Raw genomic sequence first — 72089 nt, forward strand, 5'->3', positions numbered from 1 at the left:
GGATTGGGAAGAACGAGGGTTGAGGAACAGTTAAAAGGAAGAAAGACTTAAAGCGAAGGTTGCGACAGGGATAATAAAATGAAACATGGGAAGAAAGAAAAGGGGGGGAGTTTGTGGAGGGATTTGAAGAACATACAGAGACAATTGAATTTCAATCCAGAGTGAAAGGGTAACCATTGAAGAAAGGAGAGAGCAGGAGAGATAAATCCTGAGGGGAGAAAGAGCAGAGCAGACAAGCAGAGAAGTTAAAAACGGACTTAAGGGGACTAAAACGAGATAGAGGGAGCCCACAATTAAGGCAGAATCAATAGAAGAGGTGGGAAAAGATAAGATAGGTCATTAGTAACTTTGAAGCCTGAAAAGTAAGACAGGTTAGAGCCTTAAAGATGTTGAACAGAGCCCGTCTGGAACGAGAACGTGAAAAAAATACAGAGAGAAGGAGAGAGAGGAATCCAGAAGTACGCTGAGATTACGTGCAGACAGAGAAATATGGAGAAGGGAGGGGAGGAAATAGATGCAGGAGGCATAGAAGACGGAATGGAAGTAGCAGGAAAGAAAAGGACTTTGGTCTTAGAGAAATTAAGAAAGAGGAAGTGATTGGACATCCATGATTTGATGGCCAGAAGACACAAAGTTAGAGTAGCATGGATAGTGGAGGAAAAAGAAGAAAAGGATAGGAAGAGTTGGGTGTCGTAGGCATAGAGATTGTTGGACAAAGAAAAGGATGAGCTGATAGAGGCAAGGGGAGAGGTATAGAGAGAGAAGAGGAGAGAACTCAGTACTGAGCCCTGGGGAAAACTGTGGTAAAAAGGAAAGATCAGAGGATTTGACATCCCAGGAATTAGAGTAAGTGTGATTGGACAGATAAGATTGGAACCAGCGTAGGACAGACCCTAAGAATTCATAAGGAGGAGAGCAGAGACAAGAAGAGAGTGATCAAAAGTGTCAAAAGTGGCTGTCAAATCAAGAAGAATCAGAAGAGAAGAGTTTTTCGTAAAGCTAGTAGAGAGACGAGAGTTACAGACAGAAAGTAATGTACTCTCTGTTGAGTGGTTTCAGTGGAAAACAGAAGCATGGGAAAATGCAGTTAGATGTGAATAAAGGAGAGACTTAGGAATAGCAAAGCATTCCAGGAGCTTGGAGAGTTAGGAAAGAAGGGAAATGGGCCAGAAATTATATGGGCGAGAAGGGTCAAGTGAGTGCTTTTTAAAGATAGGAAGAATCGCAGCATGCTTAAAAGAAGTCCGAAAAGGTTGAGGAGCGGAGATAGAGATGTTAAAGAGAGAACTAAGGGAAGATAATAGAGAGGGATAGACTTTAGGAATGAGAGAGGAAGGAATGGGATCTGAGGAAGCAGAAGTGGTATGAGCTCTAGACAGTAGAAGTGCAGCGTCTGAATTGGAGATTGGGAGAAAAGAATACATTTGAGCAGATTGGAAGGAAGAGGAGGTAGCAGATGTGGAAGAAGGGACAATAGCAGAGTGCAGAAGGGTGACCTTGGAGGTAAAGTATGAGGTGAGCTCAGTAGTTGAGAAGGAAGAGGTAAGAGTAGGGTCAGGAGGAGGATCAAGTATGCATGACTGGATTTGGAACAGGTGACGTGGATGAGAATTAAGCAGGTCAGAGTAATATGATTGCTTAGCAGAAAGAAGAGCAACATCAAAAAAGAGTGAAAGGAAGACAGTAAGGAAGAATAGGAGATGGCATCTGACTTACGTCAGCGTCGCTCTAGGTGATGAAGGGTTTTTCGCAACAATCACAGCTGTAACATGCGCTATATTTGAGAGGGTTTATGGGTAGGCGAAAAACGGGAGGCAGGGTAAAGCGTGTAAAGGGAAAAAGAGAGGGAGGAAGAGAGAGAAGAAGCAATGTCATCGGCAGTTAGATACACATGTAGAATGAGAAGGGAGATGAGAGATATAGGAGGAGACAAAAGAGGGAATGTTAAAAGCACGAGAGGGAATGTTAAAAGCAGGAAGATCACAATGATAGTTTGTATGAGAAGGGGAGGGAAAAGAAGGAACAGAAGAAGGACAAGGAGGAGGGATGGCAGAGAAGACGAGAAGATGGTGATCAGAAGAGTACACAGCAAGGGCAGAAACAGAGGAAGTCTGTAAAAGAGAAGACGAATAAAGTCAAGGTGAGAGAATAGGTATGGGGGAGCAGGAATAGGAAAGAGGTAATAGGAGTAATGGATACAGAGTAAGGGGACAGGGGAATGAGTAGAAGAGAGGTGAATGTTGAAATCACCAAGGAGAATTACGGGAGTGGAGTAAGGGAGAAGAGGAGCAAGAAGGGCATCAAGGTCATCACAAAAGAAGCTGATGGGACCGTGTGGAGAGGGGGCTGTAAATCAAAAGGAAGGCCAGAGGGTAGGGCTTCAGAAAAGAGTCATAGAGAGACTCAAATGAGGCAAAATAACAGCAAGAGAAGATAAGATGATAGTAGTCAATAGTAAAAGATGATCAATAGAGAATGCCAACCCCCCCACCGCAGCCGGGGGGGGGGGTGTGATCCAACAGCCATTGACAAATGTGTCACCAGCCTGTTTATAAAGGCCAACTCTTACTTCAGAGTAAAGCTTCACTTCTAGGAAATTACTTCCAGGTCAAAAGGGCCCACTTCCCACACATTGTCCTTACATACATGTGCTTGGTAAGCGTTACAGATTGTTGACAAGCTTAGCAACTACCCACTTATTTTGTCCCGGTGACGAACACTTATGCTTTCTCATGCAGATCCTGGTGAATTTCAGAAATCTGTCTTCTGCTGGCTCTATTGATGCCTATGCCTGTTACATCACCATGTAACTCATGCATTGCTCTCCGGTGACCCACTAATGCCTGCGAGGCCCACTGATGCCTGCGAGGCCCCCTTTGTTTAGGTCATACTTCTTTTCTGCTAAAATCTACCTTCTTAGGAGGCCCCTAATGGTTTATAAGGACAGGTCCCAGGCCACTTCTGATAAGTGAATCCCACCTGCCGTGGCAATGCTGCCTGTCGTCAGTAAGGCTGTGTGTCACAAACCAAAGCCCATGGCGGAAGCCCATGTTGGTGGCAGTGAACTTAACAATTGTGTAGTTAATCTGGTGGCATGACTATCCTGGTGGTACGTGGAACCTGCCATACAACACTTACTATGATCTCTGAACACATTTTCTTCACCTTTTCCAGCCAGGCAGACACATAATTAGGGTGTTTCTCGTCTGACGTGGTGGGAGGTTTTGATCAATGTAATGTTGTTGCCCACGGTTGTAAGATGAATATTGCAGGCACCTTTAGATGAGGGGCTCTGCATGCACAGCATGTGGTGACCAGATGTGGGAATGCAAATAACCAACGCACACGCAATAGTGATCCCTCATTCCTTTTGTAGCTACATTGATGTGCCCCTGCAAAGTCTCAGCAGTTATATGTGGATGTGTGCATGCATGTATGCGCTGTCATGGTAAGCAAGACAGCGTCTCGCATCTCCTGAAAGACGTTGTGGGTTGGCGTATTATAAATAACGTATCAATCAATCCTCTCCCTTCATTCCTTCACACCCCTAGATTACTCCCCATGGAGATGTTTTTGTCCCAATTCTTAAGTCATTGTATAAGTGCGCCCTCATAATAACTGATGAGGTCCAACCAGACCGAAACACGTGTCTGGGGTTGCTGTTGGTACTCTTGTTCAGAGGAGAATTGCCTAGCATTTCAGTGCTGGACTGCCCCTGGGCAGGACAAAGACTGATATGATTGGGTTATTCTCCTCTGTGAAAGATAGTGAGCTAAAGAATCTGGGCAAGGCTCTCCCACCCAGAACTCATGTCTGGCAGAGAGACTGCCAGGACCCCCCTTATTTTTTGTTCATAATTGTGCCCATCTCATGCACAGCTCGGTTTCCACATCCATATTATACTGATCCTCAAAGATGATCTTTCCTTTCTACTATAGAGAGGCGTAGACTGTCAAACAAGTAGGGCCTGAAGCTAATGCAGTTGGCCCCACTGCAGTGACATTAACATCTGTAAATGCTCACACAGTGCTGCTGAGTGGGCATTTACAGATTTTGGGCGGGACTTGCCCGCTTAGGCCCTACCCTGTCTATGCCTCTGCTCCTATCCATGAGTGTTATACTTCCTTGGACACGGGCAGGGGACCACCTGCTGCGCCATTCCCTTCCAAAAAGCAGACACAAATTCATCTTTCAAAATTCTTTAATTAACGTTTCACAATTGTAATGACGTTAGACCCTTTAAAGGCTCGGCACTGCGCAGATCTAGTCTGCATTCATAGTCCGCACATATATGCACCTTGTCGGGTGACTAGGGATGTAGATGCAGTTTGTATTAATCAGGTTTCCAGTGACATACCTGCAGTTGTGGCCACCCCAGTTCCAAAGGGATGTGCGAGCTAAGTTTTCTCTTTGTGATCTTCCTTGACAAGCATGGGAACTAGTATTTTTCAAAGGTGAATAGGTTTTCGGGTGGGCTTCTACGTGGAGATTGCCCTGTCCCTCAGGTTTGAATTCTGGAAATCTATGCAGCTTTGAAAAGGGGGTTCCCCTTGTCATCATGAACAGCAGGGGGCTCCTTCTGTAAGACTTTGATCTGTTTTGCAAATAGGACCACCGTCTCTGCTCCCTAGGCACGTCACTAATCAGTGTCGCTACCCTCCCCCTTGCTATGCCTTATATCTTACCTGAAAGGATGCTTGGCTAGTCACGAGACAGTTAAAGACTGTTCTCTGCAAGTTTCGGCAGGGGCGCAACAAAACCTACATTTCAGGGAGGGGGCTAACTTCTCAAATGTTTGGAGAGGTGCTAACTTCAGAGACAGTGGGGGAGGGGCACATTTACTTGAGTGAGGGCATCTAACTTCTTTACACATTCTAGTGAGACTATTCTAGTGCAGCTTCAAAAGCAGTTAACTCTCTCCTTTAAGTCAGAAAGCACCCACTTAAGGACCGCTGTGAGAATGAGCTGTCTCCTACCCACCTCTACCCTTCAAATCACTCCCCTGGCATGCAATTACTAACCTCACATCACAATTTGAATTGCCTAACAATGTATGCATGTGAATGCAGGTACTAATAGTGAAATGCTTTACGTTAGTCATTGCAGGGCCTTTGTTAACAGTGAAGCCCAGGCGCCGTTTCACATCTGTGTCCTGTTCTGTGCAGACACGGCTCTGTAAGTCAGCCAGATCCAGGCAAAATAGCCCAACATTTCAGGAGCAGGGGGGGCAGAAGCCTGGTCAGCTGAATGATGTTGTATGACTGAGTATCGGCCACATGGGTGGACTGTGAACAATAAGAGACCTTGGAAATAATTTTCAAAGTATACCCATATTGCACATTTTCAGCAAGCCCAAACCTTTTCCAATGAGAAAATGTGGAAATAAAATAGGTTACCACACAAAAGCGGTCCAGGGTGCAGAGGCCTAGCGGGAAATCTCCAGGGTTCCCTATAGGCCAGTTCAGCCCTGCTGGGCAATGCCCACTGTGATCCTACACATTTCATTCTAATACTAGCATCGGAAAACTGGATAGCGTTTGTGGCTCTTCGCCTCTTTCCTGCAAACCTGGATTGAAATGCACCTAGAACCTCCTTGTCCTGTGGATCTGAGAGTGAGGGGGTGAAAAGGACAAAGCATCTTGCGTGACTGAACATTGTATGGCAGGGTGAAATATTTCAAGTTGCAAGCTCGTAGCCAAGCATGAAAGTCGCTGACCCCCGTGAGAAGAATGCCAGATCGCCATAGTCACACAGCATATCTTTTCCTATTCTCAAACAGCGAATTCTATGTCAAGACGGAGGCGAGCATTAAGCTTTCTCTTCTCTTTAATTTACTCTCCAGCAGTTTCAACAAATAAATAAAATTTTGTGAAAATAACACATTTTTTTTTCTTTTAAACTTCAAGTCCCATCATTCCCTGTAGTTTCCGTCTCTAGTCTCTATGCCTTAGTCCTTCCTGTTCCTGTGTTCCCCCTATTATTTTCCTGCTCTCCAGAGATAAGTACACGTTTTATCTGAGCTCTGTGAATTTATGCTAGAGTTTATGATTGTACCATGTCTATGATAACAGCAAGGTTTTATTGATATGGGGCTCATTGGGTAGCCGGCAGCAGTGCAGCGCAGCGTCAACTTAGGACGTAGTTTGTATACTGTGAGGAATCGGCGGCTCTGTGCCGCACTACCCGGCACATCAGGGGCCTGCCGAACTCCCCACACAAGCCCGTGACGCTCCTCATCGCGTCGTAGAGTGGGCGGCCCCCACCCTTGGAGGACAGGAGCAAATGGCGTGAGCATGAAAGCCCTTCTTTCCCGCTCGCGCTCGCTCAAAGAGAGCAGCCCCCACCCTTGTGGAGGTGGAGCGGAGAGCGAGCACGTTGCAGAAGCTCGCACTCACAAGGAGCCGGTGCCCCCTCCTTTGTAAGGGAGGAGCGGGGCTCACGCATAAGAAGCCAATAAGAGTGCGAGCGCTCAGCTGTGAGAGCCCCCACCTTTGGGGGGGCGGAGCCAAATACACAGCGCACGGAGAAGCTTCGTGTTTGAAGTGAATTTAGCTTCACAGAAAGATACGGAGCGTTTGTAAGCTCGTTTAATTGAGGTCACTTGATTTAAAATCATAAAGAAAATATATTTCTCACGCATAGGGCATAGAGTCTAGCCCTGAGAGAACCTGCACATCAGCAAGCAGTGCAGACAGGTGCAGCCTCACAGAGTGGAGCAGTGGACGTGCCCCTACACCTGAAAAGGTAATTAAAAGGCACCTAAACAGCACTATAATGTCTAATTTTGAGTGGAGTGATGAAGACCAAGAGGCTGTCTATCAAGAAGATCTAGCTGACAGCTTTAAAGAAGTGCTGGGAGACTCGCTCGCAGAGGCAGTGGCTCAGGGTGTAAGACCCCTGCGGGACAGGTTACACACTATAGAACTATACCTGAGCAAAAAGGAAAAAAGCACCGAAGACAGCACGTCCACTAGGGTCGCAACAAAAGACCCCAAGGGGTGTAGCAAGGTCCGGAAGAGCAAAGACTCTTCTGACCCCCCGGGTCAATTAGATAGGGGAGGTACTGAGGCCCCGGAGGCTTTAGATGCTTTCAGCAAACTAAGAGAAGCGTTCCTGAGAGAATTGCAGGTGCCGAGCCTCGAGACCCCCTACCCAGGGGATGATAATATGGGCAACATAGAAGGAGGTTTTCCCGAAGAGGAAACACCAGAATCCCCTACCTCCTCACAAGAAGAGGCAGACTATGAAGGGGACGAGAGCAGCCAACCTCTGCCGAGGAAAAGGCTCAGAAAGCTCAACAACTTAGAGGAGGAAGAGACCTCCGATATGTTTAATCCGGAAGATATCAGGAATCCAAGATCGTCCGAATGGGTTCCATCGCCAAGAGTGGCGAAATACATGACACAGAGAATGCGAAAAGCCTTAGAGAAAGAAGTCAGGTAGAGGATGAGGGCAGAATGTCCGAAACCGGAGTTACCAGGCAAGGTAGCAGAGGCCCCGGAGCTTGACCCGAAAATGTTATCATTTGTCTCGAAAACTAACAAAGATCCAAGAAAAGGCATAGATCGCTCTTGGAAAAGCTGTCAGGAGAAACGTCTTGACATCGCAGGACCATTGGCGAAGATTATGGATCTGGCCGAAAGAGCGAAGGACACGGGAGAAGAAGTGGACCCAGGAGTCCTAGCAAACTGGGCTCAAAGGGCTAGTAGGGAATGCGAACTGTGCAATTTCATCTGAACGCAGGAAAGGCCTTCTACTTAAGATTGACCAGAAATTAGGAGACTTATCATCCTACGAGGCAGGCGAAACCGCACAAGGTCTTCTATTCGGTGAAACCTTCGGCAAAGAAATGGGGAGGTTTGTGGGAACATACACCTCCCTAGAAAAGGCTCAAGCGTCCATGAAAAAGATTTTCCCCGGGAGAGTTTTTGGAGGGACCGGTCGGTCTAGAGGCCGAGCGGCCGGTCGCTACCAAGCATTTAGGAGGCCTCAAGGAAACAGGAGTAATTACTGGGAGAACAGGCAGCCAAACGCGTTCTTCCCACCAAGAGGTCGCTTCCCGAGAGGAAGACGTAGCAGAGGACAAGGGAGAGGACACAACTTCCCCGCAGGTGAGAGTTTCGACTTATCCACCAGTTGGGGGGAGAGTAGCAGTATTCTGGGAGAACTGGCAGTTGCTTTCCAGCGACGCCTGGATTTTACAGACAGTAAAAGGCATGCACATAGATTTTATAGAGACTCCCACTCAAGGTGGAGTACCCCATCCTCTAGCCAAAACACGAATAGAGATAGATCTATTACACGCACAGCTACAGACGTTAGCAGAGAAACAGGCGATAGAGCCTTGAGAGACTAATCCCAACTTTGTGAGCAACATGTTCTTAGTCCGCCGAAAGGACAAAGTGAGACCCGTAATAAATTTAAAGGACATGAAAAGATGGGTAGCGTACAACCATTTCAAAATGGAAGGAATCCACCATCTCAGAGACACACTCAGGCAAGACGATTGGTTAGTGAGGATAGACCTCAAAGACGCTTACTTGACAATACCAGTTCAAAGAGATTTCCGCCCATTCCTAGCATTCAGCTGGGGCGAGCAATTATGGCAATTCGCCACAATGCCGTTTTGCCTGGCATCAACGCCATGGGCTTTTACGAAGATCATGAAACCAGTAGCAGCAGCGATCAGGGAGAAGGGGATTTGTATGATTATATACCTAGATGATATCCTTCTGATGGACAGCTGCAGGGAGATGCTCCTCTACCAGTCCGACTGGGTAGTGAATCTCTTGACGTCACTGGGATTCCTAGTGAACCAGGAGAAATCAGAAATGAAACCAACCAAGAGGCTAGAATTCCTAGGCTTCATCATAGATACCAGGTCAGCAACACTAGAACTTCCAAACAGGAAAATAAAAGACATAAAAAGGGAAATAAGGGCATGTCTCAGTAAATCAGTCATATCACTACGCACAATAGCACGAGTAGTGGGTCTCCTTGCAGCCTCAATACAAGCAATCTTCCCAGGGCCACTACATTATCGAGCCCTGCAAAGACTAAAGATAAGACACCTACGACAGGGTCTGCAATATCAGCAGCTAGTCCACATCGACCAAGAGTCCAGAACAGAACTGGAGTGGTGGCTAGCAAACATGGAAGCATGGAACGGGAGAGCCATTTTCGGCCATCGTCCAGACCTGATTATAGAGTTGGACGCCAGCAGAGCAGGCTGGGGAGCCCGTTGCGGAGACCTACAGACAGGAGGGAAGTGGAGTTCGGAAGAACTCAAACTTCACATGAACTGTCTAGAATAACTAGCCGGATCATTTGCGATCAAGGCGTTTACGAAAGGGAAAGTGAACTCCTGTATTCTGTTGAAAATGGACAACATTTCAGCAGTAAAATACATCAACCACCTAGGAGGGACAAGATCCAAACTCCTGGCGGAGATAGCCAAAGATTTCTGGCACTCCTGCCTGGAATCAGGGATCTCGGTAGTAGCAGAATACTTGCCAGGATCACAGAACGGGATAGCAGACTGGAACTCCAGGTACCTCTCGGACTCCAGCGATTGGAAGCTGGATCGAGAGGTTTTCTGACAGCTGGAAGAACGTTGGGGACCGATTCATACAGATCTGCTTGCGTCCAGACTGAACGCACAGAAAGAGAGGTTCTTCAGCTGGAGGTTAGACCCAGCAGCTGCTGGAGTGGATGCTTTTCTGCAGGACTGGAGAGAACAGATACTGTACACCTTCCCGCCTTTCCTAATGCTGAGCAGAGCCCTGGCGAAAGATCGCAGGGACGTAGCGAATCTGATAGTTCCAATATGGAGATCACAAGTATGGTTTCCAACACTCATGGAAATGTTAGTAGACTACCCAAGAACGTTACCCCAAGGAGCAAGCCTGCTCACGGACCCAGCTGGGTCATATCACCCTCTGAGAGTGAAGGGGACGCTGCCATTGATGGCGTGCAGGATATCAGGAGACGCTGGAATCTCCCGGGCATTTCGACGCAAGCTGCAAGTCTCATCGCCGAGTCATGGGCACCTTCAACCAGGAGGAACTACGACGCAGCTTGGAATAAGTGGTCGCCATGGTGCAGAAGGAGAGATATTCATCCCGTTCCTGTCCCTTTAGTCAAAGTACTGAACTTTCTAGCAGAGCTTCTGCAAGATGGCAAAGCCTATAGAACTATAGGAGTTTACAGGTCCATGATTTCAGCAGGCTATCTACCTCTTGATGGAATACCAGTGGGGGAGAACATGGCAGTGATTAGACTCCTAAAAGGAATAAGATTTAGAAAACCACCACAGCCGAAGTACGAGGTACTATGAGACGTATCAGTAGTGCTGAAACTTCTGGCAGACTGGCCTAGTAACAGATACCTGTCGCTAGAACAGCTGTCAGGGAAACTAGCCATGTTACTGTGCATGGTGTCATGCAGGAGAGTGGCAGACGTTAAGGCACTGGAGGTAGATAGAAAGACATATGGGCCAGAAGGAGTAACTTTTAACCTGGCCAAAAGAACCAAAACAGATTCATCTACGATCACATACCCATACATGCAAGATTATCCGGAATGGTGCGTAGCTACATGTATAAAAGAGTACAAAAGTAGAACAGCGGAAATGAGACCAGTAGGGACAACCCAACTCCTTATAGCGTGCAGGAAACCACACAAAGGCGTAGCATCAGCCACTATAGCAAGATGGGTCAGAGACATCATGGGCCTAGCGGGTATTGACTTGTCTAAATTTGGAGTGCATTCAGTCCGAGGAGCGATGGCCTCAAAGGCACTGGGGCAAGGCGCAGCCTTACAAGACATCATGAAAGCAGCAGATTGGGCTAGTGATAAAATGTTTAGGACGTTTTATTTTAGGCCAATCAACACGATAGCAGAAGCAGCAGCAAGAAGCATTGAACAAGCTTAATGCTCGCCTCCGTCTTGACATAGAATGAAGATTCCCCCTGCTAATAGCGCAGGGAGCTCTTAATTCTATTAAAGACAAGGAGGCAAGCATTAAATTCCCGACCCAGATACACAGGAAATGGGAAAAGATAATGGAATGAACAAAGTATGTATTACAAGTGACCATGATGACCTTTTCTTCCCAGAATAGGGTGTGTATTACCAGCCCTAACATATCTCTATTGTTATTCTTCTGTCATTAGGAGATGACCAAAAGAACGGCTGAACTCTATTCGAAAAAGTTTGGATTAATCAGATCGAATTGCAAATTCTGAAGCAAGAGATCGATTCCGCTGAAAGCAGGAAATGCAAAGTTGTTGGGCCCGTTGGCAAGTTAACGTTACAGAAGATTGCGGTTTAAAGCAGTCAAAGAAGAGGAGGAACACAGGAACAGGAAGGACTAAGGCATAGAGACTAGCGACGGAAACTACAGGGAATGATGGGACTTGAAGTTTAAAAGAAAAAGAATAATGTGTTATTTTCTCAAAATGTTATTTATTTGTTGAAACTGCTGGAGAGTAAATTAAAGAGAAGACAAAGCTTAATGCTCGCCTCCTTGTCTTTAATAGAATCAAGAGCTCCCTGCACTATTAGCAGGGGGAATCTTCATGGACAATGAAGATTCCCCCGGCTAATAGTGCAGGGAGCTCTTGATTCTATTAAACATTCTGTTTCCTCTTGAAGGGTTTAAGTTTTATTCGATGTGCTTCTCCATTTCTCCCTTAATCATTGTATCCCCTTCTCATTTGCATTGTGTGTATTCCTTACGCCTAGAAGGTCATTACCAAATCAATTCCCTCCTATTGAGCCTGCATACCGCACAACTCCAGTATCAGTGCAACTCTTTGGCTTGGCAGACCCATGTTAACCTGTGTTTCCGTTTGCTTAGGGCACCTCTGCATGCATTTTATTGCCCGATCACACTGTTATGCTAAACCCAGTGCATCCTACATTTTCATTTTCACCAGGGTGGCTGGCTCTGCTACCACCTCTGGGGTGTGTACTCAACTGGGCATAGATGTGTTCAATCTACTATTAGTAGGGTGACCAGATTTTTGTTTTTTTTAAACCGGGACATGTCATAGAAATAGAAGCGAACTACAGTAAATACAAATAAAACTTTAGTCCTACTTCTATTTCACTGGCCTGTTGTGGGGGGGCATGGAGGAGGTGTTCTCACAGGCACACTCCTCTCTTTGGAGGAGAGTACCTGTGAGGGGAAGGGGAGGAAATGGGGGCGTGAAAAGCATTTTACGCCCCCATTAGTGCATTAAGAGTTGTGAAATTGGGTCTCGGAAAAACCCGGACGTCTGGTCACCCTAACTATTAGTAGAGTTGCCACCTTCGTTTGAAGCAAAAAACTGGGCTATTTACCCGCAAACATTGTAGCAGCCCCGCGCCCTTGACATGTTCTCATCTCGGTAGGATAGCTCAGGGGCAACACACTCACCTCAACCCAGGTTCGATCCACGGGTCGGCGCTTAGAAACCTCTCATTATTAAGCACGTTATAAATAACCAATTACAATATAGATATGAAAACTGTTGTACAATAGCAAGAGACGAGAAAAACACATAATGCTTCAGTTATTTTTTGTGCACCTATACTCCTTTAAGTAAAAGGAAATGTGCATTATTAAAATAAATACTTATACAAGGCTAAAATTATATTTCACTTAATTATATAGCTTACATTTTTGACCTAGAAAAGATAAAAAGCTGAGCTGCTTGTGACAAAATTGGATCTAGCGACTCGTGCATTAAACCCCCTTAACCATTTTAACAATCAATAGATGACACTCCTCATTCATTTCTGAAAATGTTATAAGTTTTAAAAGTAGCCGTCAAAACATTCCTACAATGTATTTAACGCCTTGAAAGCCAGTGAATCCTTGGAATCAGTGCTCAGTGGATTAAGAACCAGCAGCCAATCTCTAGCTGCAGGTTTCACATAAATCACTGCCGTGGGCACATTAACACACCAAGTCAACATTCCAGAAGAAGGTGACCATTTTATAAAGTGCATACCAATAACAGAATGGTCTCTTAATAATTTTAAGAAACTTTGCCATTATTGCCCAAACATTTAGACGCATCTAGCATTAAGCTGGCTCTTTTGTATTTATCTTGTCAGATGGGATAAGAGGCTGACTTGCAACTGATTTCTCCCAGTTCCTCCTAACCTTTCACAGATACTTGCCTGTTATTAAAGCTCCCCATGTTATCATTACACGTGTTAAGCATATCATACTGCAATTGTATAAATATCTTGCTCCCATACACAATAATCAGAGGCCCAACTTATAGCGAGTTCGTGATCACTTAAAATACAGCAAAATTAGATGTTTTTGAAAAAAACTGCTAAATTAGCGTTTTTTGCAAAAACCCACGCACAAACGGCCATTAAAATATATTGAACAGACATTTTGAAAAAAACAATCAGCCTTCTTGTCTCCATATCAGAGGAAAACAGAAAGAGGAGGAGCAGTGGCCTAGAGGGAGAGCAATGAGCCCAATAGGAAGTGGTGGGCCAGAAAGCAGAGAGGAAGCAGTGGGCTAGAAAGCAGAGAGAAAGCAGGCAGTCAGAAAACAGAGAGGGAGCTGTAGGCAGTGGCAGAAGTGGATGAAAAGAATCAGTAGATCTATGTACCTTACTGTACTGCTCCCGCTTCCCCACAAACCCCAACGCATTGTCCCCTCCCACGCACAATACAAACCCTCAAACATGTGTGCCTGCTGTTTAAGGGTACGTTCAGCGCAGTGCACTGAAGCACAACTTTCAACTTCTTCGTACACTTTTATTTTAAAAAGAATCCATTCCGGAACGGTTTCTTTTTCAAATAAAAGTATAAGAACAGTCAAATGTAATTAAAGAAAGTAGAGCAGCATCGCTCCCAAACCGCTTCTGCCCACTTCAACCACTGGTTGTAGTCCAGAAAGCAGAGAGGGAGCAGTGGCCCAGAAAGCAGATAGCCAGCGGTGGGCAAGAAAGAAGAGAGGGAGCAGTGGGCCTGAGAGCAAGCTGTATGCCAGAAAGCAGAGAACGAGCTGTAGGCCAAAAAGCAAAGGTAGAGAGGTAGGCCAGAAAGCAGAGAGGGAGCAGGGGCCCAGAAAGCAGATAGCCAGCGGTGGGCAAGAAAGAAGAGAGGGAGCAGTGGGCCTGAAAGCAAGCTGTAGGCCAGAAAGCAGAGAACGATCTGTAGGTCAGAAAGCAAAGGTAGAGAGGTAGGCCAGAAAGCAGAGGGGGAGCAGGGGCCCAGAAAGCAGATAGCCAGCGGTGGGCAAGAAAGAAGAGAGGGAGCAGTGGGCCTGAGAGCAAGCTGTAGGCCACAAAGCAGAGAACGAGCTGTAGGCCAGAAAGCAAAGGTAGAGAGGTAGGCCAGAAAGCAGAGAGGGAACAGTGGACCAGAAAGCAGAGAGCGAGCAGTAAGCCAGAAATGCAGCGAGCAAGGGTTTGCCATGGGAGAGAGGGGTGGGCAAGAGATAGAGGGGTGGGCTTGATAGCTAGGGGTGGGCCTGAAAGGAGGGGGTGGCTGTGCCAAAAAGCAGAGAGTGAAGTGTGGGCCAGAGAGGGATCAGTGGGCCAGAAAGCAGAGAGCGAGCTGTAGGCCAGAAAGCAGAGAGGGAGCGGTGGGCCATAAAGCAGTGAGTGAGTTGTAGGCCAGAAGGCAGAGAGTGAAGGATTGGCCATACAGCGAGGGATGGGCAAGAGAGAGAGGGGCTGGGTCAGAGAACGAGGGGTGGGCAAGAAATAGAGGGGTGGGTCAGACAGCAAGAGGGGGTGGAAAGCAGAGAGGGGGTGGAAAGCAGAGAGGGGGATCAGCAAAAAAGCAGAGAGTGAAGGATGGGCCAAAGAGCAAAGGGTGGGCCAGTGAGCGAGGGGTGGACTAAAAAGCCAAGAGTGAACTGTAGGCCAGAAAGCAGAGAGTGAGAGGTTGGCCAGAGAGTGAGGGGTGGGCAAGAGAGAGAGAGGGGTGGGTCAGAGAGCAAGGGGTGGGCCAGAAAGAAAAGAGGGGGGGCAAAAAGCAGAGAGTGGAGGGTGGACCACAGAGTGAGGGGTGGGCCAGAGAACAATGGGTGGGTGAAAGAGCGAGGGGTGGACCAGAAAAGGGAGGAGGGGCTTAGCCAAAAAGCAGAGAGGGAAGGGTGGGCCAGAAGGCGAGCAGTGGCACAGAAAAAGGGGGGGTGGACCAGAAAGAGGGGAAGCAGTTGGACGGAGGTAGAGAGCAAGTTTCAAATTGGGAGTAAGGATGGGGGAAGAGAGCGATGGCCTTGGAGAAAAGGTGAAGATGGAGAAGGAGTGAGAAAGAATGAAGGTAGACACCAGGAGGATCTGGAGAGCAAAAGGTGCGAGTTGAGAGCATGGTTGGGAGTGGCAGTGACTGAAGTGCGAGTTTTGGCTTAACAGTGTGAATGTGCAAGTAGGTCTGCACATGACTAGCAGAGAGAGTGGTTTGGGAGTGTAAGCGTATGTCTATGATGGAGAATTTGTGAATGAGAGGTATTGGTGAGTGAGGGGGGAATGCAGTTGTTTGGGGGAATTGGAGACCATAGAATGGCAATATTTGCACAATTTATAACAAATAATAAATCTATTGATATGCAATAGGCTAGCACAATACAAATATAGAGGTAAACAAACACTGTTCTTTCTATCCTGGGATATCTGTGACTCTATTAAGTTGATAGCAGAAACTACACAGAAAGGTGCTGACAACGACAATCAGCCTCACAAATACAACCTCTTTTACAATCTGACTCTCGTACACCCCTGGCTCTCTAGCACTCTCCAGTCAATACAAAATATGAAGCAAGAATACTGCAAAAAACAATTTTGTGCCTCAACATGTGCTTTTCTATATTGCAAAATGTTCAATTGAATGCCGTTTTATGTTCCCAATGAAAATGCAAATCCAGAAATAGCAGGCTTTAAGGTTGATGTGGGCCTGCAGGCCATGAATGGTGTTAACTCTCACTTGAAAAGTCTTAGCTAGATAGATCTGATAAAATGCTTTAAGTATAGGGAGGTGGTGCCATAACATGTCTGACACTCCCCATCCAGCCCTGGCTGGCTGGTCATTCAATGTCAATTTGCATTCTGGGACTTGTAGTTTAGCTTTTCCCAATTGTGTGTAGTGCAAAGCAAATACAGATTGGCATTGTCTAAAAAGCGAACACAGACCACTAGTCAGCTTCTTTCCCACAAACACGTCCTTATTCTATAAGGTGGTTGTAAAGCGGAGAAGGATATCCCCCACGCCATGCCGGTCAGGTGTGAGTGGTTCCTCCTGTGTTAAGTGTTTCTCTGCATTCTGATATTCATGGTTGTGCTTTTCACTCAGTGCAGAGCTATAAGTGACAGAATGCAAAAAAGGAGGCATGCTTGGATGCCCTATTCACACGTGATATTGCAACAAGTTTGGGCGTCTGGACTCTCATATGGGTTAGATGTGTTATTAATAAACATTGCTTGTTTTTTTTCATTGTTGAAAATTGGCATCCATATGCAGTTTTGGGGAAAAGTACTTTTCTTGCTTTCAAACAAGCAGACAACTTTGTACTTTTCTATATCCAGTGTACCTATTCCTTCACAAATAAACCAAATAGCTGTGAGATCTGTTGTCTAGGGGATTGCTTTAAAATGCACACGTGCCATCAAAATGAACATCCCTACCATTAGCGCTTTGTATGAAAAGTTGGAATTTTGCACATGAAAGGGTCACTGAATTGAAACACGCACCATGACCCCTTTGCTTTAATGGCTGCCTACTGGGCAGCCTTTATCTCACAGAAGAGTTGTAAATCACAGCACCAAGGAACACCACAGAATTAAAAGGCATTTGACAACCGGGCAGGCTGACACACACCTTAAAACCACAGAGGCCATCCTGGCTTCTGAGTCTTTAAACTCAGACTGACCCACCGGAGATATAACATCCAGATTTATTGTCTGTAAACCAAACAACCAGACACAGCTCTTAACATACGGGCAGCCCGGACTATATCCGGATGGGTGGCAACTCTATTAGTGTGCACAAAGCCCTTGAAAGCCGTCTAGTACTGACTGATTGAAGCCACAGTATTGCGTAACTGGGGCCCCCGCAGGCCCCGCGGTGCGGGGGGCCCCACCAGCACGTGTGGGGGCCCCTCCCAGGACTTGTAGAAAAAAAACAAACATTTTTTTGCAAAAAAAAAAATCTTTGTTTTTTCTTTTTGATTTCACTCTGCATTTATAAAGAAATTATTTCTGTAACAGAAACAATTTCTTTATGAAGTCAGAGTGACTTCAAAAAGAAACGATTGGCCTCATTGCGGGTTTGGCGGCAACCGTGCCATTGCTACCGGCAGGTTGCCGCCGGACCCGTAATGATTTACCGGCGCCCGACTTCCCGGTAACACCGGGGGATTACAACCCCGGCGGTCTGGGAAGTCAGGCTCCGGCAAATGGTAAGTCCCCATTTCCATAAAGTCCTATCGGACTCTATGGGAATGGGGACCACAGAAGCACCGGCACCGTTAATAACGGTGCCGGTGCTTCTGTGAAAACTATGCGGGTGGGTGCCGGTCTGACCTGCCGGGCAGGACGGCAACCGCCCGCAGAGCTGTAATATGCCAGCCCTGAAACAACGGTGCCAGTAAGCTTACCAGCACCGTTGTTTACAGTCCGGCATAGTTGTGATGAGGCCCAATTTCTTTTTTAAATGTTAGGGCTCCCCTCAACCCCATGATGTGTGCGTGTGTAAGTGTATGTTGAAAGGGTGCACAATTTAATATATGGGTGGCTGCCTGGGTGTGCCTGTATGGTGAAAGGGTGCACACGTAAATGTATGGGTGGCTGCCTGTGCGAGTGTATGGTGAAAGGGTGCACCCTTTAATATATAGGTGGCTGCCTGGGTGTGCCTGTATGGTGAAAGGGTGCACATGTAAATGTATGGGTGGCTGCCTGGGTGTGCCTGTATGGTGAAAGGGTGCACACTTAAATGTATGGATGGCTACCTGGGTGTGCCAGTATGGTGAAAGAATTCACACTTAAATGTATGGATGGCTGGGTGTGCGTGTCTGTATATGGTGAATGGTGTGTGTGCTTGCGTTCTGGGGTGCAACAAAACCTACATTTCGGGGGCTAACCCTTCAAATGTTGGGAGGGGTGCCAACTTCATGGGCGGTGGAGGAGGGGCAGACTTATTTGTTTGGGTCATCTAATTTGTTTATGCATTTTTATGAGACTATTCTAGTGCAGGTGCAATGTTAGTTATCTCTCTCCTTTAAGGTTTAAAGCACCCACTTATGGACTGCCGTGAGAATGAGTGGTCTCCTGTTCCCTCTCTACCCTTCCAATCAATTCCCTGGCATGCAAGTATTAAACCCACATCACGATTTCAATTGCCTAAAAAAAATGGCATTTGAATGCAGGTACTAACAGTGAATTGCTTTATGTTAGTAATTTGTGGGTTCTTGTTAACAGAGAAACCCATGTGCTGTTTAACATATGTGTCCTTTTCTGTCTGGCAACTGCTCTGAAGGTCAGCCAGTTCTAGTCAACATAGCCCAACATTTCAGGGGGAGTGGGGGGAGTGCTGAATCCCAGTCAACTCAATGGTGTTGCACCAATACTTGTGTTTAATGCCTGGATTACTTATTGGTAATCTTCATTACTCCTAGCCCTATTCTTCCTCGTCTCAGTGTGTATGAGACCGTACTTGTGTATAAGGCTCTCTGCCTCATACACAAGTACTGGGATGAGGTAGACGTACATGGAGATAATGCTTGATTTAGCTACCTGTAATCTTTATTACTCCTAGTCCCACTGTTCCTCATCCCAGTTCTTACCTATGAGTCAAGGAGCCTCAACCGTAAACTCTGGGGCAAGGAAGAGGGACGTGGAGGTAATTCTGGGCCAAGGAGCTGATTTTGGAGGTTGGGGTGGGAGGGAGAGGGGATGTGTGGGGGGGCAGGATTGTACGACAAATTATAATGGCTGTCCATGTCCAGGCTAAGCAGGCATGATATGTGGTATTAGTGGCTAGAGAGGCATTTTGGTGCAGCCAGGCAAGTCATTCCTCAGTTTGGTATGACTTTTTTTAATGGGGCATTTATGATAAAGCAGTCCTGCTAAGTGAATTACCTGGCTAGACTTCCATTTGGGTGCTGCCAGTCTAGCCGTTTCTTACTGCAGCATTGTATATTTTTCTGGGCATCTGTGATCAAATGATATGATACAAGTAATTTATAACGCACCTGCACACAAGTGTTTCTAGGCATGACAAGACAAGCGATGGCAGATAGAGGGAGGACAAGACAAACAATCTTACTAGGCCTTGTGTCATTCAGATCGGGGAAGTGTGATAACAAGAAGCGCAAGGGGAAAGGGACGGGGGAAGTGCAAGGGAGAGGGGAGGGGAAAAACAGGGGAGCAAGGCTGAGTAAGTGCTGTCAGGGCAGCACAACTCTGGGTAGTGCAAGGAGAACAATGGACTGTAAGGTTACAGTTACAGTTACACCCCCTAAGTGCATGTTAGGACCAGAGGCAGTGCAAGGGTGACTGATCAAGAAAGAGTCTCGACTCTGAGGGTAGCCAAGCAACCAGTCGGTAAAGCAAACAGGTAGGTCAGGTAGGCCAGGAGGGGAGGGAGAGAGAGAAAGCAGAGGAGAAGAGCAAAGTTTTGAGCTGCTTCCAGAACGTCAGGTGGTCTGCTAAAGCTTGAGAGGGGAAGGGAGGCTATTACAGAGGAAGGCACCTGCAGAGGAGAGAGATCTACCCCCCCACTCTTTTCCTGGAGAAGCGTCTAACCCTTAGAGAGTTGTAGGTAGCTGAGCGAAGGGCTCGAGAAGGAAGATATTTTGGAAGAGAGCGTTGGATGTAGTGCAGGCCCCGGGCCCAGAAAGCCTTGTCGACAATGCAAAGGGTCTTGAACTTGATACTTGCAGCAACTGGGAGCCAGTGGAAAGATTTCAGGGCTGGAGAGATACAATCCATGTGCTTGAGGCCAAGGATAAGCCTCGCAGTCCTGTTCTGGATTAGTTGCAGGGGCTGGATAGTAGAGGAAGGCAGATTGAGAAAGAGGCTGTTGCAGTAGTCCAGCCTAGAGAGAACCAGGGCTCTGCAGACAGTGAGCTTCTGGGGGAAAGTGAGAAAGGTAAGAGTCCCTTTGAGGAGGAGCAGCTGGTAGTGGGACTTCTTGGCGACGTCCGAGATGTGAGGAGAGAAAGAGAGAGTGGAGTCAAAGATGACACCAGTGTTGTTTGCCTCACAGGAAGGCGAAGGAAGAGGGCCCAATGCGGGCAGCCAGAGTTAGAGAGGGAAAGCAGGAGTCCCCAAATGAGAAGGATCTCCATCTTACTGACATTGAGGCAGAGATCGTTGGAGGCACACCAATCCTGAATCGCGGATAGACAGTCGCGAATGAGCAAGAGATGAGAGGAGTATGAGGGGAGCCTGAAGGAAAGCGGAGTGTCATCCGCATAATACTGAAAGTTAGAGGAGAATGTAGAGATCAGGTAGGTCAAAGGGGCCACATAGAGGTTGAAAAACCAGAGTGAGAGGATGGAGCGGGGAGAAAGGGACCAAATTGGACCTGGGAGGGGCAGTCCAAGAGGAAGGAGGCCAGCCACTCAAGGGCCTGATCCGTGATGCCCAGATTCTCATGGAGTCAATTGATCAGGATTGATCAGGATGGCATGGTTGACCGTGTCGAAAGCACAGGAAAGATCAAGGAGGATGAGGACAGAAGGAATGCTGGAATCAAGGTTAGAGATGCTGGAATCAATGCTGGAATCACAGGTTTTCAGGACAGCAGTTTCCGTGTCTCTGGCAGCTCTGAAGACAGACTGATGGTCATGGAGACAACCAACAGATTCCGTGTGGAGAGTAAGCTGGGAGATTGCCAGCTTTTCCAACAGTTTGCCCAGGAAAGGGGTGATGGAGATTGGGCAATAGTTTGCCGGGCAGGCAGGATCAGCAGAAAGCTTCTTGAGGAGTAGGTGCATAAGGGAGTGCTTAACGGGAGAGGGGAAAGAGTGATTACAGAAATCGGTCAAGGCTGAAGCGAGGGTGTCAATATGGTTCTTGATGGTTCTGGGGGAGCAGGAGAACACCTGTTTGGATAACATTTTCATAGATCGGACTTGTCTAGAAACCTTGTCAGGTGTTGTCAGAGATGGCCAAAGGGGGGCCGAGAGAGGAAGAGGGAGAGGAAGAGGAGATTGAGGACAGGATGTCCTGAGTTTTAGCGTAGAAGTGAGATGACAGAGCCATACAGAGGGCCTGGGAGGGAACAGGAGACGTAAAGACTGCAACAGGATTGACCAGTTCTTTTCAGATTTTAAAGAGTTTGGCCGTGTTGTTAGAGGCCACAGAGACACAGGCTTGAATGTGTGTTCTATTCTTGATGAGTGTTATTGCTTTGACTGCCATTTTGGTGCAACCAGTCTAGATATGTCTTAATGTGGCCTGGCAAGCTTTACTATATTGTTATTACATGTCTACACTGGTCTACATTGTGCAGCCAGTTGGACATGTTTTCATTGTGGCATGGAATTTTTAATAGCAAAGAACTAATGTTCCTGTGCACTATTGGTGACTTACATCTATTGGATTGGTGTTACCCTACAAAACAATTGAAAACACTCTGGTTTTTAGCCTATTTTTCTCAGACAGTGTGCTGTATGTTATATTAAAATACATATTTATATCTTTCTCCTAGTGCAGTGTGCAGCATATCCGTTCAGCAGCACGTTTGTACGTATTGTGCAAGTGTGATAATCTAGGCCGGCCCAGAGTGTGGCGCGACCCTTGATTTGTTGCTTAGTTGGGGGGCCCCCTCAGCATGGCTTGCAGGGGGGCCCCCACATCTTGTGTTATGCCACAGGTATTGCCAGTACATTACTATCTCTTGCCAGAACCTCCACCAGGTGACGCTCTTGTGCTCACATTGTGGCCCTCTTGAACAATATATATAACATGTCCAGGGGATGCAATACACCCAGGGAGGGGGATTGGGGCACGAGGGAAGGCGACAGGAGCTTAGTCAGCTCCTGAGGGTCGTTCTTCAATGTGTAGGCCATAGCGATCTCTCGGGAATGCACGCCAGTACATAACATCCTTCATGTTAGGAGCTTTAAGCTAGTACACGGCATCCTGAACGTCTAACTGGCATATGAGTTGGAAATTAACATTTGTTTGAAACTAACTTATGCCCATTATATGTGGGCATTATCCATTTAGTGTGTTCTAGACGTGACTTAGTGGTCCCATATATCACCTTCCTAAACGCAGAGTTAATGTCACGTTTGTTTGTTGGCATGGGCCCAGTTGAACCAGGGAGTCAGCAAGTGGCTTTTGATAGCTTTTGGTCTTAAGACAACACTCCATAACAGGATTATATATTGGGAATTAAGAAGCGACAACCCTCAATACCTTTGCTACGTTAACTGAACAACTAAGCATTGAACAACTAAGCATTTGAGCCATAAAAGAAGAATGTAGTACGTCAGATAAAGCAACTATTGATTTTAAGTCAAGCATTACCCACAACACAATGGGAAAGTTCAATTTGCAATACATGCCTTGAAACAGACCTTGTGTCGAAACACGTGTTGGCTGTAATCAGAAGTAGAATTGGATCACAAAAATCCAACTCTTTGGATACTTAATAATTGTGCAGAGTTATCTGTTGTTCATAATTGCATATGATGCTAATGTCAGGGGCAAGCATGATTAACTAGTAGAATTAGTTAACTGTATGTTACATATGAGGCAAGGGTTGAACCTCAACATACTAGTTACACAGCTAGCCACAGTACATATAATTAGGGCCCAAGGGCACTAAAAAGCGGTTTCACCTTGACTGTTGGGTATTTTGTATAGATCTGGGGCTTAGCGGTATTTTCTTACCGCCAAAATGAAAATAATTCAGTAATAATCACTCTTTGCATTCAGATTAGATTTGGTATATAGTACCATAGTATACATACATTATTTCATCACATTGATACATTTAGTGGTATACTTTATGTTGGTATGTGTTATTGGTGGTATTTATGGGTGAGCATAAATCCTTTGTTTTATATATGTGACCACAATATCCATAACCCCTTATTTTTGTTTAGTTTGTTCGTGTGATCACTAGAGAGACCTCAGGCTTGCATTTCAGAAACACCACATTTCCAATTGGAGTGCCACCATGGGCTGTTCTCACTGACTTATCTACGACAGCAAGCTATATGTGGTATTTATCACCAACTTATTTACGTTTGGTGAGCTATGTCCAGGGCCTCTCTTTCTGCCGACTCATAGACCTTCGGCAGCAGGCTATTTCATTTTGTTATTATTATGTTCCATTCAGAAAACACACACACACTCATATACTGAATGGATTCATGCACACAGCTACCGCCATGTCTTATCTTTTAGCAACTTTTAAAAATGACAATTGCACTGTGCAAAGATCTTCCCATATTACCAGTGTTATAATGATAGATGCACAATGGACAAGATAAAAATGAAACACACTTCCCGCCTGCTTTCAGATAATTTTTTTTGTATTATAAAACTTGCATTTCAACACAAGCTTACTCTTTTTTTACAGAAATAAATGGAAAACTCACAGTAACAACATTATCTGTAACAAAATGAAAAGAGAGTGGCGAGAAACAAGAATTCAATTTGCAACATTAAACATGTGGTTAAAACACAGGAATCTCCTCTCCTACTCTGACTGAATATTTTCACACACATACACACAGCCCCCACACTTCAGCGAGATAATTACCAGGCTTGTTTAGCATGTAACTTCTTTGGCTGGTCGCCTTCTGGAGGGGTTCACCCAGCAAGGACAAGCATTTGCTGTCGCTCAAACTAGGACTTGTTGACTGGAAATCCCAGTCTCTGTAGCAGTATTGAATCTGCTTTCGGAATCAGACATCCCCAGCTATCAACCCAGTCCTTCTCCGAGCTGTGTCAAGATGTCGTCTGCCTAGCTACTACTTCGAGATTATACAGGAAAACTCTGGTTACCTCCTACCAAAAGATCCTAACCAATAAAATTCTATCATGTCCTATCCTCCCTCTGCACACAATAGAAATCTTTTACAGTAAGCAACTGTAACAAAACTGATTTCCTGCGATTCGAATCCTTGCTTCCTGCAAATACTGTGGACAAAGCAGCACAGAAAAAAAAATCTGGATTCGGGTTTAAAATGACTTTCAGAGTCTGCCTCATTTTGCAGTGGAGAACACATTATTTTATTACTGAGTTAGCATGTTAGTTTTTTGTTAATGAGGTTAGTTCATTAATGCTCAAATGTGTCTCCTGCAACAGAGGAATTTCAGGTAAAAAAAAAATATGCTTTTAACTGTGAAAAAAAAATTATTTGCATTTTATATGTAGAAATCGTTTTTGACTGCATAGCCTGTTTTCATTTACATGTCCATAGGTTGCACTGGCAACACATGCCTGGCTGTACCACCTTATATCAATGCACCAAACCCATGCAGTGGCGCTGCACTTCAGAAAACATGCTATACATTGATCCTGTGCAGTGGTGCTGCGCTCTGTGCTCCCAAAACACGCTAAACAATCCACATGACTCTTATTAACTTGTAAACACACTTGCCAGTAACATTAACCATTGTATCATAGGCATATGCCATCCACCACCCCCGTCACTATGACAACTTCCTCTAGTCCTGCCGAGGAATCATCTGCCAGCAGATATTGAGATGCAGGTAATTCACCACCATGATATAGATGAGTGTAGAAATTGAAAAAGGACCAACCACAGCCACTTAGAGACACCCGCTGTTGCATCAGTTGGCTCTTCAGCTCCCTGTGGTAGAAAGGTTGGTTGTGCCATATATAAGAGTGAGCACGATCATCTGTTTCAGCATGCAGACATACACTGTGGCATTGTGGGTTGGTGGTCAGTCAGAGGAGAGCTGTAAGAAACTGCAGTGCAAAAAGATTTGAAAGCTCATCTGCATGACCATCACACCATCATCCCCAAATACGAAGAAACTGGAGCACAATTAACAACTTCCCTATATTTTTACATGGAATAGCACCCCTACCTGATCACTTTTATCTCTTGCCACTCTACTACTTAAACACTACAATCTAACACACATCTTAATTTATCTGTGTTTTAGCTGCTCTACAGATTCTCTTGTTCCTGTTCCTTCTCACGTCTTGTGCTACCTCACTAGAGAAACTCTCTGCATACCCGCTGACATGAAAAACCCCACCAACATATTTGCTTTCACGTTGAGCTGCCAAATCCATCTGCTGTTGTTTGAAGGGGCTCCTAGACGTTCCTAGAACATTGTTGCTCCATTCGCCCTGACTGCCACTGCCTAAATGCTTGTTGACACCTCCCTGTAAGCAGTTGTTTTCCATGTTGGTCTGTTCTCTGTCAACCGTTTATGTGCTACTCTTCACTGACCATGATCAGGGAGATACTGAGAAAAATGTTATGTCTGAGTCTTTCCCTTGTCACATAGCACAGGGACAGCCCTAAATATTCTCCTGCTCGTGGATCTAAGGTAGTGAGTAGAACCTAAATGATGTTGGAAGCTCTCAGGCAGTGTGAGAACCCTAAAATTCCCTGGATCTCCAGTAATCCTAAATATTTTCATCACAAGCAACAAGCAAGTTGACAGGCCATACAAAGATAGCATACTTAGTTATCAATGCTCAATGTAATCCCTCACCTGCGGTTTCCTCCCCACAATTCTGTGGTCCCATTTTTCTCAATCTGATAAGCAATACCATGTGCATGTATGTCATGCAGGGTAAAAAGCGGTCACATAAATTGGCCTATGCTATTTCAATTTTCAGTCTCCCACAAAACTAAATCCTATCAATTATCTACCTACCCCATAACTAAAAAATATCCTGTCAATTGCTGCTGTGGAAAAATATTTTAATGAGCTTCCATTCTGAATATATTAAATATAATTTGTATTATTAAAAATGAACACCGGTAGCATGTATGATTGGCTGTCACTCAGAAGCTTTGAAGCCCAACAGGCTGTGATTAGAAGTGGCATCCCTCCAGACAAGGCTCTGCTTCTGAAAGCAAGAGGAAGCTACATTGTGTGATACTAGCCAAAGGTACCCCTGCTCTGCACGGGTTCTGTAGACAGACATAATAACACTCTCATCAATTGTTGAAAATCAATGGTCCTGTAGGTCTCTGTTCCTAGTTGCTTATCGCTTGATGTACTTTGCACTCTGAAGTAAACTGTACTGAGAATTGGCACGTGTGGCTGGCTGAAATTCCCCAGAGCAGATGTGGAGGGGAGGAGAGAGTTTGAGTGCTGCAGCATACTGGGACCTTCTGTGGGCTCTCCCCACCTGTCCCCTCTCCCTGGCGTGGTGCAGTGCATTGCAGTGCATAAATCTGAGAAACGGTTCCTCCAAAGGCCTTGAAACGTGGTCTTCAAGGTCCCGCGGGGACCAGTGAGTTGTGCTCCTCACGTTCAGATGCTTAACATGAGCTTTGTTTGGTTCTTCTCCGAACACATTGATGGTTTGCAGATTTCAGACAACCGTCTCATGTGTGAAGATGCTGAAATCCAGGGAAAGGGGTGAGGTATCAAAATGCCATGTAGCCAGTAATGTCCAGAGGGTCCTAACATGTAACTATGCAAAATCTGGCACAGATTGGTGGAACAGTGTGGAATTGTATAAGAAACAAACTAACTTATTTATATATATATATATAGATTCAGTGAAAAACCTTGGTTGAAGGGACGTTATTTTTTATTTCTTTTAATTTTTTTTAATGTTAGCTTGCACTAATAAAAACCTATCAAATTCAATGAAAAAACATTGTTAAAGGGACGTTATGGTAAGTAAAATAGAAACACCCCAGAAATTCACCAGTTATGGTAAGCTAAGCAACCATACCTCATGCCACCACTGTCCACTGCTAAGACACCACACTTTTTTACTAGGTTTTGTACCACAATGTCCGCATACTATGGCTGCTGTTCGCACATCCAACATGTTGACCATTTCAGAAAACATAATTAACCTCACGCTTTTCACCAACCAATCAGTGTACTTGTCTGATATCCATGGACATCACGTTGCCCTCTGGACCAATCAGGGGGCTGCGGTCAAGGGGCCCACGAAACACTGCCCTCACCTTAATTGAAGGCCTGCCCAACATCTTTATCTGTCCACCTGCCTCTCTATCTCTGTGGTTGGTGTCCCTTCCCTCCCGCCCTTCCTTCCCCCACCTTTCCTTCCCATTCCAAAAAAAAGTAAAAAAGGCCAAAAATAGAAAATATAAAAAAAGTTCAAAAACTCCTGCTTCGCTTCCCTGATCGACTGACTCACCCCGATATCTGTGGACTACCGCATAGTCCGTGGATCTGTGGCCAATCAAAAGGGTGGGGGCAGTTTAAACTCAATTTCACTTATATAGTCTCTAGTGTTGGCTCTGAAAAGAACCTTTTTTGGGGCGGATTTGTGAATTTGTGTCAAAAGTACACGTAGGAAGAAACATTAATTAAAATGAACATCTATTGGAATGCCATAGATTGGAAGAAAGAAAGTTTTATTGACATGATGATGTGGCAACTAGACGAATGCTTGGTCAACAATGATAATCCTAATATCATAATATGCAGTGATTTCAATGTTAACTGCTTATCAAATGGCCACATCAATAATAGGCAAAACAAAATAAAAACAAACTGTGCTGACAAAACATCTAGAGCTGGAAACCTGATGAAAGAAATAAACATCCGGAACATCCATGTGTTAAATGGCAACATAAAGGGAGACATCCCGGCAGCTGCTACCAGCTCGATAATTGACTATTTCATCATGATAGACAATATAATTAATCACGTAAAAACCCTAGAAATCACTGAAATGTCCAAGAGTGTTCACAAGCTCCTTAGACTCACAATGAGCTGGACACATGTGGGCTGATTCATGGAATTTGTGTGCCGAAAAATGGGGATTTGTGCACCATTCTGCCCGCAAATCCCTGTTTAACAAATGGGGATTTGCGGGCAGAATGGCGCACAAATCCCTGTTTTTCAGTGCACAATTTCCATGAATCAGCCCCCTGGTGATTTAAAACAGATCTACCCATATCAATTTGAGCTGAACGCTAGCAGAAATCATCTGCGCATCATGGTGAGGAAGTGACCAAATTATGTGAAACATATCAGAGTGATGCAATTGATCAGAAACTATGACCTAACTATTTACCCCTCCAACAAACATTTCAAGAAAAGGCTAACAAATACGCAAAACCTAATTTCAAACACAAACATGTGTTTGACATAGAAATACATGACAAAAAGCGTAATCTAAGAAAAGAAATCCAAAGCCGATGTTGGGGAAATAATGGATCAAAAAGCACCTCATTTCAAAATGCAGACAGAAATTTAAGAACTGGCTAATCTCGCATAAATGTATACAGCTTCAAAATGATGCAGAGCGAATGATGGCAGCTATTGCAAATAAAAACATAAGAGATCTGTGGTCACTACTAAACGAAACTGCATCAGCGCAGAAAGCTGTAACTACCAATGCAGAATCAGAAGCGGCATGTACTGCGTTTTACTCGTCCTTATATAATGAAGACCTGAAAGCTACCATCATTGAAAAACCCAGTTAGTACACAAGGTTGGGATATACAACCATCCAAAATCTGAAATTCTAACCTTGATCAAGAGAGCAAGTGCCTCTCGAGCACCCACCCATGGTGGGTTGATAAACTTCATGATAAAAAAAGGCACCCGAAGAATGGACCAACTTTTTCTACAATCTTTTCAATTTAATTGGAGCATCAAAAACCCTGCCACCATCTTGGAAAAGATCTGTGATTATACCAATCTTCAAAAAAGGACCTAGGGAGGATCCAAAGAATTACCGCCCAATTGTGTTACTTGATATGCTAGGTAAAATATATGCCTTGCCACTACCAGAGCATCTTAAACGCAGGAGCAAATGCGCAGGTCACTCAGATGAAAGGCAATGTGGGTTTGTCAGAGGAGTTTGATGCTTCCTAAACCTATTCCTATTGAATATACCAAAGATGAGAGCACTTTTCAAAGGAGAAAAAACATACAATGCTCTAGTTGACTTTGCTCAGGCCTTTGACAGTGTGGACCAGTCACAACTGTGGTCAATTGCCCCCAGAACATCTTAGAACCTGTAAAGGCCCTGTATACAATCCAAATAAAACTGAACTGTGATGGATTGTTTACCAAAGATATAAAACATCTAAAGGTCTTAAACAAGGCTCCCATTGGCTTTGGAGCTTTTCAAGCTGTTCATATCAGATATGAACCTTACAATTCTAGAAGAAACAACGTTCTTGCCGAAAATCCATGGGCAAAGAATAGGATGTCTCCTGTAAACAGATGGTTTAATACTACTGGATCAGACCAAAATTGGCCTAACACGGAAGTTAAAACTCCTATATATCTACACTGAGCAGAATGGCCTCAGAATCAATACGGCCAAGATAACGATACTCGTCTTTGAATCATTGAAAGGAAGATCAGTGAAATCGAAATTCAAATGATACCTAGCAAAACACCCCTTACTTCAAGCCCCAAAAGCTAAGTAAGTCTGATGAAAATCATGTAATGGCTATAAAAACAAAGATCAAGGTAACAACACAAGGCAGGATAATCCATGAGAAATAGGGCAAATACTTGCTAACTCCGATACTATGCTTTTACAAGCATTAAGTGAGTCCAATAGTAACATATGGAGCCGAAACAGCATTATGCCTATCATAGGAAATCTGGGCACCAATCGAGGGGCACTTTTGAAAAATATTCTCAAGCTTCCACAAAGCCTTCCAGTGCAGCTAATTCGGCATGAATTCGGACTGCGTTCCTTAAAGGCAGCAGTCGAGTGGAATTCATTGACATTATAGGATCTTGCTTAATGACTCTGAAATCCAATTCTAGATTCTAAAATGTGAAGCTAACCAACAAAAAGATTGGATAGTAGAGACATGGTCCAAGTGCTGCATGACTATAATGACAAACGCTGGTATTGCAATCGAATTGCTCTGAAACAATCCTAATGCTGCAAAAAAAATATCTGGATCAACAACTGGATCAGAACAGAAGAAGGCAGAGCAAAATTAAAACTGCACTCATTCGTTTCAACAGAAATAAAAGCCCTAAACAGCTTGCCATGTTACCTAAACAAATTTCCCAGTCCAGTACCCCAATACATATTCATGTGTTTCAGATTAAATCTGTATCGGACCAAAGAAACATTGGCCTCTAGGAAACAAATAAGCAAAGATAACTAACTATGCCATGTATGCATCTGAAAAATGCTTCAAGAGATTTTTACTGATGATGCATGGAACTTTCTCGGAGAAAAGTATTTTGAGACAATAAAACTATATAGATGACATGCATGTAGCAGTAAATGCTAGTAAAACAGACTCAGCACTGAACTTTAAGTAAATTTAGCCATGCCTAAGACTCAATTTTAATGCACTACCCTTGTACAAGCTGAATTGTGAAATGTAACTTTTGAATATACATATGATAGCTAAGGTTTGTAATAAACCATATGCTAATCAAACAAACAAACAATCTCCCAAAATCTCTCTCTGATTTCTCAAATCCACAGCCACATTCATCTTCTTTAGTGCTCTCACCAAAAAAACACCTGCCACCCTCTCTTCCTGTACACCACACCCAAGAAACTTGATGGCTGATCCCCCAATGTCAGCAGATACCACAACTGTCCGTGGTTGCCACAGTCCCAGTTCCATGGCAGGCATCCTTAAAAAACCCAGATGTGGCACGTACCTTCCATGGTCAACCACAGTGTTCGTGGACTAACAGTCCAATTTTGGGGTGGGTTGGGGAGGTTTACATTTAAGCAATTTATTGTACAATGGTGGCTCTTAAAAGAGACATTTTTGTTGTAGTTATTGTTCAGTTTTGCATTTTGTTTTTGCTTTTATGATTTGTATTTCCTAGAACTACTTACAAATAATTTCACATGCACAGTACATCTTTTTCACATACACGTTCTCAGTGCATCACACCAAAAATGGTTTGCGCCATCCAACTTGATGTTTTCATTTTCAAAAGATACCATGCCAACACCATTCAAAAAAGCAGATACACCTTTATTAAAACAAATACAAATTCAATAAACACTACCTTCAATTTTCAATTGTACTTCAATCATAAACACTATTTACACTTCAATGATATTATTCCATCGTACTACAACTACTGTATACTCCCCTACAGTACCCATAATTACTATACACATATTACCATTAATTATAAATACTATTTATGCTTCAATTATATTATTCCACCATACTACAAATACTAAATACTCCCCTACAGTACCCATAATTACTATACACATATTATTATAGTGTATTTGGCCAGTGGCTAGATTCTTGGGGGCATGACAGTAGACTTCAATTATATTATTCCACTGTACTACAAATACTCTATACTCCCCCTACAGTACTTATAATTACTATACACATATTACTATTAATCATAAATACTATTTACACGTCAATTATATTTTTCCACCATACTACAAATACTGCTTACTCCCCCTACATTACCCATAATTACTATACACATATTACTATAGTGTATGTGGCCACATTCATGGGGGCAATACACTCCCTTACCCTTTCCAAGCCCTCTTTAACCCACCAAATAATTCCAACTCTGTTTCCCAACCTGTCCGTTCACACCGCTATCCGTGGACTATTGCAGTGTCCGCAGACTACTGTGGCACCAGCATGCCCTTTTCCCACCTATAAATATAGCGGCATATCATCTTTTCTCCATTCCCCCACCCTTCCCAGCCCCTCGTTCCACCACCAAATAACCCCAAATGTGTTTTCCAGACATTTTCTCCACCGCACTGTCCGCGGTCAGCACCACCTGTGCCGACCATTTTGGGAAATATGGCACACCTCACACTCTTTGCCATCCAATCAACAGTTACGTCCGATGGACCAAACCCAGATAGCACACATTTTTCGTATCTACTTTTTGCATGTTTTAAAATAAAACGGCTGAATGGATTTACACAAAATTGACAAAAGCATGCTTTCAGGACCAAGCTGCTGCTCCTGGTGCAAATTTGGTGAAAATCCGTCCAGTGGTTTGTGCTGTAGGTGTGAGCAAATATGTTTTTCCATTGCGTCTATGGGGAAAACCCCACATTTTGCCCCTGCACGAAACCTCCCCAAACGTTGCAGGATGAATCCGAGGGGGTTATATACTTTCTTTGCAAAGTTTGGTGAGGATTCATCCGGGGGGTGAGGGGGTAAAGTTATAAGCCGCCTAAAAAGTGTTCTTCCTATGGGTTTAGCAACTTAACCATAAGTACAGGGCTGCTACTGCAGGCCCTGTCATATAGATAGATAGCAATATGTGTGTAAACAGATGTTTCCAGTATGAACCCTATGACCCACTGTTTAAGGGATACAGGGCAATGGATAGAATGTCATGTGACTAGGTTAGATAGAAAGATATGAGTGAGAGGGAATGCTCCTGAGATAGCAACAACTCCAAGGCAAAACACTGAAAATCGTGATAGAATGTGATACAATGTGTTCTTCTTTTTCCTTTCCTTTATGTATATGTGGTAAATTTGTGAAAAGTTTGTAATGAACTATAACACAATAAACAATAAAATAAATAATGTGCAATATCATCAGAACTAGTTATCTTGCATATGGTGAAACCTATAAGTGTTTTGAGTCTTTGTTGGGTGAGCTTCTTTCATCAGATGGGGTTACTATATTCAATGTTATTGTTGCAATGCAATGAAATAAAGCTAACTCATTTGTTGCTGCTAAATTCAAGTGCTGCATTTTGTTTTTTGACACTGCAATCTCCTGCCTTCGTCCCTGCCTAAACTAGACTAATTATGAATTTTAACAGCACAGCCCGATTTCTGCTACTTTTTTTTAAAAAAAACTTTATTTAGCATCATACAATATTTGACAGAAATGGATCTATCGAATACAATTAAAATACAGTAATAACAAATAGATGAGGCAGCGAAACATGTAGGGCAACAATCGCTGTACGAGTTAATTCGCGACATGAGCCAGGGCCAGATGACACTGAGGATGCATCGTCCATGTTCGATGAGATGGAAGCAGTATAGGAACGGAACAAGTACCAGATATCTCTCGGCATAGACTGAGATGGCTGCAGGTCGGACCAGGCCTCCTCAGCATCCGAGGCCCATGTCACGGCCCATGGCCGGCCATGTAGGCGCTCCTGAACGGAGCCATTGTTGTAAAATGCAGCGTATTGCGAGATGCATGCAAAGCCCCATCAGTTTTTTAGAGTCTCGGCCCAGCCCAGGGGAGTCGTGAAAAAGGCACAGCTGTGGAGACAGGGTAACAGATACATCGAGAATTTCAGATACAGTAGTACAGATTCCTTCCCAGAACTGGGTCAGGCGTGGGCCGGGCCAAATCATATGTATATAAGTTGTATTTTCTGTCCCACATCTCGGGCATCTAGGGGAGTGGTCTTGTGACATGTGGTGCAACCTGATTGTAGTATAGTGGAATCCATGTAACACCTTTTAATTGAATCAGCTTAAAGCGAGAGTTAAACGATACATCGTGAGTACGTGCACACATACGACTCCAACACTGGTCTGATATATCCATCCCCATATCTTCAGCCCAATATTGTTTAAGTTTATCAAACCGAGGGATGGATTTGTCTTGCAATATAGCATATAATCTAGATATCTTCCCTTTGGTGGAGTTGACATTAAACATTTCAGCTAGAATAGGGTCGTCGGGGGGTATAGGAGGGAAATTGGGGTATTTTAGTTTGAGAAATCTTCAGAGCCCCGAGTATTGGAGCCAGACGGATGGTTTCCGAAGTGAGCTCTCTGGCAGGCCTTGCCATTCTATAAAGATGCACTGATCTAAGAAAGACATCCTGAATAGTTTCATAGCCCGCGTTAGCCCAATAGCGCACTATAGACAAGGGAATAGAGGGAGCATCTGGGAGGAAGTTCCAGAGAGGTAGGGTACCATTAAAGGGGTAAGAGACCCCAGTTAATTTCCATATTTTTGTGAATTCCAGGGAGATACTGCCGACAGGGTCCAAGGAGTTGTACCCAAGGTTTAGGGGGAAGAGAACCAAGGACCTGATGTCTCGTCCCACGACCGCCCGACGTTTGAGTCTGACAGTTGGGGAGGGTACCGCGACGTCAAACCAGTACGATGCAAACTGGGCCAGGGCGACCATCCAATATCTGGCAAAATCAGGGGTGCCAAAACCGCTGCACCTTTTGGGGGTGGTCAATGTGCCCATTTTAAGGCGGACTACGCCAGAGTGCCACAGAAATGTGTTGACTGTGCTGGTCAGTGTTCTGAAAAAGTAATTACCGGGCCACATAGATAAGTTGAGAAAATGATACAAACGTTGAGGAAGCACACCCATCTTCATAACACCAATTCTGCCTGCAAGAGAAATCGGGAGCCTCACTCAACCCAGACATTTCCTAGTAAGTGGCGACAGGTATTTCTGGTAATTTTCCTCCAATACTGTTGCTGTCCGGCGTACAACCTCAACCCCAAGGTAGGTAAATTTGGATTGTGACCATGTAAATCCCATAAGGTTGGGTAGGGCAATAGTATTCTCATTGAGCGGGAATAGAATCGATTTAGTACAATTTACCTTGAGACCCGAGATTCATCCAAAATGGACATCTTCTAGAATAGGAGCAAGATTTTCTGCCGGGGAACGAACAAAGAGTAGGGCGTCCTCAACATATAAGAATATAATGTCAGATTGGCCCACCAGTCTCAGCCCCCTAAGTGTATGGACCTGGCTCATTCTGTCTACAAGCGGTTCTATAGCTATGGAAAGGATTAAGGGGGAAAAGGGGCAACCCTGTCTCGTGCCTCTGGCTATGTGGAAGTGGGGGGAACATCTGTCCTCCGTGCGGACCCTGGTCATCAGATCAGTATAAAGCAGTTTGACCCAGGATCTAAAACGGGGTCCAAAATTGCATTTATGCAGAACTCGTCAGAGGTAATCCCATGAGACAGAATCAAAAGCCTTCTGCATGTCCAGAGTGGCTGCTAAAGCCTGGATGCTAGGGTCAATTCAACTAATTATGTTAAATAACCACCTCAAGTTAGGGGAAGTGGAGCTTCCAGGGATAAATCCCGCCTGGTCTGGATGAATGATATGAGACATGTAGGGGGCTATCTAAGGACAGAATTATAGAGTAAATTTCAACATTGCAATTAATAAGAGCGAGTATGAACTGCATTGGATGGGGGATTTGCCAGGTTTAAAGAGCACCAATATAATAGCTTCACAAAGCGAAGGCGGCAGTATGTCCACCTCGCAGGCCTCTTCCCAGACTGCCAGCAGCCAGGGGACCAGACGTGATTATATTGCTTATAGAATTCAATTGAGAGGCCAACAGAACCCGGGGCCTTGCCCGATGCTAGTGAGTCTATGGCCCTAGGTATCTCCTCAGTTGTTATCGGCTCATCTAGGGAGCTACAGGTTTCGTCAGACAGAACGGAGAGGGGGGCCGTCTAAGTATGCATCTACCTCAGCTGTAGAGACGCAGTCTACATTTGAATAAAGGGATTCTTAAAATGATAGGAATTCTGAGTTGATGTCCTGCGGCGATAGGGCTACAGTGCCATCAGGTCTCTCTATGGCAGGGATATTTGGACATCCGGTTTCATGACGGATAAGTCTAGTCGATACGCGGCCCGGACGTTCTCCCTCCCCATATCTCCGAGTGAAATGAGGGTTGTCAATACATTTCCTCTCCCGTTCCGCATGTTCCCGGAACGTATCCAGCTCCGTGCTGATACCCGCCAATACTTCAGGGGACTGCATTAGGGTTTATTGAGCCTCGAGGGCAGAAAGTGCTGTCTCACTCTTTTGGATATCTCTCCAAATCACACCAAGAATTCCACTCTCCTTGGAAATTGCTATGCCTCTAATATAAGCCATCAAAGATTCCCAAAGGGTGGACTGGGTACGGACCGAGCCTTCATGTAAAGTAAAGTAATCATCATTGGCGGTCTCAATTTCAGCCTTAAAGGCTGTGTCAAGTAGAGAGTGTGGTTTTATCTTCCACGTCCGAGTTTTCCGGTAATCCGGACCCCATCCTAGGGATATGGTCACAGGGGAGTGATCTGAGTGAGTTCTCGGGAGAATGGACATATGTGTGATGCACCTTATAAGTATATCTGAGACTAACCATCCATCAATCCTTGAGTGAGAGTCGTGTACTGAGGAGTAGAAGGAATATGTACGGGCATCAGGGTATAGAACTCGCTAAGCATCAGATACCATTAGCTGGGGTTGCGAATCAAGGATGGTCTGAGCCGCTTTAGAAAGTTGATGGGGCTTGGATCTGAAATCTGTCCAAACTTACATCTAGTATTGTATTAAAATCTCCCCCCCAGAGGATCAGCACAAGCGGGAATCCAGTGAGGAGAGAGGTCAGGTGTATGTAGAACTCGGGGTCATCTACATTGGGGCCGTAAATGTTTAGTAACACAACCTCTCTGTTCTGTAAAATTCCATAAAGCAAGACATATCTACCCAGTGGGTCCACGTGAGATGACTTATGTTGAAAATGTATGCTCTTGGCAATGAGGATCATGACTCTGCGATTTTGGGCAGAATAGTCTGTGTAGTATCTCTGGGAACCCCACCTAAGTTTTCACATCCCTCGGCCCTAGAATGTGTCTCCTGTAAAAAAGGATGTTTGTGCCATGACGCTCCGCATATAACTGTAGACACCTTGTTTTCTTGTAGTTACCTAGCTCTCGTACATTTCAGCTGATGCACACCAGATTGTTGTCAGCCATTGGGGCAGGTCAAGGACATGACTGTTATCAGATGCTGGATTGATTGGCAGTAAATAGGAGATCGAGTCCAGCGGCCCCGTCTCTCATTGAGCTGAGACCACCGTAGCATAACTTTGCGCTGTACAATTTCCGTGCATGTCAAGCATTTTTTAACATAACTCCCCAACCTTCCCACCCCGTCCCACATCCCTCCCAACCGAGGGATGAAACCCCACATTGCAACCGACAACACCCAAACCAGTGGCATAAACGCCTGGGGGCCTGTATACTGGCCTGGCAGCAATACCCCGAACAGTGGACAGCGTAAGGATTTTCATTGCACTTAATACAAGTGTTGGATAAGACAAGTAGATTAACTAGCAAGAAATATCATTACTGTTGGACAAACATGAGCAACTAGAGTGGGCCCGAACGTAGGGTCACTCTGAGGAGCACCTTGGACCGTCATAGACCTCTCATTCAAACAATTGTGAGAACACAGTGGCATTGGTAGGTTTGGGCAACCGGGGAAATGTTTGTCAATATATTTGGACGCTTCCTCAGGGATAGCAAAGAAGAAGACCTGATTGGAGTATTCAATTCTGAACTTGGCAGGATATAGCATAGAGTATTTAGCTCCCAGTTCACGTAATTCTTTCTTAACTGCTAGGAAGGACTTGCGCTCTTGTTGGATGGAAACAGAGAAATCTGGGTATAGGTGGATCCTGGAGGAGCCCAAGAACAGATCTCCTTTATCTCTGGCTGCTCTAAGTAGGGTATCCCGATCTCAGTAATTTAGGACCCTTGCAATGATAGGTCGTGGGGGTGCTCCAGGTTTCGGTCTCATCGTCAAGGCGCGGTGGGCCCTCTCTATTGCAAACGGTGATGACAATTTAGGGGAATCCAACAATGTAAGTAGAGTGCATTCAATGTAGTCTTCCATGGACCCCTCAATGTTGTACTCGGGGATATCAATAATGCATAGATTGTTGCGCCTAGAACAGGTTTCAAGGTCCTCATTCTTCTTGGTGATCTTCAGGACTTGTCTAGATAGTGTAGAAGACCTCAGCTCGATGACAACCAGGCCATCCTCTGTGGCGCCCACACTCGTTTCAACCTCCTCAACCTGGCTGCCCATTTTTTCCATGTGAGCTTTAATGGATGAGATGGTTCAGTTAATGTCATCTAATTTGGAATGTAGCGTGGTAAACACCTTGCGCATGAATTCCATAATTATTGTGACTCTGGGGGATCAGGAGGTGGTGATGTAGTTGGTTCCGGCTCAGCAGCACCATCGGCTGGCTTAGTCGGGGCTTTAGTAAACATATTGATGGAACTCAGTTTTTTGCCAGCACCTTTTGTCATGGCCACAGCGGGGCTGACCGTTGGTAATTGCACAAGTAATAGGATCGTGTATTCACTGCTGGCTCTGTTTTCTTTACCAGACCAGGCGGAGTATCTATTCAGACTAGTGGTCAAATATAAGCGTTGGGAGGCCAGCAGACTTTAAGTGATACACTAGATCACTGCCAGACTATGGAGTGGAGTTGTGAGTACAACACTGTAGAATAGTTCGATAGTTCATGCAGCCCATAGTTCAGGTGTGGTAGCTACCCTGCAGGCCAGAGTAAGGACCTTCCAAGCAGGACACTGCCAAGGAGCAGAGAGTAAGTTGTTTCCCGGTATGATCAGGTGCTTATGGGTGGAAGGCTGCGAAAGGATGGGTCAGCAGGTGAGTCAAGGGGTCAGCGGGATTAGCGAGCAGATCAGCACAGTTGAAGCATATAGCCGATGAGTTATTACTCAGCTTGCAGACTGCAATAGTGGGAACATATTCTGCCAGTTCTTAAGCAGATGTGGTGCAACTAGTGTATTACAAGTCGTATATGGGAGGCAAGTAATAGCCAAGCGGGATACAGTCTTGCCCTAGTGAGGATATGCGGAAAGCCACACCCCCACACTGCACACCCGCCCAACCTCCAAACGTGTCACCCAGCCCTCACCTGTGAGCACGATCGGGAGAATACCGTGGAGCAGGAGGCCTGTAGGAGTATGACTGAGGTGGTGTTATAGCTGGTAGTGATATGTTGGAGAGCATGTGTGGGCAGTCCCCGACTGGACTGTGTCCTCCCACGCGGCACGTGGGTTACTGTGTTGTCTCCACCAACCCAGGAGGGATGAAGTGGTGATGGGGAGGCTCCCAGGCACTTATTTACAGGCCTCAGCTGAGGCGCACCGTGGCGACCATAGGTTGTGAGGGGTCTGCCGATGTAAGGTCGAAGTACAAGCCAGTAGGTAGTTATCTGCGCCTGCTGTGTTGTGGAACACCCAGCCGCATGTAGGAAGCAGCACTGTCCCATCCTCCAGGGGAGGGCGGGAGAAGAGCTGTGGTCACCTTCCTCGACTGGGTGCAGGGCGCAGGAGATGTAGACTAGTCCAGTCACAGGATTAAAGAGGTTGCTCACCAGGGCTAGCAGGAGAGTGTCCGGGGCAGTAGATCGGCCCGTGCAGCACTGGGTCCCAGGGTTCAGGCGGGCCCGTCGGCGAATTGACCGCAGGCGCATTCAGGGGAATCAGCTTGTGCGTGTACAGGCGAGGTGAGATGAGCCCGTTAACAGGGCTAGCCGACCCAAGTCACACAGCAAACACGAGGCTCGTGTATAGTGTGTCGCTCTCTCTCCAGCAGGTTGTAGGATCATGTTGTATTGCCTGGCGGGTTAGCAGCAGTCAGGACCAGGGACCGCTGACAGTCCAGCGGGGTGATCAGCGCAGCAGAGTGCCTGGAAGCAGCAGGCCGGGGGGGCGGTGTGGCGATGGCCGATTCGGATCACAAGGTCGGTCCACCCCAGGCATCCACTAGTAGCAGGGAGAAGGGCAGCAATGCCGTAGTGTAGTTAGGTTTAGTGATCAGTCCGAATTCGAATATAGATGCTCAACCAACTTCATTGGCAGCGTCTCGGCAGGCAGGGACATGCGGTCTTCCCCCACCAGGCCAAGCAGCCGCGGCATCACCAGGAACAGGAGGCCAGACCCTCCGGGCGTGAGGACCAGATCAGGAGGATGACTGCTCACGGTCTCCTTCAATCTAGAATTTCTCCGGTCTCAGGCAGAGTTGAGGCCCCAAAGTCGGGCGGTGGTATGGTCGACAATATAGGAGAGTATTGCGAACAAATTTGACGTGCAATCGCAGGGAAGAGCAAGGATATGTCCACCGTTACGGAGCCTCCACACTAGGCGGCCATTCCTCACCAAGCGCAACAGCGCCCCCTGTATTTCTACTACTTAACATGAACCATCTACAAAGCATGATAAATTTTGTTTCGGGGAATAGGGAAACAGTTTTGGTGGTTCAGTTTATCACTGAATAGGTTTGCCCAGTCTTACCTATTACTTGTGGTACTAACCAGTCACAAATTGCAGTCACAATGCATTCTTCTAAAACCAAATAATGCACGGACACTGGTTGGGTTGCCATTATTCCATATTAATAACTTCCTGGCCATGTGATCGAGATCACTATCTAAGTGTGTTGGAATATATCTTTGGAACATGTTTGGGTAATCACGGTCACGCTGTCCTCTAACTTGCGTCTTTTTTTTTGCCTCTCCATGCCGTCTTGCAGCTCTTTAGCTGCTCCTCTTTTACTTAAGCACTGTGATAAGAGGAGATGCCCAATCATTTCTAATGCACTAAATATAGCTGATCCCCCAAATATAACCTTGTAAATAAATTAGGGGAAAATGTTTGCTACATGTTAAATCCCTAATGTCCTTCATGTAGTGCAGGATGATCCGATGCAGCTTGTATTCATGATGTGACAACGCAATGCTGCAAGCTAAATGCTGCAATAGCAGTAATACACTATTCTCCACTTTACCTGTGCTGTTGTCCAATGATACATTAAATGTACCTTTGTAAATTTTGGAACTTCAAAGCTACCTATATTTATGAAGCTTTGAATTGGCGGGTTAGATACTAAGCTATTTCCCATAACTCTCATCGGTCCAGATGATCAGAAATAAACTCAGGTTAATAGAGCAGTGCCAGAAGGGGCCGTTACCACTGGCCAGAGTGGGTCATGGGTTGGTCCTGCTATGTGATCTGATTTTGGTCCGTTTGATCTCATACGTGGTAATCTTTGATCGAGGGCATCATCCGGGTGAGAGGCCTCATTGCCTACCATCTTCAGGCACAAGCAATTTCTCCATGGCGTGTTAACACACATTGTTTATTCTGCATGAACAATTGGTGAACACACTCCTTTCATGCCTCAAATCTGCATGTATAGACTATTTGTGTCCATTTCTATTTGCATACATGTGGAACATATGAACAATACCCATGAAGTGCACACACAGCAGACATGCTTCCAAAGCTCCATACTTGTAACGTGGGCTGACAGAGCACCTGTATTACTCCGTGGGTCCATAAAGTACCCCTGGAGGAAATACCATTTTGTGCACAAGAAATGCACTTTTTGTCCCAAAGAAATCTGTGACCCAGCTTTTTCTCTATTTGAAGCCACTGTTACAGAACTCCCCTTTCTGTATCCCCTCCTGATTTTCCACGGCAAACTCTTATACTGCTGGAAGACAGAACTAGGAAACCTGCACATTTTATGCTAATAAAAAGTTGTGACAGAGTTTTGTGTTTACTTTTGCAGGCACTGCCACAAATAGCCTCTTATCCAAGCACCTGCCCATGTTCCACTCCAGGCCTTGACTTCGGTCCCTGCCACGTTGCTCCTGGCTCCACCCATTGGCAGATGGTGGAAGCAACTTTCCATGCCTCTCATCTAGAGCATTCCTACCACTTCTATGTCCTTCCCAGACATCTTGAACCATTCAGCTCTTTGTTACTGTATCCAGAAGCGGGAGCTTTCTTGCATCCACACTATTTCACCTACTTAAATACCCTCACACCATCGGTTGACCACCAGGATAATTCTGAACTGAGCTGAATGTCCTGGTGCAAGGCTTCATGAAGGAAACACCAAACCTCATGGCAAAGGTTATGAAAAGTCCCCAGAGGCCAGCACACCAAGATCTGGAGAGCAACCCCACAAACGTTCAGTCCTGTAGCAACGACCCCACACAGCATGTCTGAGATCTAGAAGCACTTGCAGGATCTGAAGAGGCATGGTTGAAAGCTGGACTATAACTGGCTGCAGACTCCTCAGAACACTATGACCCCTACAACTTGTATTTTATGGTAGACACTTCAGAGGTCGGGAGACGGGAGATAGGGAAGCAAGCAGACCATGACGGTCTGGAAACGAGGTGCCAGTAAGCTTACCGGCACTGTTGATTCCAGACCGGCATATTGCAGGTCTGCCTGCCACAGACGCCGTGTCTGACAGGTCTGACCCTGCCGGGCACAGCGGCCACAGTAGGCAGACCGGTCACGGAAGCACCGCCACCATTAGCAACGGTGCCGGTGCTTCCGTGTCCCCTCTCCAATATGGGACTCTATGGGAATGGGGACTTACATTTTACTGGCGGCTGACTTTCAGGGCTGCCGGGGTTGTAATCTCCCGGTGGAATCAGGAAGTCAGGTGCCAGTAAATATTTATGGGTCTGGTGGCAACCCGCCGGTTGCACTGGCATGATTACCGCCGGAGCCATAATGAGGTCCATTGTGTCCCTCTGCCATCAGCTACTATACCTAGTGAGACACAGCTGAGTGGTCAACTAAATAAATGATACTGTCACGTTTGGATATAGGAGTATTTTCTACCAACAGTCAAGAACAAATTTCTAATTTACCAGAAATACAGTGAATACAGAGGTCTATACCTACCATTGTGCATGTGCAATTTAAACACATAAAACAGCTGGTACACATATTCTTTTCACTGATGAGGTCATTATGTCATATCATGTCCTGGAAACTCAGCTGCCACACCAAAGACTGACCTAGGCTCATGTAAGATAGTGCGTGTGTCATCTTGCAAAGTGACATAAGAATTTAAATCACACACCCATACAAAATTGTAATTGAACAGAAAATGGTGGACCGGCAATAGTGTCATGCCAACATATGCTGGGAGGAGGGGCATCACCACACGTCTTTAAGAAGTCACACTACCAGCTGCACCTCCTCAGAGGTGTTCTTCCTTTCCTCTCCTTCCCCCAGAAGCTCACTGTCTCTAGAGCTCTGGTTCTCTCTAGGCTGGACGATTGCAACAGCCTCTTTCTAAATCTGCCTGCTTCCACTCTCCGTCCTCTGCAACTCATCCAGAAAAGGACTCCAAGACTTGGATTGTATGTCTCCTGGACTGAAATCTCTGCACTGGCTCCCAGTTGCTGCGAGGATTAAGTTCAAAATCCTCTGCATTGTCAACAAGGCCTTCTGGGGCTTGGGGACTGAATACCTTCAACTCTCTCTTCCTAAATATCTTCCTTCTCATGCTCTTCGCTCATCCGCCTCGAACTCCCTCAGGGTCAATCGCTTCTCCAAGCAACGAGTTGGTGGAAGATCTCTTTCTTCAGCTGGGGCCTCCCTCTGGAACCGCCTCCCTGCCTCCCTGAAACTTGAGGAGAATCATCTCCGGTTCTGGAAGCACCTCAAAATCTTTCTCTTTTCTTCTGTTTTTCTCCTGCTCTCCCCTGTTGACTTCCAGGCTGAAAGTGAATCTGCACTGGTTACCTGGCCACCCTCTGATCTCGAGCCCAGGTGTCATGCACCCGACAGGCGTTAAGGGAGGACCCGCAAAGGGAACTCGTAGTAGGGCGGTAAGGGATTACCAGCACCGGTGCCCTTACTGGTGCCGGTAATCCCTTACCACCCACCTCGTAATGAGGCCCCTAGAGTCAATGGAATGTGTAAACTCCAGACAAGCTCGGTGGGCACATTATTTTGCCCAGTTTGACTTTCACATCACCTACGTTCCAGGAAGTCAGAACATTCTGGCCGACGCCCTGTCTAGAAAGGATGTCGATAAAACTCTTACATCGGACCCAGAGCGAATGTCCCCCAATCACATCCGCATAGCCACTGTTAACACTTTTCTACAGCAAGTCAGACATGCCACAGCCATTGAACAACCTTTGGTTCCCAAGGATTTCCGGATGAAGGAGGGGCTCTGGTTCTGAGGACATCAACTCTACTTACCCAGCGACGATCTCTGCAAAAGAGTTATCTATCTTTGTCATGACACTCGCACTGCTGGACATAGAGTAGTGTCGGGAACTCTGGAACTCGTCCAGCGTTCATATTTCTGGTTCCAGATGCGGAAATACGTGACTGATTACGTTCAGAAATGTTCAGTGTGTGCCCAAGCTAAATACCATCCCGGCAAACCTATAGGACTACTGGAACCATCCATAGTTCCCTCACGTCCTTGGAGTGTTGTCACTACTGACTTCATAGTCGATTTACCTCCTTCAGATGCATGTACGTGTATCATGGTGACAGTCGACACTTTCTCAAAGATGGCGCATTTCTCCCCTTTACCTAAAATACCCTCAGCTGAGGAGATGGCTCAGGTCTTTCTTCGAGACATTTTCCGTCTACATGGATTACCGGACAAGATTATCTCCGATAGAGGTCCACAGTACATCTCTAAATTCTGGAAGGCTATGTGCCACCATTTAGGCATAGAAAGAGCACTCTCCTCAGGGTTTCACCCTCAGACCAACGGTCAAACTGAGAGGACAAACGCTACCCTGGAATAGTACTTAAGATGTTTCTGTAATCAACAACAAGACAACTGGGTAGCACTTATACCCACTGCAGAGTTTGCCTATAATAACGCCAAACACTCTGCCACCAAGATGTCTCTGTTTTATTGCACCTACGGTTTACACCAACGAAGCATCCTTCCGGTGGCACAAGTACAGTCTCAGCTTCCAGCCACAGAGACCATCCTTACTACCATCCAGGAAGCCCATTCTACGGCCTCTTCCAGTCTTAAGGACACCGCCATATTTTACAAGAAACAAGCAGATGCTCACCGTCAGAAGGGACCAGACTGGAAGGTTGGGTCAAAGTTTTGGTTATCCACCAAATACCACCCTCGATGGGCTCATCCCTCCGAGCTTTCTCCCAGGTTTCTGGGGCCATTTCCTATCCTTGCCAAGATCAACCCTGTCGCTTAAAAATTGCATCTTCCACCCCATCTTAAACATATTCACCCAGTGTTTCATGCTTCCCTACTCAAACCCTTCTTTCCATCTCATGGACACTCCATATCGAACCATGCACATCTACGAGCCACTCCGGAAAACGATGAATATGAGGTTTCCCACATTTTCGATTCAAGATACCATAAAGGGAGACTAGAATACTTGATTGGATGGAAAGGATACTCGAGGTCAGAAGACTCATGGGAACCTTTGTCACGCATTCATGCCCCGAGGCTGCTCTGGAGATTTCACACCTGTCATCCGGGCAAGCCGGGGGGAGTCTCCTTCAGACGGGGGCACACTGTCATGCGCCCGACCGCATGGAGATTGTGGCAACGGTTCCGTTGGAGTGGCCATTAGAATGATGCACGCTTTTCTGCTCTCGCATCGGTAGCAGTCTAGTCTTTTGCACGTTCCTTACGTGGTGACGTCGCTGTTGCCGGAAGACATACTCGGCGTGTTCCCGGCAAACGGCGCATTGTAACTTTGAGCTTCACTCACTTTCTTGGTTGCTGTACGCGAGTGTGCTTTCTACTTTGTCTTCCACTTGTCTTTCCTGGTGGCTACCATCTCTCGCTTTCCCCCGTTTCTACTCCTCTGAGTATTTTTCCCGGTCTCCTTTCCCATCTTCCAAGCTCCCTATTTTCCATCAGTTTCCTTCTGCTTATGCTTCTCCCTTACTTCGCCTCATTGGAAACCGTTACCGGCCTTCGTCGGACTGCTCATACACCAGTATTCATCTCCAGCTCTCCAAGATCCTCGAAGGTTTTTGTTTAGCCTTTGGGCTTTTTCCCCTATTTTTCACCCACCTCAGTGACGGGGCCGCAGAGGCCACTGTTTATTAGCGGCCGCCGTGGCTTCCCACCGCGGTTGGGATTCAACCTTTGACGATCGCCAATATAGAGAGGCTCCCAGATACTCCACGGACTCAAGTTCATCAGGGGAGGAGTCGGAGGAGGGAAGTGGGACTGACAAATCGGATTACCAGAGTGACAGTTGTGACACCAGGTCCCCTCCCCGACCAGTCGCTCACCTGCACTGCCTTCCTGGCAACCCCCGTACTTGGGGACTGTTTTCTGTATCCCCACAGCCCCACTACCAGCACTTGACACCTGATGTCTGCACTTACCCTTGCACTTGCCACCTGCTGGCCTTACTTTTACTTATTGTTATTTATTCTATTATCCCATGTACTGCACTGTCCCCTCCCCTAACCTCCCACGCACTTCCCCCTTCCCTCTTCCAATGCACTTGCATGATCTGAATGACACCTGGCCTAGTAGGATCATTGTCTGTCTTCCCTCTGTTTCCTCCTCCCTTGCCTCGCCGCGCCTTGAAACACTTGTGTATAGGCACGTTATAAATGCTGTATCATATCATATCACAAAATCCAAAAGGAGTTACTCATGACATTTAACACAGAGGAAAATTGGTGTATACATCTGAAGGAGCAAAGTGATCACAGGATTGGAAACAGATTGGCTTGGGACATTGGCTCAGCAGGTCGTGACAGGAATAACATTTTACCTGCTTCCACTTATATCCTGCACTACCACCCTTGCTACCAGAGAACATTAGTGACATCACTTCAGTGCCCCTGCTAGGTGCAGTCTAAAAGGTCACACTAGACTGTTATCACCACTTACATTTCACACTTACTCCCATTAAGGATGATAGATTATAACAGTGATCATGTTGAGGAACATGACTCTCACATAATCACATATTATACTTTACCTTCAATTGTTTCAAATGTGGCTTGCCTACTACTATGTTGCCCTCTCTAACAGGGGAGTATGATAACCCAGAGGATAAGGACGACAGGGTGGAGGATGACAATTGTTGGGTGGGACTCCCAGGTATGCCAGAGCGAGGCTGGGGTCTGCGAACTTTGAGGGCCCAACACCCTCCACAGAATAAATGGAGGACTCAGTCAACAGCATGTATAAACTGTGGTTTATTGCAAATAGAACCAACAGAGATCAATACAAAAAACAGAGAGTCTCTGGTACATCTCAACATCACAATACATGCTCCCCAGTTTTGTTGTGATATTACGTCATCACCTGGGCGCTTCCTCCAGAAACCTATCAGCACGAGGGATTCGGTATCAAGAGTTCTATAACCTCTACGGTCTCCTATAGATCTCATTCTACTGGCTCTTGCATGTCAGGTGGCTTGCCTGTCCCGTTCCCAAAAAACGATCTATTACATTGTTGCAGAGTAGTGGGCTTACCATTGGTTCGTGCCCCTTGCCATCCACTCCTGGGATTCTAAGCTGTGACTGGTTGGGGCTGATCTCCCCAGGCCTGGGATTCAATCAGGTTCTCAGCCCTCTGTGCACCTCTTCAAGGTGATGTGAACGATTATGTGTCTGCATTGTAATTTGTGTGTACCAATTTTGCTTATGAGAAACGCTCTTCACGTTTGCAACACTTGTTGCTGTCTGTATCTGTCTTGCTGGGATCAGCTCCCTTTTCTCACTGTGGATGACTGTCCATTGTCTCGTCTGGCTGTACCACGTGTTTAGAGAGCACACATTTGAGCTCTGCAACTCACATTTATGAGGATTTCTTCCGCTTGTCTGCAGCTGGTCCGCTTGTTGTCTGGAGATTGGAATGTGTCCTTGTATCTCTAACTTGGCTGTGAGCCTTCCCTGCACATGTTGCTCTCTGTGCAGCCTGAATAAGCTTTTCTCGTCTCGTGTACATTGGGTTGAGGCCTGCTGTAATTTTCTTTAACCTTATAATGCGGTTTCTACACTGTACACGTTATGCTAGGTTCTCTATATTTATTTATTTGCATTTTTAAAGTGCTCACACAGCCCGGGGGCATCGAGGCGCTGTTACAGAATGTTTGTTGTTGTTGTCTTAGTTGCATATTTGTAACGTGCTTAAATACCCAAAGGTCTCTAAGCGTGGACCCAGGGATCGAACCTGTGTTGCTTCATGTCGTCCTGCTTCCAAGGCGAGCACGTTGCCACTGAGCTATCCTTCAGGGACTATATGTTAGTCACATTTGGTTCTATCAGGTTCCATATATATCTCTGTAGTTCCATAGGGTTAATTGCATTTAAGCATCTGCAAGCTTGCTCAGGATCGATTGTGCCTTGTGGTTCTGCATTACTGCATCTGGCTAATGGAAAAATAATAAAAGAAATGACAGTATGCATATGTATCTGTCCTCTAGCTACAGAACTGTGCACTTATGTTCTTCATGTATACGAGTGTACGTTTGTGTGATGCAGTGCAAGACTTCAAATGTGCTTCATGTCTAACGTTGCTATGTCGTGGTGTCTCTAATGATACCAGCAACGTGGCTTCTTGGTGCTTAGTCGAGGCTGTCCATATAGACGTCTCTGTCCACGATCTATGGCTCTTCTCCCACACATGGAAATATTTGCATTGTATTTGGTCTGTATGGCTGGCTGCGAGGATACCTTTCAGCGTACTTATCAATCATTGGTGCATTCGGGATTCGTCCAAAATAGGATGGGTGGCTGCGAGCATTTCTGGCTTTTCATCTTCATATGAATTTGGGAGGGCAGAGGCGTGGCCTCGTGAACCCCGGAAGCCTGTCTTCACAATGAATAACCCTTTGATGGGGCAGATGGCCTTTGCCCATCCGTACAGCTCCACCATGCAGCAATCCACCAACTGCGACTTGCACCACACCCCCAACAGCCATTCAATAGAGCTGTGGGCTGGCAGTGACCCAATCATGACCATCTTGTCCAGCGACATTGTTAAAATTGACAACCCCGTCCAGCAGCATCTGAGGGTAGGGGACATCTTGCGATTTTTACCTTTCTTGTGGAGCTCTCACCTTTACTGCCAGGCAGGGGGGTTGTTGGTACTCTGGGGTAAAAGGGAGCTGTGCCTCCACAGGCACAGGCAGCCTCACTCCCTTACCTACCACCTCACCGTACCACCCTTTCGCCATAGCTGACAGCATCCTAGTGACCACGTATTCCATGCACAGGTAGAGGACTATGAGAGGGAAATGAAATATAAAAGTGATAGAATGAGGCAGCTTCTGGTAAAATTGTACCAGTCCCTGGAGGTCATGAAGTGGGAAAGGCAGTCTGTAAGCCTGCACAGGGAGGCATTGTTGGAGGAGGTGTGGAAGGAATGGGGAAGGCCACTGTTACATGGGAAGAACCTTTTCTGTCCGCTAACCGGGTCTATGCTAGATCTGAGAAAATGCACATCTTACTAGAGAACAAGCATTCAGACTTAATATTTCCTAATTCATGCCTCTCATGTCGGATCTGCTGCATTTCATGCCATGACTTGCTCAAACCTCTCCATTAGCTGCCACTTGGTGGAAGCCAGCTTGTGTCAAACCCAGTCTCAAACTACATTGACTGGGTTTATAGTCAACAAGGAGCCATCCCTCTCCCACATGTACAATTGTTTTTAAAGAAATGTGCATAGCTCATTTGCTTCCACTGTTCCATCCACCCGCATCTCCCCCACTTCCACACAGCAGTTCAGGGAGGGTGCAGGGAAATCAAGGCTTGCTTCCACCATGTACAGGTGTCACTGCATGGGTGAAGTACATTGAGTAGTTAAAGCTTGTGTTGTATAAAAGTGATGTGGCTGAATCTAATGCGCAGGTATAAGCAGTAGGTGTCAAGGATCTACTGGTCCATCATGTCTACCTGTGATAACCAAAGCCTGTACATGTATGCAGTGCACACCTTTCACACTCTCCTCCCCTTCCCCTGGTCAGGTGCTCCTGTTATGTGGTCTGCTGAGCATGCTAATTGGCTAATCACTGATGGCAGGGCCTCCCAATGGGCTATCGGCTGGGGGGTGCGGGGGGGGGGGGTTGCTACTGGTCCAACAAGTCAACTGCTAGAATAGCATGAATTGATTTCATGGCAAGTGAAAGCTGTGCTGCTCCAGGCATATGGCACACCTTAAATTAGCTATAAAGGACATATTTCATTAAGAATCTGGTATCTACAAACTGCAGTTACACTTTTTATGATTCTCCACATTAATAATTTTACAGGTCACCTTATTGTCAAATGTGAACTGTGCATTTACTGAAAGCTATGTGCCAGCACAAATGATGTGCTTGTCAGCCCTGTTGCATAGATTCGTGTCAGGAGCAAGCCCCCAACACTAATGAATAAAAGGCTTACAGCACCCATGTGGATGCTCTAGGTGTATTTCACAGCTTTGAATCATTAATGGGGCCATAATTGTGTAAAGTAAAGAGCATTTCTTTCCCTGTTTGTGGGAATGAAATGCAAGTGGGACAGTAGTGGTTCAGTCCCACATAAAAAATAAAATGTGTGAAATTGTTAGAAGGTATTGGGTTAGTGCTCAGCTATGATGTCTGGTTGTTTATAATATTGTCTAAGGCACTGTAGCACCAGTTTAGGCTAGTGTGTCAACATTACACATTATTAAAAAGAACCTTAAATGCTGATATCCTGTTGTCTTGTGCACCTGTGTGTAAACCCATCAGGTATGGCTTCAGGGACAGCATTCATGCACTTCTTAATGTCTACTCCTTCATACATGCACTTTATTTAAAGGTGCCCCGGTGCCCGCCCTTTGCGTTTGTTGTGTACACCTATTTTGGTTTGGGAAAGGCCCTTTGGAGCCTTCAAATTCAAATCACTAGCATCCACGGTAGGACAGGGGCCGGAACAAGGTGGAGCAGAGGTCTGGAAATGTTTATTGTTTATCTTGCCAGATGTATCCAGGGATCCAGGGTACACCAGGACCCCCCCCCCCCACCCCGCTCTATATGTCCTAAAGCCAAGCTATTGCAGTTGTGCTTCAGAAGACTTGGTGCAGGAAATTGACTGGAGAAACAGGCAAAACTTCAGATACTGTTTTGCAGCTATGCAAATTGGTATATATGCCTTGCAATGTGCAGACATTTTTTTATAATGGTGAGTATTGTGACTAATGAAAAGAGACCAGTTCAACTTCCATTACTCGCTCAAAAGAGTTACTTGCTGAATCTGCCTATCACACGAATGATACAGATGAATCCCTGCTTTCTCTTCTTCTCCTATAAATGGGAAGGCATGTGAGAGAGCTGCATACAGTTTACAGTAGGACCTGTTATCTGATGCTTTTCATGGCACTAAGAGAGCTTTACGAAATATGCACTGCCAGAAGATCTCTGGGTCTTGCTGTGTCTACAAACTTGTGAGTTTTGCACTGCTTGCCTCCTTCCTCTCGGAGCTCCATTCAAATGTGCAGACCCGTTGATAAGAAAGTCTCAGCCCAGTAGGATTTTAAGAATGAGATATATGAATAGCCCTGCTTGTCAGAGCTTGATGTACAAAGAGCAAAAATAACATAGTGAAAACAGGAGATACATTTCTTCTGAGAATTTAACCAATGAGGGTTGCTACGAAAACAGTTAGCATGACATAAAAGCCATGTGTTTTTTTGTGATGAAACTAATGTGTATTCAAATTAGGTGGGTGGCTTTGTGGGTTATAACAAGTGTTGAGGGGGCAATGAACCCACCTTACTTAGCTCGCCCTACAATGTGTATTAATCAGTGCAGTTCCCCCACTCGGATGCCTCCAGTATTATAAATGACACCCCACCTATAGTCAGAGATATCCTGATGTTACAGCCCATTTCAACAAAGGGCAATAGACTATCCAGAAACATGACAAATCTTTAAACGTAAGATATTGGAAAAAGCTGGGAAATGAAGGAAACCCAAGGATATGATTATGGTGCGGCTGAAATTGGTTTTGCTCTTCTAAATGCCATTCACTGCACAGGTTTGAAAAGTAGCGACCCTCATTAAATGTGCAGTAGAATCAGTCCACTGAGTCTGAGCAAGCCTCCAAAAGGATGACTGTTGGACCTGCCAATGTCTAGAAAGCACAGAAAGATGTTAAGACTAGATGACAAATAGAAAAGTAGTGGTGCCTGTTGCCAGTGGTTCCTGAATGTTAGGTGATAATTACTTTCTTATGGTTAAGATAGAACTTTCCATCAGTCCACAATGTTACATTTTTAGTTTGGGTGTTAATGTTTTGCCCTATTGACTGCTAGAGGCCTGTAGAAGTTAAACTGCATGTGTGCTTGCAGTGCAGAAAATGGAAGAACATTACTGGGAGAACCCACTCCTCCTTGCATGGGGTGGGACCTGGGGGTGAGAGGGCAGGCCCGAGGGACGTAGCCCTGGGCCAGGCCAGTCCCAGAAAACTCTTTCTTCTTCCAGTGTGTTTGTGCTTAAATACCTAGAAATCCCAATCCACACATCATCATTTGACACAGCTATTTTGGAATCGGACACAGCCTGTGATATATTTCTATGCTGCAGCACCTAGAAGTGTATTTTGAGCTAGATGGAATTACAGTAATGGTTACAAATCAAATAACCAGACAGACTCAAAGAATATGGCAAAAAATTATTTTATTCTCAGCTTAAAAGAGTAGGGAAACCTGACAAATATCAGGCTGATGCATGCACACTCACGCCTAAGTTTGATTGCACCGAGTTCTTATACCTCAATGTACGTCATCTATGATGTCATCGTACGTGGCAAAATACAAAACCTATCTAGGGGAGGAATTGGTTAAGGGAACATATCTACTTATAAAATACATACGTGTTAGTGCTTCATTGGCTTCCCCTTGTCTGCAGGGCACGCCTTGAACTGCCTCTGTCCCTCAACCCCACTGATTGGTTGGCATACTATCCCAATCTTGGACTTTCAGCTCTTTATCAGCACATACATGAAACAAAAACTTAGGTGTTTGAATCCCATTAGACTACTCCCCATTTTCTCAATAAGTCCACCATCTCTCATCAGCAGACCACAAGCCAAAGTCTCTCATTTGTAGTTTGAACTTGTTGCTGCTCACTGTCCTGGAACCTTCAAGGGAGTGCGAGAACACCACTATCTTAGCTTAAGGCTCTAATGAAAAGTCTTTGTTTTTGACTAGTGAGTCATATGTGAGGGTACCACAAATGTGCCCATTGAAGCCTTCCATTTACTGCTATTTGATTTAATTATGCAGGGTGTTTTTGCTCCTTCTAGCCCCTAGAGACTTGCTCATTCTATGTAATATGAACTTGTTAAGCTTTTAATTCACCAGTAGTTTGGCTCTTACAGATGTTTTCATCTTCCTTCATCTAAGAAAAACGTCTCACATTCAGAGCTTAGCCACGTACTCCCGGTGTGCTCTGTGCTTATCCTTTAAAAATAGCATCTTTGGTTTGGGCCAACCTTGACTTACTGTCGGGTCTGCTCACAAGGCTATTTTCCCACGTGTCCTGATTCTTACAACCTTGGCCTGTTTCTGAGATAGCTTGGTTACATTCATGTGAACCGTCCATTTTTCTGATATGGCCGTCCTTGCCACGTTATGGATTCCTCTAGCGCAAGCTTCTATTCATTGTCTTTCTACCTTATGTTACTCTGTATTTACAGTTATTGATCAGTAAGTTACTTCACCTTCTTTTAGATACATGATTACGTTATCTTCAGGTTCACGGTACTCTTAGTGCTTCAGTTACTTCATTACTTAATATTTTCATATTGTTTCAACATAGGTTCATATATTTTCTTCATGACATCACTTTGTCCTTGTCAGATTTCATTTAATGTTCATCCGTAATATTCACAAATGCATTCTGACATCTTGGCAAATGACACCCTTCCATGTAACTTTCTTCCATGCGATACCCTTCCACACTTTTAGTGTGAGGGTACATTCTGTACACCTGTCTAAGTGCATAGCATCTCTCATACAGTCGATGCAGTATATGAACGATACAGGGGATACCATCTATAGCTCTTCTTTGACTATTCCAATATGACAGTGGTTAGGGGTGGGAACTGGCAGGATAACGGCTACCTGCTCCTCTACATTCCCCCCTCTCATTGAATTTTCGACCAAATTTTCTTCTTCCATCATCTTCATCTCCTCTTCATCATTTATCAGTATCTTTTCTTGTTCTTGCTTTTTCTTTTTTGGTCACCTCCCTTTGGTGTCGTGCATTCTTTATGTGTTCATCCACACGGCAGGTCATTCAACAGCACTCTCCATATGGTGAACAGAATATCCAACATCCCGAATATCTTCCAATCCTTAGGATAATAGAACTTGGTTCCTGGAGGTGCAAGAGCACTTTTCTTTATATTCCCATGGGAACTGGCTTAATTTTGCATCTGTTCACCCGTTCCAGCATAAATGTCAATCATTATCTTCATCTTGGCTGTCTTCTTGTATTGTTCCACAGTGATCCTAATGAGACAGACTCCTAGCAACATGAACACTAATATTGCTCCAAGCATTTGCCAGCCAAGTTGGAATCCGGGAGAACAGAAATGTAAACCAACTATCATCTTCAATTGTGTCTACTTCCTCCACCATCTTTGTGTGCAAAGTTGACAACAGGTTTATTGCTTCTGTCAGAATTCCATTTTCTTCTTCATGGGATGGTTTAAATGTACAGCAAGAAGGCCCCATCTTGGTACACAATTCTCCTTTCATCACTGTAATCAAGTCCGGAACATACCTGTTCTGCAGGTTCATCAGCCTGATTGCCCTAATTTCTTCTCAAATTGCACTAAATCATTTTATTGTTGTGTTTATTGTTTGCAGCAACTCCCATCTTGTAATCTGTAATTACTTGGCATTTGGTGCAGCCTCGAGTCCTGGCAGGAATATAGATGTAAATATCACTGCTGTTTCGTTAAATAGTTTATGTCAATCCGGAAATGTCATAATGTGCATCTTCTGATTTTGCTGAAAAGTAATTCTCTCTCTTCTTGCAATAGAGTTTGAGCGATCTCATTTTCAGAAATTCATCAAAGTGCAGGTTACTTCGGGGAACCACTTATGCTGGAACATGTATGATCACAATTGAACATATTCCTCCCCAATTGTTAGGCAGCCGCATGTAAGTTCTGGATCCACAAGCCCAGTATCGATCCATTAGCACAGCAGTTCCTCCATTCATTCCTGGAACTTCAAGCACGTGCTTGCAGCCTTTATTTTCTCCAACTGGAACCAGTTCTTTGTTTTTAAAGCATATTGTTGCATTCAGTAAAGGTATTAAGGACACACCGGTCCTGCTTCATTGTCAATCCATGTTAGTAGCGGCCCATGACTTTAGACATATGTCATTTATTATATGTACTATGCTTACTGATTCCTTCATCAATAATTGTGGCGTGCGTGATAACATCCCTTCTTCCCATCCTGTGCTGGTGACAACTCGTCAATATACCACTAACTGAGGCCTCTCCCAGCATCCTGCTAATCCTGGTGTTCTCTGTCTATCTGCACATCCTAACCTCTTTATTTCTGCAATCATTACTGGTTCTCCAGTCAAGGATGAATATATGAGCATTTTGCTGAGACAGCATTTATCTTTCTCCATATTCTGTCTTTTTACATAAGCATCTTCATATGGAAATGAACTCTTTGATCGCCATCGGAGGGTTGCCCATCTTCCTTCAAATTGTGCTCTTTTAATGCATGCTGCTAGGTAGCCAAGGCACTTAGCATCATGTCCAGGTATTTCTTTTGCAATAAATGTTCCGGCTGCAATCATAGCATACGGTATAAAAGAACAGACATAGCAGCTTCCATCTGATGTTCTCTCTCCCACATTCTTTATGTGCTGGTACCATAGGTCATTATTTATATGAGCCGAACTGTCAAGGTATGTATTTATATCTTCACGATCTTCATCAACATCCCTTTTAAATCAAAATAAACTCCTAGTTATATTGCAAAACAAACTGTCTGTGCCTCTAGTAGGGACAATAATGGATGTTTCCTTAATACCCTCTATATCAGTACTACCTTTTGCCACATTTCTAATTGCCATAATAATAAGGAGAATAATACAAATCATAAGGCCAATTGAAATCATCATCAATACACCATGAAACCCTATGGACTGTCTGGATGGTAATGAACCTCTTCTCTCATTGTTCCTTAAAACCTGACTAAATGAAAGTTACTGCAAATCTATTTTCTCATTGTGAAATTTGAGAACCAGCAATCTTCAATTAATTTGAAAAGATATGAAATCCTAATCTATAGTGCTTGTTTGCACTCCATTCTCCTTGTTCTCATTCCTCACCATTTGGCAGGTCTGCATATGTGGAACTACTTCTTTCCTTTGTCTGGATGGATCAGTACACACAGAACTACTTTGCTTGTTTCTCTTGGGATGTCTTTGGGAGGCGCCGATGTTTCGCCTTTGTACGGTTTGATGTTGTATACATGTAGCCACGCTCTTTGCCCCTTCAATTTCACTGCAATGGGGCTAGCTTCCTCAACCTCATGGGGACCCTCAAAACTGGGTGTGCTGCAGGTGTATGAATGTACGTACTAACACCTGTTCTCCTGGATACAGTTTTGGAGGTTTGAGCAGATCTTCTACTTCACGGGATTAATTGTCTTTGTTTCTTCTTTTTGACACCCCTTCTGTTTTTGATCTGTTGAGACATGAAAGAAACACTTGCAATCATTGTCATAAAATAATCATACATCTCATAACTTAATGCCCTTCCTTCAGTATCAGCATAATTTCTTACCCTAGTTGGAGGAGTCAATGGTGTTCTCATACAACGTCCAGTCACCAACTCATGATGAGTTAGATGGTGATATGAACCAGGTTAGTTTCTCAGGACATACAATGCAAGGGGCAGACAATGCAGCCACTCCTTCTTCAAAATGATCTCAATTTTGGCTATCCTCTCCTTAAGAACTCTGTTTAGTCTCTCACAGATACCAGTGGCCTGTGGATGATAAGCAGATGAAAATGTATGTACTATCTGCTCGAAAAGTTCATTTACAAGGTGCGGGCCATTGTCAGACTGCAAAACCATGCACACACCCCACCTGGGGAACACCTCGTGTACAAGGAAGTTGGCAGTGCATGCGGCATCACGGTTTGTGCATGGACCTGCCTCTATCCATCTAGAAAAAGGACATACTACAACCAGCATGTATCTATAGCCATTGCATATCTGTAGCATATCTGCATAATCTATATGTAGATGCTGAAATGGGCCATTGCGTCTAGGGATTGTTCCTCTTGCTGTTTCGAAAGTGTGTCCTGTAGCACATTTCTGGCACACTAAGCAATTCACAATGAACTGCGCCACATGTTCCAGGAGATTGGGTGAGAACCACTCTTCTGCATTTGTTGCAGCTAGACTCTCTATAGTCATATGTGCTGGGTAGTGAAGCTGCTCCTGGGCTACTCTAATAAATGCTAGACGCATAACTGGCTATAAAGTGCTATCCTGCCTCCAAATTGCCTCAGTGGGGGATAAAGAACACCCCTGCTTCCTCCATAAATCCTATTCTTCTTGTGGAGCTCGACCGTGTATTCCAATTAACTAGACAATAGACATGCTAAAGCCCTTCTTTACCAACATGCATCATCCTGTCATTTGTTTAACATCTTCTTTCTCTAAACTAGATGTGAATGGATAATAGGCCACTTTTTTAGCCTCTATGTCTGTGGCTTTGTTTCTGCAGCAAGTTAAATCTGCTTGTTTGGAATGTGCTGAGCATTTTATGACTTCTAGGGTTAATGGAAGACTCATTGCTTCTATAAGCCTATCCAATAGGGCTGCATGTTCCACTGGAGTGCCATCTGTGCGGAGGAAGCCCCTCCTTTTCCAACATAGCAGATCTGCGTGTATGGTTGACATCACATTGGTGGAGTCAGAGTACACCATCACTTCCTCATCCTTAAGATTTGCAGCGCTTTGATGAGCGCCACTAATTCAGCAACCTGTGCGGAAAATAATTTGAAGGAAACCTCATGCTTGTTACAACCTCAAATTCACCATCTCTATCCAGTTTTACTACCACTGGTACTGTATGTCTTTCCCCAGTTGTTTGGTAAATCGAAGAACCAACAATAAATACAAATCCCCTCCAATGGCATTCTCTCCAACTTGTGGAATTGCATTATAATTCTTAACATACGTTGTGCAATCCTGTACATAGTCACCCTCTCCTACTGGGTCTGCTATAAACGTGGCTGGGTTAACGGTCTTACATCTAGCAATTTTAACTGCAGGGCTAGAAATGATTACCTCATACCCTGATGTCCTTTGTGTGGTCAATGTACTTTTAGTATTCTCTAAAATTAAAAATAGTGCCTGCTCTATAAATAATGTTATTGGGCACCCCATCGTTATACTTGAAGCTTTTCCAATTGCAATTGCAGCAGCAGCTAAAGATTGCGCACAGAGATAGTGTTCCTTCACTACTGGATCTCGAATACCACTGTAATATGGCAATGGTTTATGTCCATGTCCTAATGTCGTCTTCTGTTTAAGATCTGCTGTCATGACTTCTCTATTTGAATGGGAGAATTAATAAAACACTTCCTTGTAATCTGGGATCCCTAACACAGGGGCTGTGTTAATTGCTCTTTTCAATTCTTCAAATTCATCTGTCCATGCTAGTGTGCTTTTATCTACCTGTGCTTCTTTAAGCCCTTTTAAAAGTGCTTGAATATATGTGCTATTTTCAAAAACCCAGGCCCTGAAATAATTGTATAAACCTAGAAACTGCTGCATTTCCCTCACAGTTTTTTGGTGCTATGGTTTTCATAATTGCTTCTGCTCTCTCAGGTGTCACTGTTCTGTCCTCATGAGAGATCAACTGTCCTATATATAAGACTTCTTCCTGACAATATTGTAATTTATCCTTGTCTACCTTATATCCTTTCTCTGAGAGTATGGTCATGAGTTTAACTGAGTTTTTTCTGCACCTTTCTTCTGTCTCACTACACACTAAAATGTCATCCACATACTGAAGTATTGCACTTTCGAGTTGGACATTACCCACGTCCGTCTGGAGGACTCTGTTAAAGATCGAAGGGAACTCACAGTAGCCTAGTATGTTTCAGCTGCGTATTTCTATGTGAAAAGTAAGTCAAATCCTGTGAGAAAAATGCATTTTTTAAATTGACAACTTTTAAATATTTGGCCATGGAGGGGATATTACACAATATTATTGCAGGGTTTGGAACCAAAGGAAACTCAGCTTCTACTATATTGTTTAGAGGGTGAAGGTCCTGGATAAATCTCCATGACCCTCCTTCGATTATTGACAGGGTACATAGCCGTTTTACATGATGAGTCTGATGGCACCAATATGCCTTGCTTCATTAATGCAGAGATGGTCTCAATTAGGGGTTGCTCATCCATAATGGGCTAGGGGGCATCGACCAACCGGGTCTTGGCCCCCTCTCACCCATGATGAGGGAGCCAGCCCAGTGATGTACGAGCACTCCCTCAGCTGTTTTTTTTCGGCTGAGGGAGTGCTCTTAACTGTCAAAGGGAAATTATGTTTCCCTTTCACAGTTAAAGTTCCCTAGCCTTGCAAGCTCAATGAGACATGCAAGGCTGGGGGCGTTTGCTTCCGCAGCCTTGCCTGGCTCATCGGAAATGGTGGATGGGCAACTGCATGTCTGTATGTGCAAGGGGGTGCTCCTGCACCTACAGACATAACAGGCTGGAGTGGTGCATATCGTCACCCACGCTCAGCCCCCTCTACGCATGAGAAGATACCAGGAAGCTTCCTGATTCCTGTTCATGCTAGCAGGGGCATGAGTGCAGGTGAGTAAAAACCTGCGGCAGAAGGTAAGTTTGTGTTCTGTTTTTAAAAAATCAAATTTATGTGTGTGGATGCGTGCATGCTTGTGTTGTTAGGTGAATTAATCTATGATGATGGATGCTTGTGTGCATCAGAGTGTGTTGTGTAAATGTGTGTGTTTGTATGTTCATTTATGTATTATTTAAATATGTGTATGGATGCATGTATGCTTGTTATGAGTGAGTGCATGATGGGTGCTTGTGTGAATGAGACAGAGTGCTTGCAGTGTGTATGTTGTCTAAATGTGTGCATTTGTATGTTCATTTATCTATTTAAATATCTGTATGGGTGTGTGTATGCTTGTGTTATGAGTGAGTGCATGATGGATGTTCGTGTAAATGAAACAGAGTGTTTGTTGTGTGTTTGTTGTGTAAATGTGTATGTTTGTATGTTTATTTATTATTCAAATATTATGTGTATGGATGCATGTATGCTTGTGTCATGAGTGAGTGCATGATGGGTGCTCATGTGAATGAGACAGAGAGTGCTTGCTGTGTGTATGTTGTGTAAATGTATGTGTTTGTATGTCCATTTATTTATTATTTAAATATATGTATGGATGCATGTATGCTTGTGTTATAAATGAGTGCATGATGGGTGCTTGTGACTGTGAATGAGACAGTGAGTGCTTGCTCTGTGTATGTTGTGTAGGTGTGTGTGTTTGTGATTTTCCCAGATGGTTTTGGCGAGTGGAGTGGAAGGTTTGTACAATAAAGGCATTTTAAAAATGCCTTTGCTGCACAACCCCCATCCCCACCAGACAATATCAGCTCTCTGTCTGAGGTGCTGTGGGTCCAGGGTACAGGGATGGTATTTGTTTACTGGACATCTATGATAGATGTCTAGTAAAAAAAAAATACCATAACTGCCCCCTGGCCCCCAGCACCTTGCATACAGCCATAATCACTTTGATTGTGTGTTTGGCGTTGTGGGGCCCAGGGTACAGGTATTATAGTTTCTTTACTGGACATCTATGATAGATGACCAGTAAAAAATATCCCTGTCCCCTGGACTCCCAGGGCCTGGCACACAAACATAACCACATTGATAGTGTGTGTGAGGAGCTCAGGACCCAGGGGACAGGCATGTCATTTTTTTCTAAAAAAAAAAAAACATGTCTTATTCCAGTGATCCCCAGCGCCTTGCATACACACAATCACATTCATCATGTGGGCATGAGGCACTGGGGCCAGGGAGCAGGCATGCCATTGTTTACTGGGTATGCTAATCGAGTCCGCTGGGATTCCTAGCGTGACACATGCAATGCCAAACCTGACCCCTAAGCCCCCTAGCACCATACACATACACACAATTGGTTATCTGTGCATGGGAGGGGCTGGAGGGCAATGAGGGAAGGAATACCATTTATTAATGGACATCTGACAGATGCCCAGTAAAAATGACCATGCCTGGGGCCACCAGTACCTCACATGCACACAATTAATGAGTGCCTGTGAGGCGGCCAGGGACTCTGGGGTGGGAATGTGAGTTTTCCCCTGGCATCTATGCCCAATACAAAATGTTATGACTGTACTCTGGGACCCCAGCTCCTGACACACCTGCCTTGCCCCCCCCCCCCCCAGCACCAGGCAAACACACAGAATCACATTAATCATTAATGTGATTATGTCGGACTGAAAGGCAGTGGCATACCATGAAGCAGGCATGGCATTTCTGACTGCGCATGGTTGTTAAAGCAAGCAGGATAGGTTTTATTATGTACATAGACTTGCATGCTAATGCAGCCAGTCTAGCCATTTCACATTGAAGTAGCTTTGATAATGCAAGCATGATCAGTGGTATTATTCTTTCTGTGGCATAACATTTTGTATCAGGCATCTTTGATAACGCAAGCATGATAAGTGTTAATATGTAGCTAAACTGGCATTACAATGCAGCCATTCTAGCCATTTTTTATGAGGTATAACATTTTGTATTGGGCATCTTTGGTAAAGCAAGCATGAAAAGTGTAATTACGAAGGAAGACTGACATTTTTTATGCCTCCAGTCTAGCCATTTCTTACTGAGGCATGACATTTTGTATTGGGCATCTTTGATAAAGCAAGCATATTATTCGTACTGTGACATGACATTTTGTGTTAGGCATCATTGGTAAAACAAGCATATGTATTATTATGTAGCTAGACTGACATTCCAATGGTTTCGTGAAAGCAAGAAAGCATGCAGAGGGTCACTAACCTGGTTCAGATGTCAGTCTCTGAAGTTATGAAAATCCCCCTGAAGACTCTGCCACCGTCTGCCTATGAACAGGATCAGACAGAAGCAGAATTCCCAGGGAAACCCTCTTGGGGGAAAAAACCCTGCGAGCTGGATTTCGGTATGTAGATATTCAAAGCGTCACTGTTGTCTGGACTGGACTGGAAGATCTCGGGTAAGGCCTGTCTCAATGTGTCTGCCAGAAAGAACAGAAAGGGTGAGTGTCCAGCATCCAAGAACTGACCGCAAGAACAGTAGAGGATATACCTTTCTGTGGTCACGGGACAGGTTGTTCCTGAATTTGTTCTCAGAACTCTGGTGTGATTCTGTGAGGTTAGAGAGAGATTAGGTTTGTAAAGGAAATCCCTATCAGCACGGATAGAAAGAGGTCTTGTCCGGTAAACCTACTTAGTAATTCTGCTGGGAGTTAGTTTCTTCGAATACGGGGTTCCGTAGAATCGTGCTTCTTTGCCAACGTAATGGCTGCTTGGGAATTGGTTTGCAAACTGGCCTTTGTTCCTAAAAGCACCAATTCTAAGTAAGGGCGAGGAGCCGCCATGATAGTAGAATGGAAGAAGGTAGAATGGTAGAAAGGAAAGAAACGCCATCTCAAGGCAGATAGACGCGAGGGAGCATGCAATGCGGAATTTCGGTCGCTATGTATGCCTCACTAAGGAAGAAAAGAATTAGGGAGAAAAGAAGGTTCTGTAAGGACTAGGGAATGCAGAAAGAAGAAACAATATGCCCTAGTTGGCGTACTTACGATGCGTCTGTCTGTACAGTAGCGACGCACTATGTCTGTGTATCCAGCATTAGAAATAGTGTCATGTGACGAGATGGGGGCGGAGATGCAGCGCGAGCCGCAACTGCAAGTGGAGACCAAAGAGAACAACGCATCCTAGCTGCCATCTTGGAAGGTCATGGCAGTTGGGCTCTGTGTCAGCAGCAAATGTATGCTCTCCAGGAGCTGTTGGAAAGGATTGCCGTCTGAAGGCACACAGGCGTGAGGGAGCAAGCAATGAGGAATTCCGGTCACTTCTTATGCCTTACTAAGGAAGAATAGAATTAGGGAGAAAAGAAGATTCAGTAAGGATTAGGGAATGCAGAAAGAAGAAGAAACAATATGCCCTAGTTGGCGTACTTACGATGCGTCTGTCTGTAGAGTAGCGACACACTGCGGTTGTGTATCCGGCATTAGAAATACTGTCATGTGACCAGATGGGGGCAGAGAACAAAGAGAACGACACTTCCTAGCCGCCATCTTCGAAAGGGCTAATGATGACACAGTATACCTGGTCCTCCCACGGCGCCACCAAGACCAGCGCCTGTAGTGCGATGTAACAGTATGCCCCCCTCTCAGACGCGGACAACCCAGTTTCCAGGGATGGAGCCGATAAAATTGCCTGATCAAACGCGGAGCATGAACCCCGGAAGCAGGTTCCCAAGACTTATCTGCAGGAAAATACCCCTTCCAATCCACCAAAAACTGGAGCTGGCCTCTGAAATAACCAGAATCACAAATGCTGTGAACCTCATACTCAGACCCCGAAGGAGTAACCACCGGAGGAGGACGTGAGGATGATCCCTGCTGAAAATGATCATGAACCACATGCTTAATCTGGGACAAATGAAAAACCGGATGGATGGAGATCGCAGCAGAGCCCATCAACTGCAGAATCTCAAAGGGTCCAAAATAGCGGGGGTAGAATTTGGATGGCATCAGGTGCCGGGGAAGAAAATGGGAAGCAAGCCTGACAGAGTCCCCAATAGAGAAAGCGGGACCCGGCGATCGCCTACAATGAAGAAGGATGTCTGCGAATAGATGGTTGTCATGGCCACTTGCCCAGGATCACAGGAGCTGCACCATCAGGTTGTGGGAGCAAGGGGTAGCATGGTTCACACACTTCCCTTTGGGACGTTTATACACAGGGGGCCCGGTTGGACTCAGTCGTGGCGCCTTTGGCACCAGACTCATGGAGAAACATAAGCAGAAAACTCTTTATTATGGGCAGGAGTGCTTTTCAGGAGCTTTCCACGTGTGCGTAGTCAGTCCGGGTGTGGCTTTCCACCTTGAGCTGCACGTGCAACTTTCCATCTATAAGCTGCACGTGCAACTTCAAGGAGTGGCAGGATGTGGCAAGAAGAGCAGAATTAGTGGGCGTGGCCTTAAGAGCTCAGCTATATAAAAGCCAACCCAACCCCAAGGCACACGCTTCACTTTAATCTGCATTCGCATGCAGCGTAACGCTCACCGCCACCTGGGATAAAGCAGCACTTACCTTTGGAAATCCAGTCTCCTGCCCATACGCTTACCTCTAGGAGTCAGCATTCACCTGCATTCTTCACTGCTGAGCCTGGCATCCATTCTACATCCTCCAGAATGCAGGATTTCAGCTCTGGGCACCGCAGCACATCTTCTTCATCTTCCGACATGCAGGATTTCAGCTCTGGGCACCGCATCACGACATCTTCTTCTTCCTCCGGCACGCAGAACTTCAGCTCTGGGCATCACAGCACGACATCTTCTTCATCTACAAAGGCGGACCCTATAAAAGGAAAAAAGGCAAGGTTAAACATTACGAGTTTCAGTTTGAGATCACGCTTGCAAAATTCTTCATGCTTATCCTTAAAATCTCACTTACCTGCTGCCGGATCGCCACGGGATCCTCTGCTCCTCATCTGGAGCCACCTCGTGCTCTCTAGCTCTGCTGGGCCGCAATCACACCTATTTGGGAGAAAGATGGACATTATTACAGAGCTGACAACAGGCTGTGAGAAAGACCATACAAATACTTCAAGACAAAGAGAAAACTGAAAGACACTTACCATAAAGGCTTGGAATAGTCGCAGCTGGACTGGACACCACGTATAAAGGACAAGTGAAGGAACTCAGTCCTCATAATAAAAGCGCCCCTGCCAGAAGTATCAGGGTGGAGAGCTCACCATTAATAACCTACAGGTGAGCCTTAATGGGTCGATGCATGCTCACGGAAGCCACGCTATGGGAAGATGGGTTTGAGAGGGAATTCACTCACAGGCCAGCAAACTTATGTCCTCTGATTTCTATGCAGGAGCAGGGTTCCAATTCATCGCAGCAGCCCACAGCCTATTTGCAGTGGGAGAAAGAAGACAGGGGGGTTCTACTTCCTGGGAGGGCTGCAACCATGCCCCAATGTCCCCGCAGAGACCAGATGAGCGTAACAGAACATGAAGACACTACGAATCTCTGCCTGGGCATTATGGATACCTCAGAGACTGACCAATTGGCCCAACCTTTGGGTGAATTACGGGCTGAAGTTCATGCTTCTAGGCAGGTAACCAATGCCTTAAGAATGGACCTTATTGTGAACCGAGAGCGTACTGATGGTTTGGAAAGACATTTACTCCAGGCACAAGCTGGCCAGGTACCATTGCCAGGGGCTATTCCCACACCGCACCAGTCACCACCAGTTCAGGTGGTTCTTCCAGGAGCAGTTTTTTCTGGGCCGCCCAAACATTTCACATGCGACCCTAACAAGAACGCCATATTTATGAATCAATGCTGCTTTCTTTTTTTGTGCAGACCTGGGGCTTTTCCCAACGACCAAGCCAGAGTTGCGTTCATACTCTCGTATTTGGGAGGAAGTGCAGCGGACTGGTCAATACCTTTGGTAAATCAAGATGATCCTTTGCTTCGGAACCTTAGGGGTTTTCAACACAAAATGGAGAAATTGTTTGCACAACACACTCAAGGACAGGCCCTGGACAACGAATTGCTGTCACTCAGACAGGGAAATCAGGATCTGTTAACCTACATCACATTTTTCAATCGTCTTATAGCTCAAATTGGCCAGAAGGAAAAAGGACTACTCTCTTTTACCGTGGTTTGTGTGGAGAACTCAAGGACGTTTTAGCTCATGTGGTAAATCCCCCAGAGGGCTGTGTGGAATACATCAACCTAACTGTACAGAAAAATGGATCGAACAAGGGCTGAAGGGCGACCAGTCTCTGTGCAGCCTCCTGATAATCAACCCAAGTCACACGAACAGACCGAACACATGCAAATTGGGGGACTACAGAGTCCACTCACCAAGGCAGAATGAGAAAAAAGGAGACAACAACTCTGCTTGTACTGTGGAAAAGCAGGTCACTTTCTTTGAGAATGCCCGGTGAAGCCACCCAGGAAAATAGTCGGAGCAACCGACAAAGACGAAGAAGGAGAACAAGACTTGGAAAACTCCAACGCCCGGCAAGCGTAAGGGTCCACTTGTCGAGCGGTAAAAAGGAACCTCTACAGACCTCACATCTAGTCATCCCAGTGCTCTTAGTAGTCCACAAACAACCATCAAAAATACATGTTTTGGAAGCATACATTGACAGCGGAGCTGTGAGAAACTACACTGACCAAGATCTGGCTTACCGAATAGGCCTTCCTCTCTGACAAAAGCAGAAAACGAAAAATGTCACAGAGGTAAATGGATCTCAACTTTCATCTGGCCCAGTAACACATTATACCGAAAAAGTCAAGCTGTTGTGTCACGACGGGCACCAAGAGGACATTACCTTTCGATCTCATTGATGCTCCTCAGTTCCAGATGATATTAGGAATGCCTTGGTAGGAGACCCACAATCCTAAGATTGACTGGCGAAAATGAGTTCTGACCTTTCCCCAAGACTGTTTTGACACCTGTTACACTGAAAGGCCCACCAACCGGAAGACTAAGAAAGGAATCGTACTGGCTCTCACTTGCTCCTTGCCACTTGAATACCTAGATTACCAGGATGTCTTTCAAAAGGTACAAGCAAACTTCCTTCCTCCGCACAGGTCTTACGACTGCCAAATTGATCTCGTACCCGGAGCCCAGATACCCTGCAGTCGGATTTATGCTCTAACTGAACAGGAAAACCAACACCTAAAATCTTACCTAGACCAGTACTTAGCCAATGGCTTCATCCGTCCATCCAAATCCCCTGCCTCCTCTGTGCTTTTTTTCGTGCCTAAAAAGGAGGACGACTTAAGAACTTGCATTGATTATAGAGCACTAAACCAGATGATGGTGAGGAATAGATCCCTGTTACCACTTATCCCAGAACTCTTGGATCAGGTAAAAAATGCTCAGATTTACACCAAACTGGACCTATGATGGGCCTACCACCTTGTAAGGGTCAAAGAAGGAGACGAGTGGAAGACAGCATTCCATACTAAATATGGCCTCTATGAATACATGCTGATGCCCTTTGGGCTATCTAATGCCCCCGCGCCATTCCAGTTTTTTATGAACGAAGTGCTCCGTGAATTACTGGACGTTTGCGCACTTGTCTATATTGATGACGTTCTCATTTATTCAACTTCCAAAGAAGAGCATATTGGTCATATCCAGGCAGTTCTAGAAAAGCTTCGGCAACATCAACTGTTTGGCAAGTTGGAGAAGTGTTTTTTCTATGTAACAGAGGTCGAATTTCTTGGCTTTATTCTCACACCACAAGGGGTTCGCATGGATACACGCAAAGTGGACGCTATCCTTCAATGGCCCTCACCGATGTCTACAAAAGGAGTACAAAGTGTGCTCGGATTCGCCAACTTCTATCGTCTGTTCATACCCGATTTTGCTCAGATCGTCCATCCTATTACCTCTCTGCTGCGAAAAAACAAACAATTCTGCTGGTCCCCTGAGGCTGAGGAAGCCTTTCAGAAACTAAAACAAGAGTTTAGCACAGCACCAGTTCTACGACACCTGTAACCAGACTTACCGTATGTGGTTGAAAATGATGCCTCCAACCTAGCAATGAGGGCTGTATTGGCACAACAGAACCCTGAAACCGGACAGTTACACCCTGTGACATTCTGGTCCTGTAAGTTTTCTGCTCCTAATTGAACTATGCAATCACTGACAAAGAATTGCTAGCAATCAAGGCAGCGTTTAAAGCATGGAGACATTATCTTCTCGGAGCCAGACATACAGTCACTGTCCTCACAGATCACCGCAACCTACAATACTTAAAGTCCACTAAGGTGCAATCTTCGCGCCAACTTCGTTGTGCCCTCTTCTTTGCGGAATATGACTTTATCATTGCCTATACACCAGGAGTTTGTAACTGGAAAGCGGACGCCCTCTCCCGCGTGAGCGAGGAAAAGGAAGCTTTCACTACACCGGACTCTGTGGCTATCATTCCTGAAGAGCAGATACAAATTATGATTGTCGTGGCTACCTGTCTGGACGATCTACATTCCGACTAGCGATGCCAGATGAGTCAATCTGCCCAACAGGAATGGTTTTAAAAAGGAGACTGATACACCATTAAAGACGATCTACTCTACTTCCAAGGGCGACTGTACATTCTGGATAAGAAACTTTAAAACCAAATCATCGCCAACTATCATGATTTCTTGGTGGAAGGACATCCAGGAATAGCAAAAACTCAGGCTAAAGTAAAGAAACACTATTGGTGGCCCACTTGGAGAAATGACATTACCCACTTCATTGCGACCTTTGGTGTCTGTGCTCAACACAAATTCCAAAAGCAAAATCCTGCTGGTCTACTACATCCATTGATGGTACCGCCAGTGCCTTGGCACACTCTGTCCACGGATTATATTACAGAACTCCCTTCATGCAACCGTTAAAACACCATCTTGGTTATTGTGGATTTGTTCTCCAAAATGGCCCACTTCATTCTTTTGAATGGAATCCCCACAGCTTCTGCTCTCGTGACACTGTTTCTGGACAGATTATGTGACTGCATGGGTTCCCATCAGTTTTAACATTGGATCGTGGAACTCAATTTGTTTCAGCATTCTGAAGAAGGTGTTGTAAAATTGTCAAAATCGACCTTCGGCTGTCCACAAGTCATCACACTCAAACCGATGGCCAGACCAAACGAACCAACCAGACCCTAGAGCAGTATTTAAGATGCATGTTGCAACAATCCGAAGACTCCTGGAAAGACATCCTCTGGTTGGCGGAGTACACACATATACCAATTCCATTCACACCAGTACAGGGCAAAGTCCGTTTTATACTGTGTACGGACGGCATCCATGAACATCTGTTTTCGATCCACTCAACACATTACAAATGTCAGCAATAGCAAACCTGCACAAAACCATCACCCAGGTTTTTAAAGAAGCACCTGAGCATTTGGCCAGAGCCAAGGAGAGACAGAAAAAGTTTGCAGATCAACATCGAAGAGAAGCTGCCAGTTACCAAATCGGAGACAAGGTCCGGTTGGCATCAAAAGACATCCCTCTGAAAGGACCAAGAGCTTTCCGCCCCAGATACTTGGACCCTACACAATCAAAGCCATATCAATCCTGCTACAATGAAATTGGAGTTGCCATCCAACATGTGGATTCATTTGGTGTTTCACGTTTCACTTCTAAAACCAATGAAACCAGGTACACGTGTTGGCATTTAATCAGATCCTGAGATAATTGAGGGGGAGCCAGAGTACGAAGTCAAAACTATCCTACTAAGGTGGTCCGATCCAAATTATACTACCTCATAGACTGGAAAGGATATGGACCTCAAGACCAAACCTGGGAACCCAGCGTACGTGTCCGTGCTCCCCAATTGGTTAGGCAGTTCCATCACAACAACCCCACCAAACCACGAGAAGGACCACCCTTGAGAGGGGCCTTGAGGGGGAGTGCTGTCATGGCCACTTGCCCAGGATCACAGGAGCTGCACCAACAGGTTGTGGGAGCAAGGGGCAGCATGGTTCACGCACGTCCCTTTGCGATGTTTATACACAGAGGGCCCGGTTAGACATAGTCTTGGTGCCTTTGGCACCAGGCTAATGGAGAAACATAAGCAAGACTCTTTATTATGGACAGGAGTGCTTTTCAGGAACTTTCCACGTGTGTGTAGTCAGTCCGGGTGTGGCTTTCCATCTTGAGCTGCACGTGCAACTTTCCATCTACAAGCTGCACATGCAACTTCAAGGAGTGGCAGCGTGTGGCAAACAGAACAGAACTAGTCGGCGTGGCCTTAAGAGCTCATCTATAAAAGCCAACCCAACCCCAAGGTGCATGCTTCACGTTAATATGCATTCACATGCAGCGTAACGCTCACCGCCGCCTGTGATAAAGCAGCACTTACCTTTGGGAATCCAGTCTCCTGCCCATACGCTTACCTCCTGGAGTCAGCATTCACCTGCATTCTTCACTGCTGTGCCTGGCGTCCATTCTTCATCCTCCAGAACGCAGGACTTCAGCTCTGGGCACCGCAGCACGACATCATCTTCATCCTCGGGCACGCAGGACTTCAGCTCTGGACACAGCAGCACGGCATCATCATTCTCCGGCGTGCAGGACTTCAGCTCTATGCACCGCAGCATGACATCTTCTTCATCCACGAAGGCGGTCCCTGTAAAAGGACAAAAGACAAGGTTAGACATTACGAAATTTCAGTTTGAGATCGCGCTTGCAAAACTCTTCACGCTTAAACTTAAAAGCTCACTTACCAGCTGCCGGACCACCGTGGGATCCTCCGCTCCTCATCTGGAGAAACCTCATGCTCTGTAGCTCTCCTGGGCTGCAATCACACCTATTTGGGAGAAAGATAGACATTATTAAAGAGCTGACAACAGGCTGTGAGAAAGACAGTACAAATACTTCAAGACAAAGAGAAAACTGAAAGACACTTACCAGAAAGGCGTGGAATAGTTGCAGCTGGATTGGACACCACGTATGAAGGACCAGTGTAGGAACTCGGTCCTCATCCTAAAAGCGCCCCTGCCAGAAAAAGCAGGATGGAGAGCTCACCATTAATAACCTACAGGTGAGCCTTAATGGGTCGATGCATGCTCACGGAAACCACGCTATGGGAAGAAGGGTTTGAGAGTGAATTCACTCACAGGCTAGCAAACTTACGTCTTCTCATATCTGCGCAGGAGTGGTGTTCCAATTCATTGCAGCAGTCCACAGCCTATTTGCAGTGGGAGAAAGCAGACAAGGGGGTTCTACTTCCTGGGAGGGCTGCAACCGTGCCCCAACATCCCCGCAGAGACCAGGTGAATACTACAGGGGTATTGGAAAGGCCAAACGGCATCACACGATACTGATGAAATAGTAGCCTCTTAAATCTAATTTGGTATAGATGTTGGCTCCAGTTAGGGCCTCAAGGATATCAGGGATGAACGGCATAGTATATTTATCGGGTACCGTAATCCTATTGTGTCCCCTATAGTCTATGCATGGCCTTAATTCATCCTGGTTCTTTTTAGGGATGAAAAACAAGGAGGCCCCAGCTGGCGACGTGGATTCAGCAATGAGTCCGTTTTGTAAGTTGGTGTGAAGATATTCTTTTAGAACTGCCTTCTCCCCTTGCTAGAGTATGTACATACATCCGAAAGGGACAGGATGGTCAGGGAGTAGTGCGATCTGACAATCGTCTCTGAGGTGTGGAGGTAGAGTCGAAAACTGAGGAAGAGAAAATACCTGGCCGTATGGGGCATAACATTCAGGAAGGCCACTGAAGTGACTCAAAAAGGTTGATGATCCTAGACTAGATCTTGAGGGTACTGTATGTACTCCGACTGACCCATGTGATAGGACAATGGGCGACACAATTCTGAGTAACCCGGGAAGAGTGTCCCTGCATTCAATTGATGAATGGATTATGGAGACGAAGCAAGGGTAAACCTTAAATAAATGGAAAATGAACAGCTTTAATAAGGTCAAAGCAGATGACTTCTTCATGCGAGGAGATGCGACATACGAGAGGTAAGGTTTGTTCCTTAATGGGACCTGATATCAGGGGACTTCCATCTACCCCCTGAACGGGTATTGATATTGTCTTGTGTACTCTTCCAATGCTGTTACTCTCGGCCCACGGATCGTCAATTACATTTCCGGCCGGTCAGCAATCTACAAGGGCTGGAATATTCGGAATCTCCTGCTCCAGTACAATTAATTTCAAAAGAATTACTACCATGGGGTTTTCAGTGATGCCGGTGCTCTGTGATAACATCGGCGAGTGTGAGGAAACTTTCCCTAAATCCTGAGTCGCGGGTCCCCTGATTACGGGACTTGGTAGTTTCCTGTACCCCTTGATTCATTACATATAGGAGGGGCCACGGGACATTCTCTGACTAGATGTGTAGAATCCCAGCAGTACATGGATAGCCCTCTCTATTGTCTTCATTCCCTTTCATCGGGGGTAAGAGGCCCTTGGGCTGTTCCTAATTGCATAGGTTCTTCAGAACCAGGAACTGCCTTAGGGGGAATCAAACTGCCTTGGGGGAATCAAAAGACCTTCGGGTCATGTTCGATGTGTTTGTCCTCTTCGGCGTTCCTG

Source organism: Ambystoma mexicanum, chromosome 7p, assembly GCF_040938575.1.
Source record: "Ambystoma mexicanum isolate Mex_15411 chromosome 7p, UKY_AmexF1_1, whole genome shotgun sequence".
Classification (NCBI taxonomy): domain Eukaryota; kingdom Metazoa; phylum Chordata; class Amphibia; order Caudata; family Ambystomatidae; genus Ambystoma; species Ambystoma mexicanum.